The sequence below is a fragment of the Eurytemora carolleeae genome, unplaced genomic scaffold (assembly GCF_000591075.1).
Source record: "Eurytemora carolleeae unplaced genomic scaffold, Eaff_2.0 scaffold331, whole genome shotgun sequence".
NCBI lineage: Eukaryota > Metazoa > Arthropoda > Copepoda > Calanoida > Temoridae > Eurytemora > Eurytemora carolleeae.
In genome coordinates, this window is record NW_019396227.1 from 30,068 (window position 1) to 91,894 (window position 61,827).

At 30.4% G+C, this 61,827-nt stretch overlaps 1 protein-coding gene and 1 long non-coding RNA gene across 2 annotated transcripts; both read right to left on the reverse strand.

The window, feature by feature from the left end:
• Positions 1-3,682: 3,682 nt before the first annotated feature.
• LOC111698732 (aminopeptidase N) lies at positions 3,683-50,804 on the reverse strand. The gene is made up of 34 exons (XM_023469144.1): positions 50,781-50,804; positions 49,144-49,305; positions 48,825-48,943; positions 47,969-48,037; positions 45,768-45,827; positions 44,309-44,383; positions 42,449-42,497; positions 40,751-40,803; positions 38,476-38,542; positions 37,922-37,968; positions 36,850-36,894; positions 35,459-35,491; positions 33,630-33,764; positions 33,386-33,483; positions 30,795-30,931; positions 29,924-29,975; positions 28,090-28,199; positions 27,125-27,210; positions 26,095-26,218; positions 23,677-23,807; positions 22,648-22,722; positions 22,037-22,124; positions 20,284-20,313; positions 19,433-19,523; positions 18,718-18,775; positions 18,054-18,150; positions 16,545-16,651; positions 15,685-15,768; positions 12,160-12,243; positions 11,266-11,330; positions 10,598-10,676; positions 8,984-9,065; positions 5,021-5,134; positions 3,683-4,308 (listed from the first exon to the last, which is right to left on the reverse strand). The coding sequence occupies exons 1-34, from the start codon at positions 50,802-50,804 to the stop codon at positions 4,267-4,269; spliced, it is 2,772 nt and encodes a 923-aa protein (XP_023324912.1). The 3' UTR covers positions 3,683-4,266.
• Positions 50,805-53,454: 2,650 nt separating this feature from the next.
• Positions 53,455-58,413, reverse strand: LOC111698727 (uncharacterized). The gene is made up of 3 exons (XR_002764598.1): positions 58,271-58,413; positions 57,004-57,066; positions 53,455-53,486 (listed from the first exon to the last, which is right to left on the reverse strand). It is a non-coding gene; the product is annotated as an uncharacterized LOC111698727 (long non-coding RNA).
• Between the last annotated feature and the right edge of the window lie 3,414 nt (positions 58,414-61,827).

Consider the following 61,827-nt stretch of genomic DNA (forward strand, 5'->3'; position numbering starts at 1 on the left):
GAATTCAGTGACGAAATGTATATCGTCTTTGCTATGAATTGGCATTGTAATACCTAATTTCAAAAGCCATAGTATTATTATGTCTGCTAGAGTTTATTTTATGAAAAGGGTAAAAGACTGTAAAGATGTGTCTATAATGTCTCTGCAAGATGAACACTGAAGACGGACAAGTTTACTCTGTTTGTACACTGCAATTTTCTTGTTTTACCAAGTACAACCGTATGCAGTCAAAACGTACATAAACAAACAAAATGTGAACATAGCATACCAGATTCTTACAGATTACAGCTATCTCAGTTGGTATCACTATACTAAATCAAGGAATTATTTAAAAAGACGATATCGAATTCGTCACTGAATTCCCATGTTTTTTGGGACACCCTGTAGTAGCAGGATCAAAAAAATCGGATATGTTTGCATGGATAAGGAGGATTTATTAGATAAGCACATAAACATAAACAATAAACAACATTTTGGGGAGACAAGGATATTAACAATGTTTTGGATTTTTTGCAAGATGCTTCAAACAATATCAGAAATCGTTAAAAAGAGTGATTTAAATGGAACGAAATAAGCAGATAAATGCCGAAAAATACAGGGTGTCCCAATAAACATGGGAATTCAGCGACAAATTCAATAGCGTCTTTTTAAATAATTCTTTGATTTAGTAATATCTACTGAGAAATCTGTAATTTGTGAGAGTTTCGTCTGCTATTTTCACATTCTGTTTGTTTATGTTTTGACTGCATAAAAGTATACAAACGGAGTAAACTTGTCCGTCTTCACTGTTCATCTTGCGGAGACATTATAGACACATCTTTACAGCCATTTACAGTTTTCATAAAATAAACTCTAGCAAGACATAATAATATTAGGTATTACAATGCTGATTCATAACAAAGACGATATCGAATTCGTCACTGAATTCCCATGTTTTTTTGGGACACCCTGTACAAAAAAATTTCAAAAAAAAAAACGGTGAATGAACTAAATTGTAGAGAAATATAAAGCTCGATGAACCACCCAATTAAAAAGGTTCAGATAACGTTAGATAAGATTTATATTTTATTTTTGATAGAACAAGAATTTATGAGTTTTTTTTGGAAAACTATCATCCTCAGGGACAGGAATTCAATTCCAAGTACGACATAATTCCATATAAATCCAATGTCAATATAAAATATAAGAAAATGGCAGGGTTAGGATACTTTAGAACAAACCGAACACAAACAACATTATATGAAGAACTATATAAATCAAAATACAATAGTTGAAATGCTTATAAAAGAAAATCAGCTGATTGATATGTGTAAAAATAAAATCCCTAAAGGCAACAAGGGGAAAAAGAAGTTTTTACAGGTTCAACAGTTTTTGACTCAGTTAGTAAAAGACACAATTATACGTTAAAAGAGAAAGAAGTGAATCGTAGCTAGATAAAGAAACCTAATATTACCAGCCGAGATACCAGGAAAAAAGTTTGAACAATATATTTATACATATTAGAATACTGAACACCAAGTTAAATTTTAAGTGAAACATCAAATGGATAATAGTTTTTTTTCAAATAAAATGGAAAATGGAGCGTAAAACTAGGAAGATTAAATTAACAACCCTGAAATGAATGTAAATATATTTTTATTCTTAATTTTAAAAAACGATGTAAAAACAAGGATGTAAAATTTAGCACCCCGACTTGGGTCCGGTGTCCAAGGAGCACCGGACCCAGAGATAAAAGAGTTACAGAGATCGATTATCAGCTAAAATAAGCGATATTTTCCACAGCATGTTCTATTGTGTACAAGTACTGTACACGACCAATCAGCAAACATCTGTATTCAGGATGTTCAACAAGTAGCCGTGAGATGGCACTCTAAAAACCTATCGTAAAAACGTAGCATGTCGTGCCGAGTTACGTAGCCCACCCTGTGAAAGGGGATAAGCAGTTTGTGTTATAGTCTGTGACCGGACTCATGCTTTTTTTAAGGTTTGAAAATTATCAACTGTTGATTAAAGTACGGAGCCTTTGCCCCTGTACACCACCCATAAAAAGGCGGCTGATCGACCCTCAAAAAGTTTTTAAAAAGAAAAAATCCATTTTAAATTTTTGTTTAAACCTTTTTTATTTTTGGTTTTTATTTTATATTTATTTTAAATGTTAAGTTGTTTTTAATATTTTTAATAATAATTAGGTTATTTATTGGATTTGCATAAACAAGGAAACCAATTTACAACAGGATTAAAATTTTTTATTTAAAATCGTTTAATTCTTCTTAACCAACTCTAGAATATCCATTTTACGTATATTTTATTGCGAATTTATCAACATTTACATAAAAAGTGAAAATCCTGAAAACGAATGGTTTAAAATGTGATGGCTATGGTTTCGTCACTGGTTTGGAAGACGCGGGTCTGCAGAAGGATCAAGGAGATGATGTCCTTGATGCACTATGGTATGATAGTCCTACTCGGATTGTATAATGCATAATCCAAATTTCGTATATAATTTTCAGATTCATGTCATCTAGCTGATGATCAATATCCTAAAACAATTTTGGTATTTTCAAGCAAAAATGTTTATGAAATATTCATCAAAACCTTTAAAGTTGGAAACTGTCAGAAATGACATCATTAAAGGTACTTTAGACGTTATTTCAAGTCTCCCGGTTTATTTAAAGGGAGAATCGGATCGTAAAAAAAATCAATTTATTTTAAACAAATCATTCAGATATTGCAACCTAGGGTCATCGATTACTTTTGGACGCACTCGTATATAGTTAATATTTCATAATATTTTTATTCGTTTTGTTAAAACGCCAAATAGTTGGCCGCCAGATGTCTCTGCTCTCGATGCTTTTAATGATTACACGTGGCAAAGCCACCAAGCGAAAAAAGTCGTTTTAATTGTGCATTGTATATAAATCAAATAACAAATATTATGAAATATTAAATAAATGAATGCGTCAAAAAATAATCGATGACTAATTAAGTTCTAATATCTGAATGTTTTTTTTGGAATTAAATTGATTCTTTTACGATCCGAGTTGAATGTTGTAACTTTCTGAATTTGTATTTGTAGACACAACCGATAAAAATAAGATTTGTAGCGATCAAAAGCGCTTATTTTTTGCCATAAGCCTTTACCCCCTTTCATTTTTCGCGAACACTCCCTTTAAGAATTGCATGTCACATTCACGACAGTACCCTAAAAAGCTTTGTCTGATCAAGCATGAATTAGATATTTATGTTTATACTTTTGAAAACTAATTATTTTCAATTCATGGTTTCTCGTTAAAAGAGACTTGCACATTTCTGCTGCAGTTAAACAATGAAGAAATGTTAAGAAGTAACGCCATGATCAAGCCAAGATCTTCCAAACTGTTGATCAGGCTATAGCGGTACCATTGTTCCTTTTTAAAGATCACTTGAATTGCAATGACAATTGTAATAAATTCTTCAACGTCTGATCTAAAAAATATAAAAAAAGAAGTTTATTAATAGAATATTTTTATCATTAACAACAGATTTGTTTGGCTATATTTATATATAATAATCGATATTTACAAATATTAGATTTAAATATTAGATAGATTTAAACCAAATCAATAAGATTAAAAACAAACAGATTCAACAAATACATCAACTTCAATCAAAGTTGTATTAATCTGCAGAAAAAAATGGGAGAAACAAGAGTATATCGATTTATTTGCATTAAAAATATGTTTGTATTTAAATAAACCGCACCTAATGCCTTTAACTTATGAACAAAACATGTATAATATTTAAAATATTGCTTTAGGATAATAATTTCTTGAAAATAAAATCTAAAACGATTTTGTACATCTTGGCTTCCATTTTAATATATACATGGACCCATATCTGTACATATGTACATTACTTTGTGTACAATACTTCAAGGGAGTCTTCGCGAACAATGAAATGGGTATAGGTTTATAAAGGTTTATATAGGTTTATATAGGTTTATATAGGTTTATATAGGTTTATATAGGTTTATATAGGTTTATATAGGTTTATATAGGTTTATATAGGTTTATGTCAGATTAAATTCTAAATCGATTGCTACTAACTTTTCTTTTATGTGCAGCTGCGTCCATAACGAGAAAATGGTTAAAAGCGTCTTACACCAAAGATCTAAGCTTCCATACAAATTTACCGAGTTTTCGCGAACACTCCCTTTAAGTCTGATAGTGTGAAGATTTTCTCAGGAATTGGATTAAATTGGAAGTATTATTGTAGGAAATTGGACTTTTATCCACTAATATTGTAATTCTTCAACCAGTCCCACACAACCTACAATATAGTATATTAAATGCTATTCATTCATTTATTGAAGTATTCTATACTAGCTCGGGAACCCAGCATTGCCCAGGTTATTTATAGTTACTCCCGCCGTTTACCCGCACTTGTTCGTAAATTTCGTTTTTTCCCTGTAAAAGTTGAGACCAATCCCGTAGTTCTACCAAGTTCCTCGATATTCAAGCAAATCAGTCAAGGGGTTCAAGAGTTATGATTGGACAAACAATCAGAGATTACTACTTTATAAATATATAGTTACAGTAGTAATCAGAAAATAGTGAGATGATTGTCGCCTTCTTTTCTCTTTACAATGAAAGATCACTAAGTTCTTGTAATATTTAGCTGATTGACTTCTAGAATTTTGCAGGGAGCCCAAACCACGTTACAAGGTTACCCTCACAGGATTAGCACTTTAATAAGGATTGACTACATATAATTCTTGACATACAGGGTGTCCCGATTGTCCCACATCACATGATTGGGTTTAAATTGTAATTTCCGGGACAAATCAGAAAATCTAAAAATAACGAATCATTTTTAAAAAATATAAAATTTTGCATGCAGAAAATACTAGGTTTTTCTAGTATTTTGTCCGTATTTTGGGGTAATAAGCTTGGAGATAATCTTATATGATATGCGACGCTCTGTATAAGGATGCTTCTTTGACCCTGTACATATGTATAAGTTTGTAGTGCCTAGATTGTACCTGTAAATTGTTTTGTATCCAGGCAATGTTGACCTGCGCCGCTTCTATAGCCTGGTCAACTGCCCGCCTAGAGGTCGCCAGCTCGTTTATATGCTTTGTCTTAAACTCATTCAACTAAACAACAAGCTTGTTTATATGCTTTGTCTTAAACTCATTCAACTAAACAAAAAGCTCGTTTAAATGCTTTTTCTTAAACTCATTCAACTAAACAACAAGATCGTTTATATGCTTTGTTTTAAACTCATTCATCTAAACAACAAACTAATTTACATGATTTGTCTTAAACTAATTCAACTAAACAACAAGCTAGTTTATATTCTTCGTCTTAAACTCATTCAACTAAACAACAAGCTAGTTTATATGCTTTGTCTTAAACTCATTCAACTAAACAACAAGCTCGTTTATATTCTTCGTCTTAAACTCATTCAACTAAACAACAAGCTAGTTTATATGCTCAGTCTTAAACTCATTCAACTAAACATCAAGCTTGTTTATTTGCTTTGTCTTAAACTCATTCAACTAAACAAGCTAGTTTATATGCTTTGTCTTAAACACATTCAACTAAACAACAAGCTCGTTTATATGCTTGGTCTTAAACACATTCAACTAAACAAAAAGATCGTTTATATGCTTTGTCTTAAACACATTGAACTAAACAACAAGCTAGTTTATATGCTTTGTCTTAAACACATTCAACTAACAAACAAGCTAGTTTATATGCTTCGTCTTAAACACATTCAACTAAACAAAAAGATCGTTTATATGCTTTGTCTTAAACACATTCAACTAAACAACAAGCTCGTTTATATGCTTTGTCTTAAGCACATTCAACTAAACAACAAACTCGTTTATATGATTTGTCTTAAACTAATTCAACTAAACAACAAACTCGTTTATATGATTTGTCTTAAACTAATTTAACTAAACAACAAGCTAGTTTATATGCTTTGTTTAAACTCATTCAACTAAACAACAAGCTCGTTTATATGCTTTGTCTTAAACACATTCAACTAAACATTAAACTTGTTTATATGCTTTGTCTTAAACTATTTCAACTAAACAACAAGCTAGTTTATATGCTCAGTCTTAAACTCATTCAACTAAACAACAAGCTCGTTTATATGCTTTGTCTTAAACTCATTCAACTAAACAACAAGATCGTTTATATGCTTTGTCTTAAACTCATTCAACTAAACAACAAGCTCGTTTATATGCTTTGTCGTAAACACATTCAACTAATCATTAAACTTGTTTATATGCTTTGTCTTAAACTATTTCAACTAAACAACAAGATCGCTTATATGCTTTGTCTTAAACTCATTCAACTAAACAACAAACTCGTTTTTATGCTTTGTCTTAAGCACATTCAACTAAACAACAAGCACGTTTATATACTTTGTCTTAAGCACATTCAACTAAACAACAAGATCGTTTATATTCTTTGTCTTAAACTCATTCAACTAACAGCAAGATCGTTTATATGCTTTTTCTTAAACTCATTCAACTAAACAACAAGATCGTTTATATGCTTTTTCTTAAACTCATTCAACTAAACAACATGCTCGTTTATATGCTTCGTCTTAAACACATTCAACTAAACAACAAACTCGTTTACATGCTTGTCTTACACTCATTCAACTAAACAACAAGCTGAGCTCAAATTTTAAATTATGAATTATGATTAGTGATGAGCAATAACTTGCTGTTTAAAAGCTTGATATAAATCAACATTGAAATCGAAAGTCGTCTTCATTATATTAATACAATCGTCTAGTATGCAAAATGTTTTTTTTACAAAAATAGTGGGAAAATTAACGAAAGGTTTTTAGTTTGTTTTTAGCCTATATTTTCTTTCCAAGTTATAATTTTGAAATATATCAAATATAGCAAAAAGTTTAGAATTAACAATTTAGAAAATTATGAAGCTTTTGTGTAATCTATTATCTACTTTAATTCAAATAATAATTGTTTTATAATTTTTTTCCAATTGTATTTTTTTATGTGTTTGTTTTATATGATAAAAATAATAATGACAGTATTCACACACAGTATTCATTTTCAAGAATTGGTTGCATCTTTTGGAATTCTTCTGTTTATTGAATGATCAAAACTCTTGAAAAAGTAAAAAAAAACCACAAAAAAAAAACTATCAGATGTGCGAACCTTGTGCGCTGTGTAAAATGTTACCGAATGATAGAGTCATTAAAATACAAGGAGATTAGTTTAAAACATAAAGGGACTGTAAGCGTGATTTCAAGCGATCCTCCATGCAAAGATAACAATGCCCAATTTACCGTTGTGTCCATAGATTAATTAAAAAAAAAGATAGGACACAAGATGTCGTCTTTTCAAGATTTATGTGTGTTTCGTTCACAATAATTCTGAGGCAGAAGCCCAAAGAAGTTACACGTAGACGGCGCAAAACAGGCTCTCTCTTTTATTTTTTGGCAAATTGAGAAAATAAGTATTAAAGATTTTTTTTATGGAAGTTAATTCAGTATAATATTTATATCAGACCAGAGCTGAAAACTTTAGAATGAGATATCTTGTATATAGTAAAGAAAAATCAAAAACCTGTTTTTTAAATTTAGAGAGAGCTTCCCGTTTCTGTATATAATCTTAAATGGCGCGCAAAATTTCAAATTTACCGGCTTCTTATACGCGACTCTGATTGGTTGAATTTTATACACTTTTCTGGATACAAGTACAAGATTAGATTAGTCTAGAGATTAAGAAAAAGAGAGGATCACGCATTAATCTCAATATCCACCATTCTAAAGTTTTTAGCTCAGGATGTCCCATAAAAAAAACCGTTTTTTCCAAATTAGCCGAACATGATAGAAGATGTACCAACAAGAAGAAAATTGAAAACAAGAAATGTAGAAATATCAAAATATTTACATCTGCTAATTACTTATAAAATATTGTTAATATATATTAAAAAATTATATCAGAAATGCACGTTTTTCTACATTTTGTAGAATTCTTGATATTTTAATATAATCGAGTTATATGTTCATTGTTATCAGAAACCCCGACGTTATGTTTGAAAGAAAACTTTTTTCAAATAGATTTTCTTCAAATAGATTTTCTTCAAATAGTTTTCAAATGTTTATAATCCTTATATCTTTGCAAACCAATGATCTTTGATATTGCAAACTTTGAATTCTGTTGGATCAAATATTTAGTCTTAATTTAAAAATATTAAAGTTTTCCATCAGGTTGCAAAGATGTAGGCAATAGTTTGTGGAAAGAACTCAGTTTCTTTTAAAATAAAGTGAAATAAAAGAATTGTTTGTGCAATTTGTATTTTGACTGAAGGACAAACAATGATAAGATCAGGTCTTTATACTTTTATTTTAATTCAATGTTTATGTCAAAAAGGATAAATAGAATTTGAAAATTTGTAAATTAATTTTTACATTCTAAAGCGTAGATAGTAAAATAATCATTGTATTTGATTTACCAATCAATTTTTATATAGAAAAATTCTACCTCGCTTAATTCAAATTCTGTTGTAAAACTGTTAGCGAGCCTGGCATAAACTCGAGAAAACGAGGAAAACCCTGAAAAACTGTAAAGGGGTGAAGATTAGTGGTACAGAGTACAGTGTACAGTGTACAGTGTACAGTGTACAGTGTACAGTGTACAGTGTACAGTGTACAGTGTACAGTGTACAGTGTACAGTGTACAGTGTACAGTGTACAGTGTACAGTGTACAGTGTACAGTTTACAGTGCACAGTGTAGAGGGTACAGTGCAAATTGTACAGTGTACAGTGCAAAGTGAACAGTTAAAGTGTTCAATGCACATTGCTGAGCAGTGTTTAATGCTGTTCAGTATACAGTATTAGTGCAATTATAAACTGTACAGTATCTCCTAAATTATGTGTATAGGTTGCATGCAAGGATAGAACAGGGTTGGTCCGTGCAGGGTTTAATTTGTTTCACAAGATGAAACTTGCCTCCTCCAGTTCAAACTCTGTATTCCGCCCTGACAAAGCTCTTTGCATTATTCCAGGCATTGTGAAGCTCGCTGATCCCCAACTAAATAATACACCTAGCAAACCCTAAACTATAAAATATACCTAGTAATCCCCAACTATAAAATACACCTAGCAAACCCTAAACTATAAAATATACCTAGTAATCCCCTACTAAATAATACACCAAGCAAACTTTAAACCATCAAATATACCTTGTAATCCCCAACTAAATAATACACCTAGCAAACCCTAAACTATAAAATACAGCTAGCAAACCCTAAACTATCAAATATACCAAGTAATCCCCAACTAAATAATACACCTATCAAACCCTAAACTATAAAATTCAGCTAGCAAACCCTAAACTATAAAATACAGCTAGCAAACCCTAAACTATCAAATACACCTAGTAATCCCCAACTATAAAATACACCTGGCAAACCCTTAACTATCAAATATACCTAGTAATCCCCAACTATAAAATACACCTAGCAAACCCTAAACTATAAAATATACCTAGTAATCCCAACTATAAAATACACCTAGAAACCCTAAACTATAGAATATACCTAGTAATCACTAAATATATAATACACCTAGAAACCCTAAACTATAAACTATACCTAGTAATCCCCAACTATAAAATACACCAAATAAACCCTAACTAAATAACACATCTTGCAATCCTAGAAACACCTAGAAAACCCCAACAAAACCAACACCTATATTTGGAAATCCTATGCACAACTAAACCTTTAATACCAAGCAACATGTTGTATTATTTTATTCTGCTATTTGTATTCCAAGACCAAATCTAATATGGTTACTTTCACCGTCCAAACAATTTGTGGGTATCCTTTCAAATATAACAATAGATATATTAAAATGAAAAGAATATATAAAATCATAAAGGTGAAACCAAAAATACAGTAAATACAGTAAAATATTAAATAAAATATCTTTTATAAAAAATGATTAATCAAGTAAAATTTGATGATACCGCCAACTGACATTTGATTTAAACAAACCTAGCTTTGTAAGTGACCTTAAAATTTCGATATTTGAAATTATAAGAATGTACAGGGTTACCCATAAAGGATGAGACCGTAAAGACGACCCAAAACTATAGTTATTTGACAATTTGAAGCTTTATTTTTGATCTCAAATTCAATTAAGTATTTTGATGGTTGACTAAATGATTAAGCACAGAAGTAAGCCAATTATTGGCCTACAACGACCCCTGGATTGGATGTAAGAAAACAGACTAAACGAATTCTGCACAATTGTCTCTGAAGTCTCATATTTTGTGGGTATCCCTGTATATAAAATATGTTAATAATATGTTAATATCTATATAGTCACATTACATTATGAATGATTAAGTATTCCTTTGCAATTCTAATTTCATGCATAAAAATTATAATATTAATTAATCAATTGAACATTTAATTGTTTTAATAAACTCTTCTTACAATTAAAAGAAAAAATTGTGAGAGGAAAACCAAAGAAATGAGATTTAAAAATAAAAATAAAATTCTTCTATTTTCATAATTGCCCCAAATTTTTAATTTTCCCAAATGAATGAAAACTTACTATTCTTGGATTGTTTTCCACTGCTCACGAATAAAGTCGAATGTGAGGTAGCGTCCTACAGTGTTTGATGCTATTCCACCTAGTCCAAACCAAACCATTTTAAACAGCTGATTCAAGACCAAACCAAACCATTTTGAACAGTTAATTCAAGACCAAACCAGTTTAAAGACAGATGATTAGAGACCAAACCATTTTAAACGGCTGATTTAAGACCAAACTAAACAATTTTAAACAGTTAATTTAATGCTAAATCAGTGTAAAAACAGCTGTTTTAAGACTAAACTATTTGAAACAGCTGATTTAAGACCAAATCAATTTTAAAAGAGCTGGTTGAAGATCAAACTATTTTAAACAATTAATTCAAGACCAAATCAGTTTAAAATCAGCAGATTTTAGACCAAGCCATTTTAAACAGCTGATTTAAGAACAAATCATAGTTTGAAAAAAACAGTCAATTCTGGAAAAATTTCATAACCAAACCATTTTAAACAGCAGTTTGAAAAAAGCCTTGACAGTTAAACCGACCCATTTTAATCAACTGGATCAAGACCAATTCCCTTTCAAAAAAAAAGATCTATTCAATTAAAAAAGTGTTTGAAAACAGTTTATCAGCTGATTTTTAAATTATTAAATAAAAATGGAAAATTAATTTCAGTTAAAATGATTTCCTATGACTTTCGCTCCATCCTGTTTTCTTACCCCGCTGTCAGGGGTCAGAGACATGTTGAGAAATCTATAATTAAAAAGGGATTGTTAAGTTCAAAAACCTGTAATTTAAAGGGATGTTTTGTTGAGAAACCTGTAGTTTAAAGAGCCGTATAATTATGCTGAAAAACCTTTAAATTAAAGGAATCGTTAAGTCGAGAAATCTGTAAATTATTGGGAATTGTAGTTTTTATAAATAATCAGATTGATTACGATTGATTTGAATTCAATAGACTTTTAAGTTTTCCCTAAAATCGAGACACTTAAAAATTGAGATGTCAAACGATTACAGCGACTTTTAGGCGGAGGGGTTGATAACGATTTTTGGGAAAACTTAAAAGTTAGTAAAGCCCCAAAGTCGCTGTAATCGTTTGGCTTCTAAAGTTGGTAACGTTTGCCCTTTAAGTAATAACTTTCTTGCTTCTTGATTCATGTCAATATAAAAACTTTATAAATATGATAGAATTTCCATTTTGCATTTGCAAATCTGAACAAATTTGCGGGGCCAACTGCAACTGGTTGTTTTGTTCAAGGTTTTTTGTTGGATTTTAATGAAATTATTCAAAAACCTTCATTTATTTTTTTTATAAATTTGGCTTGTTAGTGATTTAAAGACAGTTGAAATTATTTTTTTTTTAAATTGATTTTTTAAAATTTAAGAAATCCATCATTGTCAACAGAAAAATCCGCAAAATTTTTAGCTTTTTAATTACGAATGAAAAAAAAACCCCATTTAAGTATAGACTTTTAAAATACATTATGCCATATTTTTTCTTGCTTGAAGATGATCCTGAGACACAGAATTTCACGCACTATAATCTCTTTAACATGTACAATCTGTACAAACAATACATAACCTGTTTAGAAGCCATATTTCCTTAGTACACGTCAGAGCCGAGAGTAAAGTTGCTTTCTCAGAGGCAACATTGGAACTTGTATATCTAAATGTACATTGGAACTGGTATATCTAAATGTACATTGGAACTTGTACATTGGAACATGTATATCTAAATGTACATTGGAACTTGTACATTGGAACATGTATATCTAAATGTACATTGGAACTTGTATATCTAAATGTACATTGGAACTTGTACATTGGAACATGTATATCGAGATGTACATTGGAACTTGTATATCTAAATGTACATTGGAACTTGTATATCTAAATGTATATCTAAATATAAATTGGAACTTGTATATCTAAATGTAAATTGGAACTTGTATATCTAAATGTATATCTAAATGTAAATTGGAACTTGTATATCTAAATGTACAATGGAACTTGTATATCTAAATGTACAATGGAACTTGTATATCTAAATGTAAAAATGTATATTCTGATTGATTGAATAAGATTGATCAATCAAGTTCAAGGTTGTATAATAAGGTTGGTAACTTGTTTTTCTTACTCTCCATGCGCTCCATTGCACGGAAAATGTCGTCTTCTAAGATAGAGAAATAAAAACCTCATACAACGTCACTGAATTTAATGGTGAGAGCAGGCCGGTAGCTAGGTGGGAACGAGGGCATGTGTCCCCCCTTTACTCCCGAAGGGGGGGGGCACATGGGGGGCACACTTTCTGAAACAAAAAAGAAGAAAATGAAAAAATGAAAAGAAGGAAACGAAAAATGAAAGAAAAGAAGAAATAAGGGGAGAAAATTTTGTTACAAATATTAGATGAAAAGGATTATTTTTTCATCAAATTAAAGAAAAAATTAGTGCTTTCTGAATTAATTTATCTAAAAAGTTTTATTTCCACCTTGAAGCCGTTTTAAAGAATTTGAGACGCGGTTTAATTTAATCCGCGGCTCAAATATGGTTGGTTCCACTTAAATTTGTATTAAATTTTTCAAGATTTTATCCGGCGGTCAATTAATACCGATTTTGGGGGGATTTGAGACGTGGCTTAAATTCATTCAATTCGGACACTGTCTTGTTAAATGATGGATTTAAATTTTTTAAGTTATATGCAAAATATGGCCAAGTTTAGGAGAAGCTGATTGTACTAATCCTCAAGCTTGCAGGGGAGTATTTTTCGAATTTTAGTTTTGAGAAAACTGAAGGTACTTTCTTGATCTTTACAGGCATTTACAGACTTTACTTTCTCTGTATTAGAAATAAGTATAGCATGGCAATTCGTGTTTCAAAAATATAGTACAGTTATTTATAGTATAACTCAAATCTCTACATCTTAATTACCCCCAGTTTCTTTCTTGTTTTGATGCAATGCTGAAGGGAAAGAAAACAGGCAAAATATCTGTCTTAAAAAACTTTAATGTGTGATGAGTTAAAAATCTAGTTTTTTAGTCTTCATTCATTAATTTTGACCCTTTTTAAGTTTTACTACAGTGAAACCCTTAATAACGAATACATCGAAAGAATTTATCAAATGTCGTATTCTTCACTTTCTGATAATGGAATGTTGCAGATATTTAGTTTTTTTAATTAAATGATTATATGGAACTCTTTTAAACTGTTCCCGCATATTCATGGCTATTTATTTAATTTCACAAATACTGAAATTTACGTAATAAAGTATAAAACTCATTAAAAAATTGTCAAGACGACATTTGATAAATTCTTTCGATGTATTCGTAGTTAAGGGTTTCACTGTAGTAAAACTAATTTTTCGCCTGCACCGAGCTCTTTACTTAATTATCTCGCCTATTATTACTTTTGTGCCCCCCTGTTGTAAAATTCCTAGCTACGGGCCTGGGCGAGAGTGACGTCATTTGAGGTTTTATCTATCTATCTTCTGAGACGACATTTTCAATACATTTGAGCGCATCGAGAGTAACCAACCCTATTATAAAACCTTGGTGAAGTTAGACGTTAGAAATTGCTGTGCAGATTTTATTTATTCTTTGCAGTCTCATTTTATAGATTCTTAGTTTACTGCTAAGATTCTCATTTTTGGACACATTACAGAAGATTTTCACAATTTATTTTATACAGAAGATAAAACTCAGGGGAGGACAGTTGCAAACCATGATTGGACCAAAACCTGACAACCAGTGTCGGGACTGGGCTGTATTAACACAGTTTTGAACTTTTCGCCCCTGAATTTTATCTTTACATCGTAGTATATAAAAAGCAAAGAGAAAAGAATATATATTAGATTGGAATTTACTAGAAAAAAGTGCAAAACGGCCATTTTGTTGTACTGTTTCCATACTGCAGGTGTACTTGAGATATTTGTACCATATAAACTTTTGCGCCCTGGAATATCATTTTATAGAAAATCTAAAATTAACATTAAAAGAAAACCAAATTTTGAAATAGGCTGGTTTCATAATTGACCAATGATCATTTCACTTAGACTCTATGCCTTTCAATTTACAAACGATAATTTTCCGTTATAACTATAAATCAAATAATGTTTTTTATTCACCTAATTCATTTTATTAAGTTTATTTAACAGCTTTAAAAATTCGAAATTGAAATGGATAGTTTAGGGAACATACTGTATTAATGTACTCTACTGCATATAAAATGTGAACATTTACATGATTTGTACACTTTGAACTCCCTTTCAGGCTGAAAGGGACTGACGAAATTCATACCGAGGGATTGTCAAAATTCCACTCTAATATATTTTCTATTCTCTTTGATAAAAACTAAATGGTATTTTAAAACTAACTTTTAATTATAAAAAAGATTATTAAAATCTAATGAATAAAAAAACTTTAAATAAAATCATAATAAAAATTCAAATATTTAAAGATTTTAGTCAATTTGGAAAATTGTTATTTAGAATTGTGAAATCCAAATAGATTCTTGTACTTGATAATCTATTTGGTGAAATCCAATAAAAACAAATTGTATCTTTTGAAAATATGTAACTGTATGATTACAGTGAATTTTAGATTAATTCATATTGACTTATCAAAATACTTTTAAAATATAGAATAAAAGTATATGTTCTTATTTTATATAGTTGCACAATTTTATTCTGAATTGAATAAATCTAACATCCAATTATATTGATCCAGAGACAAAATGTTGTTTTTCAAAGTGTTTTGTATATTCTGGTTTAAATTTGATTTGGTTTGAAAACTATAAAATTAATATCTAACAAAATGCAATGTTGACTAGACTGCAGAAGGAAAAGTTTAAAATAACATTTGTATGAACCAAGTTCAATAATGCGTAGATGATGAGGAAGCGAGTTAGACCCAGGAAGAATATCTTAACTGTACTTAAAGAAGGGGTTGGAGAATATATTTCAGTCCCGCATACCATCTAGCCGGGTTCACATACACTTTATATTCGGCAATGTTTTTTATCAATTGGAATAAAATATACAATAATAATAGTATCTTTAGTTTAAAGTTTAAATAATAAATAAATTTATTTATTAACATAAGTTAAAATAAACCTGTTCCAAGCAAAGTCCCATTCCTTCTCAGTTCCAGCGGATATTCCATGACAGTAGGTTTCAGACTTCAGGTTTACATCAATTCTAGAAAATTTATATAAATATATATATATATATACATATATATGTACTGGGATCTTTTCTCTGTGTCTGCATTTCTCATAATTTAGACTTCTTGTTTAAGGAAAATTTATGATCAGAAATCAAAAACTTTGGTTTCTGTGTCTGCATTTACTGAGATAGGTTAGACATGGATTAATTAACATAACAGAAAGGACACTAGATGTTGTCTTTCCAAGATATATAAGTATTTCGTTACAATAACCCTGAGGCAGAAGACCAAAGTAGTTACGTATAGAGAGAGTTAAAAACTTTACTGGGTACGCATCCGGGTGACACTTACCAGTGGACGGAAACCTCATGTATGTTTGTCTGTACCAAAAGAGTGTGTGTCAGTTTACCGTACCAAAGGTGTGTACTGTAGGTTTATACAGTACGTAAGAATCTCGGTATTTGTACAGTCTAGGAGAGTACATTTTTTTATTGTTAATTGTTTAACTAAAAATATGTTTAATATGCATGTAATATATTATTTACATATTTAAGTCAACACTATAAAGCCAAATTTTCATGCAAAGAATATAATTTGATTAAAGTTTACAATAAACTACTCGTTATTCAAGTTTATTTATAATTGACGACATTGTTCTACAATTTCCTTGACTATAGTCATGTTGTGTGTCTGTACTAGAAGAGTGTGTGTAAGGTTACCGTACTGGTCTGCAAAGCAATGGGACTGGCTTTCTCATGCCATACCAGTGCCATTTCCTTTCCCTTTATTCCTATTTCCTGACACTTACGGATTGCTTCCTTCTGAATCCGGGTTAGCAGTCTTCATCCAGTCTCCAAACTTTGATTTGGCTTGATTCAAGCAGTCAGGGTGATCCATGCTACACGCCCAGCTTACCTACAATGTGTACTGTGTAAATACTTTGAAAACTGACCTTGGAAAACGTCCTAGAAGGTATCTGAAGAAATTCTCGAAAAGTTTTTTGAGAAAATATCGATTAGATTGAACTCATTGTGCCTTTTTATGAATTTTGGATTTAAATATAATATCGATACCTAGCCTTCGCGCCGATTCATTTGATGTACCGTGCCGGACCTTCAATTTGAACTTTTGTAAAAGTACTAATATGTAGATTAGGGCAAAACGTGACAGTACACCATACAATTCGTCCCATTCTAGTGAGATTGATAATTGTAATCATTGTACTGGTCCAACTTTAATATACTGTACAGTGTACAGTGTACGTGTATGAAATTTGAGCCTGAATGACGGGGTTGCCTAGCTTGGTAAGAACGAATCTACTATTCATATTCAACAAGAGGGTTTATGATTGAAAAGATTTTAATTTAACCTTGAATTTACTTAAATCTAATGTATTTAATTATTTATTATAACATTATGAAATGATGAATGGTGTTTTCCGGTACATTAATTTATCTAAAAAGTCCATTTATTGAATTCAAAGAAAACTTCCAATAAATCCTATGAAAGTAAAATTTGTATTATTGATAAATTTCTCTACGTAGATACAAAAAAACCTCAAAATTTGATCGTTAAGTTAAATTTGTCAAATCATTAATTATGTTGGAAAATAAAAAAATATTATTATTATTATTATTATTATTATTATTATTATTATTATTATTATTATTATTATTATTATTATTATTATTATTATTATTATTATCATTATTAATTCTTATATCTTTACAGCCTAATGACGCGTGCCTTTGATATTTTAACCAATTAAAAGTTGGGAATAACAAATACTTACACCACAAGGTTGCAAAGATATGGGATTAAAAAATTCAAGTAAAAAGAGAGTGTTTTAGCTCTCTCAATAAGAAACAAACATGACAAAATGCTTTTCATTAAAATTGTTTTGACAAACAAGTCGTTTTTAAAACTTTAAGAACGCAATATTTTTCTTGAAATTTAAATATTTTCTCCATTCCTTTCACAGAATTCAATGCAAAGATAAATGATATATTATTCAGAATAAATTTGTTTGAAAAAAACTATAAAACAGTATATATCTATCCAATCAATATATATAAATATATTTGGCTTTTTTTTTGTTTGTATCAAAAAAGTCAAAACAGCGAAACAGATTGTTGATCACATGACCCCACCGAAGTTTATGATAAGATTAAAAAATGTTGCTTGAAGAAAACAGTTGCAATTACTATAGCATTTAACCGGGAAATTGTCAAAATAAACTAGAATGAGAAGAGCAAAGTGCCAAATTTAAATTAATCTAATTTAAAAAAATCAAATTAAATTTCTTTTTTCAACTGACCACAATTTTCCTAAGAAGAATATCCAGATGCGTATCTGTAGGTTTAGAAGAGTATCCAACCCTGGAATAGACAGGACCCAGGAGGCGCAGCATATATCTATATTGAACTATATAAAGGAACTGTATCCAACCCTGGAGTAGACAGGACCCAGGAGGCGCAGCATATATCTATATTAAACTATATAAAGGAACTGTATCCAACCCTGGAGTACACAGGACCCAGGAGGTGCAGCATATATCTATATTGAACTATATAAAGGAACTGTATCCAACCCTGGAATAGACAGGACCCAGCAGGTGCAGCACATATCTATATTAAACTATATAAAGGAACTGTATCCAACCCTGGAGTAGACAGAACACTTACAGGACAAAATGGGTTCTTGTTCACTATTATTTCCTTCCGAATAAAGATCTTCAAGCTAATGTTTTTAATCATTAAATGGAAAATAGCGTGGGTTTAAATTGATTATGATCGAGGAGATACTTGAACAAATATCATATTTTCGTATTCTATATTTAAAAGACATATAATATAAAGAAAACTAAATGTTTATAACAAGATGAATGAATGCTATAAAGAAAAGTATTCGAATAGATACATCACACTATGTACCAGTAAACATGATTAAATGCGTAAACAAGTTCAGGAAATAAATAATACCTCTTAAAATCTCCGTATGCCGCGGTCCTTTTCAGCATCTTATTAATGTGGGACAAACCTAGAATATATTTATAATTGAAAATGTCTATGTCTATGTCTATGTCTATGTCTATGTCTATGTCTATGTCTATGTCTATGTCTATGTCTATGTCTATGTCTATGTCTATGTCTATGTCTATGTATGTGGTACCGTGAGAGCTATTCTAAAATTTTAGCTCATTATCTTTAAAACTTTAGGATATGATCCCTGCTAAAGTTTGAAAACGACCTACATAGCTCCAAAATACTTTTTCTTAAATTTATCGGGATATATATCATTTTCTTCGTAATTGTCCAGAAAGGTTAAATCAGTTGAAATATTTTTAAAATTTTGAAAAACCGCTTAAAAATGTACTTTTCTAAACAACGAAAATTTTAGACGTTTTTTTGGACCTAACTCATAATTTTTCATATTTTTTAAACATTTTCAACAGGTCCGAGTTCCCTGATTGAAAATGAAGAAATTAATATGTAAAATCAGAAATTCATGAAATTTTTATAAAAAAACTTTCTTCACCATACTTTACCATACTTTTAAACACTTTGATGACGATTATCTACTAGAATTTCAGAGGTGTCGACCTAAACTTCATTGCAATGGAAAAATTTACCGCGCTCATCGCGCGCGCCATTTTTAAAAATTTAATTGTGGACACCTTCAATTGTCTAGGTGTACCTGAAAGAGCTGAATACCAAGGAATGTATTCAGTTTCTTTATCTAAGTATCCTGTAAGCTTCAGAGCAATAGAGTAGCTCAACCGTCCAACCTAGAGAAAAATTATTTTCAAATGTAAAAAATATTGAAAAAAGGACACATTTTATACGTATCGACACCTACTGTAAAAGGTTAGTTAGAACATTTTTAAAGATTTTTTACTATTCTGCAATTACTCATACCATAATGTTTACCTATTACAAAAAATCATGATGTCTTGATTTTATAATAAAGAATGTGTGCAAAAATTTGCTTTCAGTCGAATCCCTACAGTTTAAAATATCGAAAAATTGCGGGAAATTCAATATGAAAGTTTCTTAAGTGAACCCAGAAAAAGAGAGTTTTTGACATTCTCGCGTGATAAGCATAATATGTAAATATGTTTATAAAGTAGCCTATATATTTTCATAGAAATTAGTGCACAGAGAATATTATTCCAAATGCCTCATCATGGACCCACACCTTTGTGTAGCCTATTCAATTATTATACATCAACCTGGCCTAGTTAAAGGGAGTGACCGGCTATCCACCCACAAAGCAGGAGTTTTGAACGTTGAATTTGCGCTCAAACTCAGGATTTACAGATCTTTTAAAAGTTTCATATGTCTCAAATGAATCCGAAAAAAGTTTTCCACCGGTCACACCCTTTAAGTATTTATTATAATTTAAATTACTACTGTAGTTTAATACCGTCGGTTGGAATGCTGGAAGCAAGCAAGATGTTCTTCCGAACATGTTCTTTAAAGTAAAACTTAAAAGTTAAAAAACTATCTGTTTTTAATTCATAATTTAAAAAATAAATGTTTAATTACCTTAGCCATCTCCAAGGCATCGTCCAGTATCTAGAATAAATCTCAATTTAAAGGTTTATCATTTCAAATTCCACTCATTTAATTTCATTGCCAGATTTACAACGGTCCACTTTATTATTTTTTTTTATATCTCAAGAAAAGAGTCAAATTCTGAAATATTTATCTTTTATCTTTGGTGTAAAAATCCGCAAGTTATTTTAAAAGAGGGCCCACACAAGGAAACTATCAATTTTTAAATGAAAAATACGGATATCTTGTTTATCCTCGATAAGACGAAGGTGTAAGTGGGCACCTTTACGACACGGACATGTTTTCTTGAAATCCTGTCAACAGAGCCTATCTGCATATAAATTTAGCATGACTGGGTGTCTGTTTGTTTGTTTGTCTGTTTATTTTTTGTATCCAATAAACGTCGAAACGGCTGAACCGATTGGGCTCAAATTTTGTGTGAGACCTCACGTGACCCAAGGGAAGGTTTATGAATGATCAACATTAATTTTTTTTTGAATTTTTTAAATTTTTGAAGTTTTTTTTGTAAAATTTTGAAAATGCACGAAAAATTTTTATGAAATCCGCAAACTTTTTTTGTTTTTGTTTTATACTGTACAAAGAGAAGATGCTCACAGATAAAGCCACAATTAATAGGTGAAATAGAAGATGGGTGCGAAGCTCCTTAAAAGCCTAGTATTATTAAATATTCAACGGATAATGACGGATAATTGAATTAGAAATTCAGCTTTCAATTATATCTTAATACTTCAAACCAAATATCAAAGGCAATGTTTATTAGAGCAAAACCCAAGGAAGATATTTGAGGAAAACTTCATCTATATAAAAAAGCTCTTTAGTCTTTGCTCATCATATATACATACATAATATATATATATATAGCTATATTAACTATAGCTGGCCAAGCGGCTGGACTTAATTGGCTGTTTTTTGAGGGAACCCATGGGTAGGTTAAAATAATCGATTTTTTTTATAAATTCAGAATTTTTTTTCTTATTTTTTTTCAAAATTCACGGGCAATGATGGGCATTTTAGCAAAGTATTTATTAAGGAAAAATAAACATGTTTTCCACATTAACAAAAATACTTGTTTAACGAAACCTACTATTATTTTATCTAACAGAATTCAAACTTTAAAATACGACACTGTGTTGCAAAGATATAGGGTTAATAAAATCAGAGTTTGTGGCCGAAAAATTGAATTCCTTTGCTTGCAATTTGTTTCCAACCATATCAAAATATTTGTAAATATTGTAAACTAAATGAATTTAAAATGCAGGAAAATTTAGTTACAAATGAGAATTTAAAATATGAATGAGATCAAACAATTTTAAAATTAAACAGAAAGAATGAAAAAAGGAAATAAGAGAATATTGGAAAGATGAGAAAAGAAAAGAGAAAGAATGAAAAAAGGAAATAAGAGAATATTGGAAAGATTACTTAATTAAAGAGAATTGAATGACTTCATAAAAGCGAGGCCCATAATTCTGTGGAATAGAAAGACGAAATTTAATCAATATAATGAGTAATTGTTGTTGTTTAAAGTAAATAGTTTATATACCAATAACTTGAAAAAAACCCTTTTAAATTGAAGTTTAATGGATCTGTGTATACTGCACACAACTCCTGAGTTTCATCTTTATTGTTCTAAGAACTATTTGAAATTATTCCTTGTGCTAAAAGTCGTCTTCCTGTTCAATAGTTTTATGGAACCTCTGTACATTTACTATATGTATTTAAAAACCTGAGCTCTATTGATGACATGAATAGATCTGAAATCAGTTTCCAGTTTCTTTGCTATCATTTCCCAGTTCTTCTCATCGTAATTTACTCTAGAATAAGAAATTAATAAATTTGAGCCTCGTCTCAAATTTGATATCAAATAAGCCGCGGCTTTAATTCTTTAAATTCGGCCTCAGGATGAATTTAAAATAACACGAAATAAGGGATGTTTTACACAATACGATGCCAATTTTGGCGGAGTTTGTGTTATTGGTAACAAAATAATTGTTTAAGTGCAAAAATATGATTTTAAAACATTGTAAAATTTGTTTTCTTAAAACTTACTTAAAACATTGGGTGAGAAATGCTTTTTTGATTTTATCTTAAGATTTCTTTAAAAGCTAATAAATAAAAGATTTTATGCAAAAATCTGCCAAAAAATTGAAAGTAAATTCGACAAATGGCATATTTTTAGTTTTATTGTTATTATCATTATGCTGCAGTCTAAAATCTTAAATGAATCGCAGATATGTTAGCTTTAAAATTAACAAAGAAAGCCACCAGACACGTTTTTCAAGAAAAAAATATTGCATTTGGAAAAGATTTCCACTATGGGAAAGGTTAAAAACCTACCTATAATAACCGGTTTCTTGTACATTAAAGATGACCGGCTCATCAGCAGCTGGTAACCCAGAGATACTCTTACTTCTGTAACAAAAAATATACTAATGAGTGTCCGGCGTTGCCTGTGGATTAAACAAAAATCAAATTGAAAAAATCTTTGAAAACAAAAATTCAGACTTATGATAAAAAAATCTAATGCCTATGTTACCCCCCAGGGTACCCATGGCCGGGTTCCCTAAAAGAAATTTAGCTAATTTGGTCCAGCCGTTTGGCCACCTATCGCTGACATATAAATTTATATATGAGCCCCGAAGGGCTTTATTATATATAATATAGATAATAGTGATATTACCAATATGAAGTAATGAGGATAATTACAATAATAAAAATAGTAATAATTACAATATACATGAGCTGGAGCTAGTGCTGGGCGTTGCCAGGGAATGCTTAGTCATAGCTATTCCCACCGTTTACCCGCGTTTTGTATTTAATCAAGTGCCTGTGGAAGTTCAAAATGGTTAAAACATTTTTAGCCTATATGTTACCACTGTGGTCCAATTTTGTCCAACTGCTGGGTCAGATATAGCTAATATATATTTATGCATAAGCAAAGAGCTTTATTGTATAGATTATATATTAATAACAATAATAATAAAAATAATTAAGATTAGATTTTTATGTTAAAGAAACGCGGGATAACATAATAAAAGCAAACTTGTCCAGAATATGGTTCTGGACTCTTTAAAAGATTTTTACTGTTCCCTAAATAATTGACTTGAAAGTGATAACCAGAACACTGTAAAATAGGGAAACGACATTTAAGCAGTTCTGAAGTCCAACTTAAGTTGTTTGAAAGCAAATAGCTTTACTAGTAGGTTATTAAATCACTTATTAAGTAAAATGGGTCTATTTACACTGCACCATTGCGGTTCCTCATGTTTATTGGACTATTTAAAGCCTTTATTGAGTTCAAAAGTCGACATCCTATTCCAGAGTTTTCTGGTTATCACTGTAATAACAATGAAAAAAGAAATTTACCTTTCTCCCTTGGCCATCCAGATGTTGTTGTATGTATTGTTAAAGTCTCCAGCTGGACCAGGTGAGGTAAAGGTGACCGGAATCCACCAGGTAGCTGGGTCACTGGACTCTGCACTCAGTAGGAACCTTTCCTACAGTAGTAGTCATGGTTAAATAGATTGTCAAGTATATTAGATCGCAACGTCCAGGTAGCTGGGTCACTGGAATCTGCACTCAATAGGAACCTTTCCTACAATAGTAGTCATGGTTAAATCGATTGTCAAGTATATTAGATCGCAACGTAAAATTTGTACACTCTCAAGTCTCAGTACAGCTGTATTCTTACGTCATAACTGTCAACAGTTTTATTTGTCCGACAAAATTAGTAATAATAGTGAAAATAAAGACCTTATATTACAGTAAAATAAGTGCAATTTTGTGTTCTTTATTTTCTGTTTTTACACTTTTTTATTTAAATTTTGGAGAACATGCAAACTAATGGGAGAAAACGGTGTCTTCCTTGTTATATTTGACACTTGTGACGTCATGTATAATTGGTCCATTTCTCTGTTGCCACCTATTGAACCTAATAATCTATTTAATCTATTGCAAGTTCCAAGGGCATATACACACTCTACACTCTAAACTCAACACTCTACACTAGGGGTGATTGATTTGTGACTTTTTTTAGAAATCAGCCAGCCGCCCACTTGAGGTAGCTGCGTTTTTACTTTATAAAAAATATCGTAATCAAAAAAAAATTAAAATCGTCCATAGGGTTGCGAATTGACGATTTATTATTGGAGAAATCGCCGTAAGGCCTAAAAAAATATTTTTAAAAAAATAAATATGATACATATCATTTTATTGGAAATTTCAGATTCGAAAATCATTTTTAAAAATATTAAAATCTAAAGAAGTTATGGCCAAATAACGACACTAAATTCAGGTTTTTTAACTTGTTAATGTTTTTGATGAGTTTTTTAGCTCTAACTCACTCAATTTTCAATTTTTTTAAAAACGCTTTTCTGATTTGAATTCAGCATTAAATTTCCAAGAAAATAATGTATAACATGAAAATAAAAAATTAAATTTTTTTGGTGGCTTGACGGTGAATTCTATGATTTTAAATCGTCAAATCGCAACCTTCTGGACGATTTTGAAATTTTTTTTAATTGCAATATTTTTCTTAAGTGAAAACCCAGCGACCTCTGGTGGGTGGTTGGCTCAATTCCAATATTGATCACCCTTACTCTACACTCTACACTCTACACTCTACACTCTACACTCTACACTCTACACTCTACACTCTACACTCTACACTCTACACTCTACACTCTGCACTCTGCACTCTACACTCTACACTCTACACTCTACACTCTACACACTACACTCTACACTCAACACTCTACACTCTACACTCTACACTCTAGAGTGTAGAGTGTAGAATGTAGAGTGTAGAATGTAGATGGTCATGGTAAATGAAAGATCCTGATACCAGATTTTATGAATAACAAGATAAAAATAAAGCCGTATTTGAACCATGTCCTTCGTGCGCTGCGCTGGTTCAAGGTAAAGTTGTTTATCTCAGTAAACATAATTTAACTATGTCGTCTCCTAGTTCATTTATTTAAATGTCAGTGAGAATTTTCATCCCTTAAATGGCAATTTCACACTTATTTTTAAATACAAGAATCAGTACAGCACAGGCTATTCTGTTTCATTACAGCTGTACTGTTTGCATACACCCTCTGTATAGGTAGTACAGAATCTTCTGTCTGTATAGTCCCTCTGTACAGTAATTACAGTTTTGTACCTGTTTTATTATAGTTGTACTGTCTGTATAGTTCTTCTGTACATTACAGTACAGTTTTCTTCCTGTTTTATTATAGCTGTACTGTCTGTATAGTCCCTCTGTTCTGTACAGTACAGTACAGTTTTTTACCTGTTTTATTATAGTTGTACTGTCTGTATAGTCCCTCTGTACATTACAGTACAGTTTTCTACCTGTTTTATTATAGCTGTACTGTCTGTATTGTCCCTCTGTACAGTAATTACAGTTTTCTACCTGTTTTATTATTGCTGTACTGTCTGTATAGTTCTTCTGTAAAGCATAAGTAGAGTTTCTACCTGTTTTATTATAGCTGTACTGTCTGTATAGTCCCTCTGTAAAGTACAGTACAGTTTTCTACCTGTTTAATTATAGCTGTACTGTCTGTTTAGTCCCTCTGTACAGTACAGTACAGTTTTCTACCTGTTTTTTATAGCTGTACTGTCTGTATAGTCCCTCTGTAAAGTACAGTACAGTTTTCTACCTGTTTTATTATAGCTGTACTGTCTGTATAGTCCCCCTGTACAGTGCAGTACAGTTTTCTACCTGTTTTTTTATAGCTGTACTGTCTGTATAGTCATTTTGTACAGTGCAGTACAGTTTTCTACCTGTTTTATTATAGCTGTACTGTCTGTATAGTCCCTCTGTACAGTAAGTACAGGAAATCCTGTCTGAAGAGTCCATGTGTCCATTATTTCCTTAATCGTTACTTCTGAAGGCAGGGTTCCATCTCTGAAAATATTTTTGTTAAATGTTTTTTTTTGTAAAAACTCTTTTATGTAAAACTTAAAATAAATGCCATAAATTGTTAGAAAACCCATATTTATGACAACTGTTACTTCTATGGCTTCTTTTAATTTTTCTCTGTGACACCCTGTATATTGGTTGAAATATAGACACCCTGTATATTATTTGAATTATAGACACCTTGTGTCTTGGTTGAACTTCAGACACCCTGTATATTGGTTGAATTATAGACACCCTGTATCTTGGTTGAATTAGAGACACCCTGTATATTGGTTGAAGTATAGACACCCTGTATATTGGTTGAAGTATAGTCACCCTGTATATTGGTTGAAGTTTAGACACCAATATATTGGTTGAATTATAGACACCCTGTATATTTGTTGAATTATAGACACCCTGTATATTGGTTGAATTATAGACACCTTGTATCTTGGTTGAAGTATAGTCACCCTGTATATTGATTGAAGTTTAGACACCAATATATTGGTTGAATTATAGACACCCTGTATATTGGTTGAAGTATAGACACCCTGTATATTGGTTGAATTATAGACACCCTGTATACTGGTTGAAGTATATACACCCTGAATATTGGTTGAATTATAGACACCCTGTATATTGGATGAATTATAAACACCCTGTATATTGGTTGAATTATGGACACCGTGTATATTGGTTGAACTAAAGGACACCCTGTATATTTGTTGAATTATACACACCCTGTATATTGGTTGAATTATAGACACCCTGTATATTGGTTGAATTATAGACACCCTGTATATTGGTTGAATTATAGACACCGTGTATATTGGTTGAACTAAAGGACACCCTGTATATTGGTTCAACTAAAGGACACCCTGAATATAGGTTGAACTAAAGGACACCCTGTACCTATGTCCCTGCTGGGTTAAATGCCTCCAAAGATCATCTTGTTCAGCAGCTTTGAACTTCAGTTCAGTCAAATAATTCGTTAATCCCTGAACACAGAGGATATTGAACAGTGTTAAGTAGGGTAGTTTGTTAATTTCTGAACATAAAGGTTATTGAACAGTGCTTAGAAGGTAGTTCGTTAATCCCTGAACATATAGTTTTTTGAGCAGTGTTCAGTTCAGTCACATAATTCGTTAATCCCTGAACACAGAGGGTATTTAACAGTGTTAAGTAGGGTTGTTCGTTAACTTCTGAATATAAAGGTAATTGAACAGTGCTTAGTAGGGTAGTTCGTTAATCCCCAAACATTAAGGTGGATGAACAGTCAGTCAAATAGTTTGTTAATCCCTGAATATAGAGGTTATTGAACAGTGTTAAGTAAGGTAGTTCGTTAATTTCTGAAAATAAATGTTATTGAACAGTGCTTAGTAGGGTAGTTCATTAATCCCTGAACATATAGGTTATTGAACAATGTAAAGTAGGGTAGTTCGTTAATTTTTTAACATAAAGGTTATTAACAGTGTTTAGTTCAGTAGGATATAGTGCTTTAATCTGTGTGTTCTTTTGGATTGAACTTTTTGATCGCCAATTTTAATTAAAAATTCTTTTCGTCTAATTATTAAAAAATCTATTTTTTTTCAATAAGATATTTGTCCAAAAATTCAAAATTTCGATTTCAAAAACTTTTAGGATAAAATTTGACATACTAATAATAAATTGAATATTTAATATTAAACTATTAATTTTTCAAAACTGCTCAATAAAATTTAAATTAATCAAAATTAAATTTTTCCACTTATGTATAAATCATATTTTTCAAAATTTAATAAAAATTCAAGCTAAAAAAATGATGACAAACTTCGACTGCAGATAATTCAAAATATTCAATTCAATTCAATTCAATATTCAAAAGTGTATTTATTCACCTGTTTAAACGTTTTACTAGTTAGAAAGTTATCCATCATCCGAATTATAGAAGCTCCTTTACCATAGCTGATCCGGTCAAATATCTCACTAATCTCATCCGGATGCTTTACTATAGAATACAAATGTTATATATATCCAGCTAAATATCTCACTAATCTCATCCGGATGCTTTACTATACATTAAACATGTCATATATATCCAGTTAAATATCTCACTAATCTCATACGGATGCTTTACAATAGAATACAAATGTCATATATATATCCAGTTAAATATCTCACTAATCTCATCCGGATGCTTTACTATACATTAAACATGTCATATGACTCATCTTGATGCTTTACCTTACAATAAACATGTCTGTTAACCATTAATTTTAAGACCTCTGCAAAATGTCGTCTTCAACTTGAATCTCCTCTCGGAGACAGCCAAACCAAATTTTCAGCCCGCAATTCCCTTTGTACTCCTCCCACGGAGCTTAAAATATTTTCGTTATTGTGAAATCATTAAAGTTAAGCAAAATATGTTCATAAGAAGCATTAGTGAATTTCGTTAAATATTCAACTGTAATTTTTCAGAAGTTAAAAAAACGTATTTCAATACTGATCAACAATAAGTCTCCCCCGATCACCCCTTAATAATTCGTAAGATTTTTTCTACTATTAATATTCATTATAACATTGTACAAGTAACCATGACCTATAATTTATGTTATTTTTAGGAAATAAAGATTTTGTTATCGAATTTCTGAGACGGGGTTACTCTGTTGTGTGTATTTGTGCGGCCTATCGGGAAAGAATTGTCCGGGGAAAATAAACATCCCCCACCAGAATCCTAACTGGCCTATTATCCTGATTTGTCTAGCGTGTTGCTGTTTTCCGTCAACAATGTCATAAATCCGGTTAAATATCTTAATAACTCATCTGGATGCTTTAACTTACAATAAACATGTCATATATATCCAGTTAAATATCTTACTAATCTCATCCGGATGCTTTACTATAGAATACAAATATCTCATATATATCCAGTTAAATATCTCACTAATCTTATCCGGATGCTTAACTATAGATTTTACATGTCATATATCGGGTCAAATATCTCACTAATTTTATCCGGATGCTTAACTTTAAATCAAACATGTCATATATCCGGCCAAATATCTCATAAATCTTATCCGGATGCTTTACTAGACAGAAAAATATTTTCAAGCATACTTGGAATAAACATCTGAAGTGTGGAATATTTTTTAACTCCAAGCTTAAAGGAAACTTATAAATTTAAAGTTAAAATAGGGTTGAAACTAAAGGCTCACTAATTTTAAAGTCATTTTTTAACACTTAGTTTAACTTTTTCAGGAAAAATACGTTTCTTCCATAACTTCATTAATTTTCAAAATTTATAAATTTAACATATGATTTTTTCTTTTCATTTCATTTTTACTGCTGATTTTTCCCCTTTTAGGTTCATAACTTTTCCATTAAATTATTTGAACCTTATATTATAATTTGATTTATAATTTAAGAAAAACAATTAGATTGACTGATTTAACATGGATATGGATTAAATTTATAAGTGATAAATGGGATGAAAATACCTAGGATATGGCTATGGATGACATCTATAAGAAATTTATGAGATAAAAATACCGAGGAAATGGATATGAATGAAATCTATTCGAAATTAATGGGATGAATTACCTAGGATTAGGATATGGATGATATTTATAAGAAATTAATGGGATGAAAATACCTAAAATTTTGAAATGGATGACATCTCTAAGAAATTATTGGGATGAAAATACCTATTATGAATGGGATGAGAATGATTACCTGGAATGGAAATAGGATGAGAAGACTCTAAAGCATCTATTCTTAAAACATCCTTAAAAAATAAACTGTAAACTGCATATCTGCCTGTACTCCTGTTTATGTACCTGTACTCCTGTTTATCAACCTCTAATCCTGTTTATATATTTGTACCCCTGTTTATCTACCTGTGCTCCTGTTTATCTAGCTGTACTCCTGTTTATATACCTGTACTCCGGTTTATATACCTGTACTCCTGTTTATCTACCTGTATATTCTGTTTATCTACCTGTACTACTGTTTATCTACCTGTACTCCTGTTTATCTACCTGTACTCCTGTTTATCTACCTGTACTACTGTTTATCTACCTGTACTACTGTTTATCAACCCTCACTTCTGTTTATCTACCTGTATATTCTGTTTATCAACCTGAACTTCTGTTTATCTACCTGTACTCCTGTTTATCTACCTGTACTCCTGTTTATCTACCTGTACTCCTGTTTATCTACTTGTAATACTGTTTATCTACCTGTACTCCTGTTTATCTACCAGTATGTTCTATTTATCTACCTGTACTCCCGTTTATCAACCTGTATATTCTATTTATCTACCTGTACTCCTGTTTATCTACCTGTATATTCTGTATATCAACCTGTACTCCTGTTTATGTACCTGTACTCCTGTTTATCAACCTGTATATTCTGTTTATCAACCTGTGCTACTGTTTATCTACCTGTATATTCTGTTTATCTACCTGTACTGCTGTTTATCTACCTATACTTCTGTTTATCAACCTGTACTCCTGTTTATCAACCTGTGCTACTGTTTATCTACCTGTACTACTGTTTATCTACCTATACTTCTGTTTATCAACCTGTACTCCTGTTTATCTACCTGTAAATCCTGGACCACAAATTGTTCAAGAAGTTTAAGCTCTGGCTTCACAGCATCTACGCCAAGATACTCAACATAGGAGGCAAACCCTTCATTCAACCAGAGATCAGACCACCAGGAGGGTGTTACCAGGTTACCTAATCAACAAACCTTCATTCAACCAGAGATCAGACCACCAGGGGGGGTTACCAGGTTACCTAATCAATGTTCTTCACTGTTATTTGGTCATTTAGCATTTAAAATTTAATTTTGCTTGAAATAACCTCTTTTTAACCCACAAAGCTCTGAATACTTTTTTGTTGAATTTTACATATGTAAATCGTATTAAGTCCCTTAAGAACGGGTTTACATTATTTTATACTTGCTACCCTTAATATGTACACTGTACAGCTTTTTGTGCAATTTTCATCTTTTAGCGTCTTTCAGATAGATTTTTAGCGTCGGAACAATATTAGTACCTAACTATTTTGACCAACGCACATACCCACCCCATAACCAGACTTTTTTATCTTGAGTTCGTTCCAACACGGCAAAAAAGGCTAATTTAGGTTTTTAATTCGAGCGGGGGAAGGCAGGCGGCCATAAGCCACAACATCTTCCCTTTCCATGCTGCATATTCTTTTTTTTTGGCAGCCATGAGCCACAACCGCACGGTCTTACAGGGTTCGCAATTGTGCGAAAGAAAAATCCACTTGCATTGGGAGCGGGGAAGGCAGGCTGCCATAAGCCAAAACATTTTTCCCTTCCATGCCACACATTAGCTTTTTTGTCTTCCGGCAGCCATGAGCCACAACCGTACGGTCTTCCATGCCACAGCATTTGAGTCTTCCAGCAGTTATTACGTTTTTAAATGATAAATTTAGAGTATTGAAATTGCAATTTTGAAAAATCCTGCCGCATTACGCGAAAGATGATAACTTAAAAAAATTTAGAAGTTTATTTAAGATCAATGAATTGTGTGTTGTAAACTGCTTTACATTTATAAAGAAAATTTTACATCATTTTACACATTGTGGGCACTGAGACAAATTTTTTGAGGTAGTTTAAATAAAAAAATAATGAGAAAAATCACAATATTAACTGATATTACCTGAGCGTTATAGCTTTCAAAAAAAATCAATTTTTCAATTTTCTTGTTAAAAAGTGCAAATTATTGATTATGGGCGCCCTTTGAACTTTAGTATTTTGTTATGGTGCATTATTTTTATTATTTTTATTGTTCATAATGTTAAAAAAAACATTTTAGAGGAAAGATTGAATTTGTTTTTACATTAAAGGAAAAGTCATCTTTTCAATTAAAAAAAAATATATATAGTTCTTAATAAATTTTTTTTTTGGGCAAGACGTTTATGGATTATTGATAATCACAACTGCAATGCAGTAAATTTATAATTTAAAAAACTAATAACTGCCGAAAGACTTAAATGCTGTGGCATGGAAGACCGTACGGTTGTGGCTCATGGCTGCCGGAAGACAAAAAAGCTAATGTGTGGCATGGAAGGGAAAAATGTTTTGGCTTATGGCAGCCTGCCTTCCCCGCTCCCAATGCAAGTGGATTTTTCTTTCGCACAATTGCGAACCCTGTAATTCCTCGTAATTCCGCGCAATTCCTCGCAATGGTACACCGTTGGAAAAGTCAATACAACGTCTCTATGTCGTATATTAATCTAAATGTATTTAATATAATATTTTTAATCACAATAATATGTTTGGAAAGTTTTTAAACAAGATCTAACAGGAAATAGAACAAAGAGAAATGAGAAAGTATTCCTCGAAAACTTATTTTAAGAAAATACAAAATCTTAGAATTAACTTTAAACCACTTTTTATGGAGAAAGATCTTTCCCTGAGACTACTTTTATTCGATGCGATTTATTTCCTATTTCTTGGATAAAAAATCCATGTAGAAAGGAATTGAGTTTTTGCCACAAACTCTGATTTTCTATTCTCTATAACTTTGCAACCCAATGTCGTAGACCTTAGATATTTCAAACTATTAATACTTATAGATAAAATAATCTAAGTTTGAAATATCAAAGGTTTGCACCATCTGGTTGCACAGATATTGGGATCAGAAGATTTGAGTGGAATTGTGGCATTGTGGCAAAAACTCAATTCCTTTATACTTCAAACCGTAAATGTGTATAACGTTTTAGAGTTTTCTTTTATTGTAAGTTGTATTGGGAAACATTAAACTCGGACAAAAGTTGATTTAAAAGCAAAACAAAAATTGACAAATCGGTCTGATAATACATCTTGATCAACATTAATAACATTTAAATAGAATAAAATAATAGAATAGAATAGAATAAAATGATAAAATAATCGATTCTACCATAGCTTTCATTGATATTTTCTTTTGAGAACAAATTTTAGACATATTTTTTCAGGGTTTTTAAGTAAAAAACTTTTCTTCTGCGGACCACCCCTTTTGGTCAAATTTCACAGTATTATACACAGTAAAAACGTCCCATTTGGTTTCAAATAAATCCTAAAAGTTTCCTTTTTAAACTGCACTCTCGGTACAAACACGTTTTCATAGCCAGTCTCTCCCTTTAAGAATTAAATGTATCTCTACTAAATAAACTTACCGAACCATTGATGAGCAAGCTCGTGAGATATAACAATAGCAATCCTTTCCCTGTTAGAAGCAGCACTTACTCCATCCTTGTACAATAGTGCAGTCTCCCTAATAGTAATAATAATGATAATAATTATGAATAAAAATGATGTTTTTTTATGATTCAATAATTTTTTTCTCATTTTTCTTGCTCGCGGAAATCCCTTAATTTGTATTTAACTCTCCTAATTTAAATAAAAATAACGGTGTTTAACCTGTATGTGATAAGCCCCCAGTTCTCCATAGCTCCTGCTCCGAAGTCAGGAATAGCAATCATGTCCTGTTTGGGTAGGGGGAAGGGAACCTGGAAGTAGTTCTCGAAAAACTCTAGAATCTTCGGTCCAATATCCCTAGTTATTTATCATTGATAAAAAAGTTCAACGTTTTATTGAAATGCACAATTAAGGTTGGGTCTTGGGATCTGGAAAATTTTTTGGAAAAAATAATTTAACTTTAAACAGTTAAATTTTACTGTTTACCATGTGAATCTCTTCTGTTTTAATCCCTTTTAAACCCTTTATATATATATATATATATATTTCAGTTTTTAACTTCACATTTTTATTAAAAAAAGAATTATACTAAACATAATGTTTCACGTCTATCATGACGATCCTCAGTAGCTACAATTCTTTGAACAACTACAATTCCAAGATTTTTTCATCACATATTAGCTGTTTCTTTATGCTTTGTGGATGGTTTGACTTAGCATTGATATACAGGATTGGATTATTGCCTTTCCTATAAGGTCTATATGTGCAGTCCTTCAAATTGAGATATAGATCTAAGAAATCAGTTTCAGTAATGTTTGCTTCAATAGTAACCTTCAGGCCTAGGGACTTGAAGTTATAGTTAGTAGTTACATCTCTGTAGATGATTTTTTTTACAATAAACTATCTAGATCGATCGGATCGATCTGAAATAAAGATATGTTATATTTTGAACTTTTATTCAAAATACATGAAACAAATCCTACCGATGTTTTAATGCTTGGAAATATTTATAAATTAGACAAAAAATACATAAATATTTACGAAAAATTTACATTTGTTGAAAACAACTCGTTTAAACTTTCTAAATACACATTTGCTTGTTTGTTTGTTTCCAATCAGCGCTTGCTGAACTGATTGGGCCAAATATTTTGTGGCAAACATACATGATCGACTCCAGGAAAGGTTTATAACTGGTTGATATTGAAAAATGTTGCCAGTAAAAAAATGTTAATTTCTCGATTTCTGAAAATCCATTAATTTAAACAAAAAGTCAACGAACATTTTTGTTGATTGGAGTATGGTAAAAAACAACATTATAAATGCTAAAATTGTATCTAAAAATACGTGATGAAGCTCCCTTAAAGTTTTGTACGTTATAAAAGTTTGGCCTGTTATCTATATCAATTTATTTCTATAACTTTTTAATCTTATTCTTACAATATCTTACAATATTCGAGTCTTTTATATTACTAAATATATAGTAGTAGAAAAATCATCCCAATCTTGATGAAATTTTACTTTTTTAAAGCTATTTTGTAAATTTTTATTGCAGGTTTGATATTATACACTGCAGCAAACGTACCGGTTTTTGGGTTCGTTCAAGGATTCCAAATTGAGTGTTTTGACTTTGATAAGGAAAGTTTAGTTTCTCATGGCAAAGTTAGATTGCCAAACTTTAGTATCAATATATTTAAAGTAATCATCAGTGTTTGTCTTTCTGTATTATTTATTGTTTGTATGTATGTTATACCATAGCTCTTGAACCCCTGGACGGATTTGACTCAAATTTTTATCGCGAACTTAGTTGAGTGGTTTGACCGCAGGAACAGGGAAATTTTATAATTAGTAATCAGTGTTTGTTTATCTGTTTTGTTTGTTTATTTGTATGTTCTTTATCATATCTTTCGAACCCATTGACGGATTTGACTCAAATTTTGATCGCAAACTTAGTTCAGTGTTTAGACCCGAATAGAGAAAGTTTAGTTTCCAGCGGCAAAGCTGGGTTTCCAAACAAATATTTTTATTCTTCAATTTTTAAATATTTTTTATACCTGGCGTACTCTGTCTGATCTACAGCATCAGATCTAAACAAATAATAGAATTTATTACAAATATTTTTGATAAATTAAAAGTTAAAAAGTAGTTAAAAACAGAAGAAGCAGATACTTGCCCTTCCATTTTATCGTTAACTTATTTAATTCTATTATTAATGGGACTATTGTTGAAATTTAAAGTGATTCTAAATTTAAAGATTAACATCGGTACCCTGTATATCTTGTCGTCTTTTCAATAATAATTTTAGAAAATCTGCGAAAATCTTTGTGAAAAATGAGAAACCAGAATAATGAGATAATAGAAACTAATAATTGAACAAGATTACTTATTTTCGATGATAAGATTAATTTTTTATTTTCTCAACAAGTTCCTAATCATGACGTCTGTAGTTTATTGTTGAACTTTTTAGCATTTTATGTCGTCGTTATTTAATAATTAAAAAAAACTAATTCTGAAAACGTATCCACCCCCATAGTAGGAGTTTTGAACGTCGAATTTGTGCTCAAACTCAGGATTTACAGATCTTTAAAAAGTTTAATATGTCTCAAATGAATTCGAAAGAAGTTTTCCACAAGACTGCATACTCAGTTCAACTAACTTACAAAGCCGGTCAATCCCCTTAAGTTAAAATTTAAAGAATCTTAATAATGAAAAAAAAATTCAACATGAAGTTTGAATTATCAGATTTGAAAGCAAAATAATGTAAATTTTCACATTTTTTCTTCCACCCTAGCTTTTCAAAAATATATCAATTTAATAAGAATGCTGAATAAAATTATTTAATAAAACTGAACACTCGCTACAAACTCTAATCCATAATATCTTTGCAACCTGAATTCATAATTCTTTGATATTCTACTAACTCAGCTAGATCTAATTGTTTAAAATTTTATAGGCTTACACTATTATTAGGATGCAAAGACAAAGGGATTGAAGGAAAATCATAGTTTTGTTGCGAGTATTTGGTGATGGTGATGGACCAAACCTCTGTAGAGTAAAAAAAGTAGATGTAAGTTCCACATTTATTGAAAATATATTTCGGTCTGGGTATACCCTCGTCAGTTTTAACGATATAATAACCATCAAAATTGATAAAAAAATTATTTTAAATTGTTAAAAACCACAAGAAAATAATCAAACAAAAAAATTATTTAAAAGAATTGTGGGCTGTCAAATGAACAAAAGGGAAACGAACTCAGATTATGAAATAGAAAAAAGATTTGAAATTATTCACTTTTAAAAAATAGTTTTAGGACAATTATTATTCATTGTCACAAAAGATTAAAAACAAACTGTTAAGATGTATGTGTATAAGGTGGTGGTGGGGGTCTAATTAACGAACTTTTACGCACGTGATCCTATAGAAAACAATCTTGAGAAAATTTACCTTGACCAAATTCTGAACTTAACATTATTTGATCTGGTTTCCTCTCTAATAATAATAATAGATTTAAAAAATTAAAAATAATATGAAATAAATCTATTTTCAGAAATAAGATGATTTAATTTTTTTATTTTTGAACTAAATATACGTTGGTAGTTGATAATATCAATATAATGAAGACGACTTTCGATTTAAATTTTGATTTAAATCAAGCTTTTAAACATACACATAAACATGGAAACAAAGAGAATCTGCCAATAAAAAAGCTTCTCATTAATTACTTGTAAACTTGTAATTTGAAAATAGTTTGTTAACAATTAAAATTCAATAAAAAAGTCGTCTTTATTATATTGATATAACCGCCTACAACCGTAGTATGTCAAAGAACGTTCTACAATGAAAAAAATGTTCAAGGGAAAATGTTTACAATTTTTTATTCCATATAAGAATAATAGATTGTAAACATAAATTGAACACGAAATAAATCTATTTTCAGAAAAAAATGAATTTTAGGTTTATTTTAAAACTCTGTCGTCGTTTTTTTTCGGTTAAAAAAGTGAAGTTTTTTGGTTGAAAAAATATTTCCAACAGAACTTTTAATCCATTAATATATATATATATATATATATATATATAAAATGTTTTAAACTTTCTCCTCTTTAACATATTTCGATACCTTTGATGTCTGTTTATTAATCATTTATAAATCATTTTTTAATCTCTAACAATAAAAACGTGCTTATTTTGGATTTAAATGTAAAAAACTATTACCTTTAAAAAGTTTTTTTTCAGAAATGTTCATTTTAAAAATAAAAAAAAAGCATTGTTGATGAAAGGAATTGAGCTCATGCGACAATCTCGAATTTTAACTTAACTTATATCTTTGCAACCTGATGGTGTTAACCTTTGATATTATTTGATCTAACATAAATCATAGTTTGAAATATCCAACATTAACGACATTGGGTTGCAAATATATAGGAATTAGAAAATCAGAGTTTGTTACAATAACTCAAATCCTTGAGGAGAAAAAATCTTAATCAAAGGTTTTGAAATATTCTTTAATCTATATTTCCTGTTATCGAACTTGCTCACAACAAACGCCACGAGATAGGTTGACATCTGAAAAAAAAATATTAAAAAGTTCATTTTTCAAATTAACCTTTGAAAAATGTCTAATCTCTGAGATCTACTGATTTATGAAACGGAGCGATGGTATCTTCCTGACAACCATGAAGAAAAGTAATTTTGTCTGAAATTAAAAAATTTTGAAAAGGAATAATTTCACATTTTGGAAAGAAGGTTACTTCAATTTAAAAAAAAATGTTTACTTTGAACAATACAAATTTGTCTATTTAATATTTATATTCATTCAGATATATGGATAAAATTTGGTGTAATACTTTGCCTGTTAAATAAATTAAGTTGTTGCCACAATCTCTGATCTTCAAATCTTCATATCTTTGCAACTTGATGTAGATATAGGGATTAGAAAATTTGAGTTTGTGGCAAAAACTCAATTCCTTCCATAGAAAATACAGAGTTAATTTATTTCATTCTACTCTTTCTACCCCTTCTTCTTTTAGCAAATCCTGAACACTCCCTTATTTTAGAGAATTAATATCCGACCTTTACACTTTCCATATAATGATCCCAGACATAGCTCGTATCCTCGGCCATATCCTCACCTTCAATCCTAAAAACCAGGGTCTTTGTCAATTTTAGCCAAAATATAGAAAGTGCGAATTTCTTTTTGGTGAAATCAGTGATTGAGAAAGCAACAACTATACATAAATGTAATCAGCATTTTCAAATATCAAAGCCCGTAATTTTAAAACTTCGGCTCGAGCCGTAATTCCTTAACCCGGTTTTTAGACCCAATCTTTCACCTAACTCTGACGACAGCTTGTGTCACGTGATTGACAGCTGCAAGATCTTTGGCTCGACTTAAGGAGCTAGGCCCAATGAAAATAAAACCGACCTAGCTTGGTAGGTTTTAGTGGAGAATATTAAGGCTCAATGTTGAATCTTGTTCTCATAAAAACTGGGAATGCGCCAATTCCTACCATGAAAATCCGCCAAATAGAATATTAAACCGGTTTTTGAATTTAACGCGGTGGAAAATATAGATGCAGCTTGAATTAGAAAGCTCAAGCCGTAAATAAGGTCCAAAGAGTTGCAGGCTTAGACCCGAGCCGTATTTTCCCGATTTTTTTCAATCGCAGGCTCAGATTGGCTTATTTTAAACACTTATTCAGGTTTTTGCTTAGCTTGATACTAATAGTACAGCATACTATAGTAAATGGCCCGAAAGATTGATTTTTTTCACATCATAATTCTTCTGATTGAAGCAAATAAACAAAAACGTTTATATATATATAGATATCTATATATCTCGATGAGAATTAAAGGTCTCATGCTCTCAAGCAAAAATCAATAAGAATTTTGATAATTACTTCTTAAAAACCAAATCTAACAAGTACTTTATTGTGCTGAAATGTACATGTAAAGGGCTTCAGAAAAGCATAAGTTAGTTCGAGCGGTAAAATCAAATCCTAAGGTGTTGCGACACTTTAAAGTCGACCATGTTTTACAAATTGATGTGACTTTTTAGAAGCAGGCAGAATCTATGTGATATCTATAAATATAACCGGCCGTATAAATTTTATCGTGCGTAAAATTAAAATTCTAGTTTTGTGTGTTGACTTATTTTTTAACAACGAATATTTTTGTCGTTTAATTGTTCAGAGATTTAGACACTTCAAGCAAATCAGAACCTTGTGCAGAATTCAAATTGAGAAAAAAATTATTAAAAAAAATATGCAATTGTGCAAACAAAATGTCACTATTAAATAATGGCAAAATTGTTTTATTTCTGTATTATGTTAATCTTTTTATTTGCGTTTTCTTTTAAATAGTTTTTGATTTTACAAAGCTCAAGCACGAAATTTTGTTTAATGGAATACGCGAACATTTTCTTTTGTTTTTGTTTTGCAATGCACACAAAGAGAAAATGTTCACAATTGAAATAGAAGATGAGCTCTAAAAGCCTCGTAATAGTATAAATCCCATTGAAAAATTGTCATAACGACATTTGATAAATTCTTAAGATTCCTCTGAAGTTATGGTAAAACTGTACAATTTCTTATTAAAATAAAAAAAGCAAATGTATAACCGGCCCTATTGCACATTAACATCAGAATACTGAGCAGAGAATACATAAACTCTGTAAAATTTGTTTCTTCTGTGTCTGCTTATCTTTAAACTTCGCGTTGAAGATGTTTATTTAAGATTCTAGAGATACTACTCCAGCCGGAAATAACAAATGTGTTGTTCCTTCAGACCTATCTTCTAAGTGTTTTTTAAATCTGTTGAGAAACTAACAGTTTGGGATTTAGATTTTATAGATTTTGAACAAAGTTCGAATTAATAGTTCAAAACTATTATTTAGAACACTTTCGTTTTTAATTCGTTTTTTGCACATTATCTCTATCCGGGTCAAAATGTGACATTGTGTAAAAAAAATAAATGTTTAGAATAAACATTTTCCACAGATAAATAATGGCATTTTTTAACCCTAAGAAGGAAAATTTAGACAAAAAATAAAAAAACTTACCTAAAGTCATGAAAAGTGAAAAAAAAAAATTTGAAAATTGATAAAAAGTGTCAAAAATTATTTAATTAAAAAAAGTCTCGGGAAACAAAAACAAGAAAAAACAAGAAATATCAGAAAAAGAGAATTAGGTTAACTATTAATAAGAATTGTGAGACCACATCTCAAGTTCTCGACTCGTTAAAAAACGAAAAAGCGTAAAATATTTTTTTGTCCCTAACTTTTTAAAAAATCCAACACAGTGATGAAAAATGTTAAAAAAGCATTAGAATATGTAATATAAGTATTCACCTTATTGGCATATTTGATATGCTGGACATATCACGGGTTCTTCCCAGGCTAACCTACAGTACAAAGAGTACATAGAGTACATAGAGTACATGAATACAATAAGTACACAGAGTACATAGAGTACATTGAGTACATGAATAAATATAGTACATAGAGTACATAGAGCACATAGAGTACATGAATACATATAGTACACAGAGTACATAGATTACATTGAGTACATGAATACATATGTACATAGAGTACATGAGTACATAGAGCACATAGAGTACATGAATACATAGTGTTTATAGAGTACATAGAGTACATAAAGTACATAGAGTACATAGAGTACATAGAGTACATAGAGTACATAGTGTACAATTTACATAGAGTACATGGAGTACAAAAAGAAGTTAGAGTAAATAGAGAAATCTATAGTAAGAAAGTCATCGGATAAAAAGTTTCTGGGAAAATAAAACTTTGGTAAAAAGTCCCAATTTTCTGAAGTCCAAAAACAAAATGCCACTGAAAATAAAACCCCGAGTTTTAGATTCTTTCCTAAAAATTAGGACTTTATTTCCAAAACCTTTTTTCAGAGAACTTTTTGGCGGTTACCAAATGGAGTACTTGCAGTACATAAAATGTATGAGTAAACAATATTCAGCAAAACAAGAACTACTACTTTAAAGCTTCGTTTTCAGACAAGAATATATTTCTGGCGTGCGTAAATAAGCTAATTTAAATAAGTTCCACAATTCAAAAGTTACAACATCCAAGTCTACCCACAAAGGATGCGACTTCAGATACGACTGTACGGATTTTATGATTCAATATGATTCAATAAAACTTTTAAGTTTTTTTTTGTCAAATCATTATAAAGTAAGCAGAAGGCTTAATTTAATCTTTAGATCGTCATATTTTAGAGTTTAAAGTCGTCTTTACAGTCTCATGTGCACATGTACACACAAGGAGAAGGCTTGAGAGGTGAAATTTTAAAGAGTCTGAGCTGAAAACTCTTGCATTGCAGATATCTCTGTATGCGCTATTATCTTCTTAATCCTCTCTTTTGGATTCCGACCAATAATAGTTCTCCCATTTATCGCGTGCCAAATTTCAAAATTCTCGGCTTCTGATTGGCTGTATAGTTTCTTCCATTGACACTCTGATTGGTTGCATTTTAAATACTTTCCAGGATATTAATGTAAGATTAATACAAAAAAGGAGATTAAGCATTGATCAAGATATCCGCAGTTCTAAAGTTTTCAAATCTGTTCAGAAAATTACAATTGAGGGCATTCAACATTAGAAACATAGACAAAGATAGACACTCAGACAACTTATCTCGCGAAACCTCGATTTCAAGAGGAAGTGGTGTTCCTACTGCAGTACACTTACTGGAGGGGTTGTTTTCAATTACTAAATCTAAGGGATCTGAGAGAAAGATTTTTTTTTCCCCTAAAATGTAAGCAATTAAAAAGAGCATTAGAAGAACTTGTAAACTAACTTGTTTAAAAGAAAACGTACACAAATGATTCAAATTTTTCTAAAATTGTACAGTTTTGGGCAGCTTGCCTGTTGTACTCAGTACACTGAACCTCTATCAATATATGCTCTGTCAATATCTACTTCGTAAAGCATGAGCTAAGAAACTTTCAATTATCAGGGGAAAAATAATTAATAAAAATATGAAATCTAAAAAATATAATAAGTACTAACCTCAAACTTGGCTTTCAGCGCAGGCTCGTCAAAACAAGGAAAACTCCGCCTTCAAACACAAAACAAAATATATTTTTTGAAAAATTCAAGGATTACTGGCGTTGTTCGTGGAGTTTTGAAAAAAAAAAAAAATTCGAATTTTGAAAAAAAAATTCAATAAAAAGAAAAATTTTATCAAAAATAAAATTTAAAATTTTGAAAAATAACAACAATTTTTTAGCTTATGTTACCCCGGGGATACCAAATTCCCAAGGGTTCCCTAAAAAAAATCAGCCAATTTGGTCCAGCCCTTCGGCCAGCTATAGCTAACATATAAATCTACTTAGGATTGCCGCAAGCATGAAACTTTATGTTCAGTGAGATTCTGAAATAAATTAAAATGTTTAAATTTGGAGCGGATTCTGTATAAATATATATCTATACGAATATTCATAAAATATATATTTATTAAAATAATCAAATTTAAAAATTTTAATTTATTTCAGAATCTCACTGTGCATAATGTTTCATGCTTGCTGTAATCCTAAGTAGATTTATGTATGAGCGAAGAGATCATAATATTTTGCAAAAAAAGAAAAAATTAAAAGAAAGTTTTTAAAGTATTTTTGCTTGTTTTATGACAGAAATGACAAAGTCTAGAAACATAACACAATTTCTTTTGCCCTTATCTTCTTTAATATTGTAATGATATTCAACCCCCCCCCCCCCAACCCGCCTGCGTTTTCAATATTCGTGGGTAAATTTTGTGTACCATATATTGAAATATTCTTTCCCAATATCCTCCTCCGACCCCAAATATGATAAAATATATCTACATCACAGTTTTCCAAAGGTTGCAAGCTTTCGTGCAAAAAAATGAAAAGAATTATGCCAATTTCTTCTAAAAAAAAAAAGCTACAAGCAAGTTCTAAAATAACACTTCAAAGTCAACGCAATATAAAAAATTGATGCAGATTTTCATAGACGTCTGGCAGTATGTGTCTAGATCTATGTGTCTGGATCTATGTGGCTGGATCTATGTGTCTGTTTTTGTGGAACTTGGAAGAACCACAGAAATTTTCTTAGCTTGGTTTAGAAAGTTTTGCTAGTTGAATTTTCTAGAGAAACTCTAGTTTTTAGGCAACGCTAGATTCCCAAACTAATATTTAATCTATAAAGAAGTAAAACTTGTTTGTATGTTTGTATGGGTGTATGTATGTTTGTATGTTTGGGTGTTTGTACGTTCACAAGTCAGCTGATTTCCTTGTCTGATTAGACTTGAATTGAAGAGGGAACTAGGTAGAATAAGAATGATCTTGGCTTATAGTTAAATTTTTTTAAGTTAACTTAGTTTCTAGAAAAAGCTGTGTTTTCAGAGCTGAGCTTAAAACTTTAGAATGGGATATCCTTAATCCCGATCTGTTAATTAATCTGGAGATAAATAACAAGAGCAGAACAGGCCATATTTAATCTGGAGAATAATAAAAAAGAAGATCAAGCAATGATCTTGATATCCACCATTCTAAAGTTTTCAGCTCAGGAAACTTAAGAATTGGATACCTTGAATCCTGATTGCTTAATCTGAATATTCAATGTGGACACTTTTATTTTCCACTTTAATCCACTCTATTTTTGCGCGCGCAAATTTCAAATTTCCCAGCTTCTTATTGGCTGTTCGGGGACCGGGGTCTGTATACGCAACTCTTATTGGTGGATTTTTAAACTCAATTTCCTGGATACAACCTTAGGATTAAAATAATCTTAAGATTAAGAAAAACAGGAGATCAAGCATTGATCTTGATATCCTTAATTCTAAAGTTTTCTGCTTAGGCAACTTTAACTAATTTTTTCGCTCAAAATTTTTCGTTTTTGTTTGATTTCCTGGCGTCGGTTGCTTGGAACTGAGTTACTGCAATAAATTCATCCTTGCCAGTTACAAGGTCTTTGTACTGAGATCTAGAATAGAACATAGAAATATTAAGATATAGAATTAATATGAACATGAACATGAAAAAACATGAATATGAACATGAACATGAAAATGAACATGAAAAAACATGAATATGAACATGAAAATGATAATAAACAGGAACATGAAAATTAACATGAAAATTAACAAGAAACTTAACATGAACATGAAAATAAACATGAATATTAACATGAATATGGACATGAATATGAACATGAAAAAACATGAATATGAACATGAACATGATAATAAACATGAACATGAAAATGAACATGAATATTAACATGAAAATAAACATGAACATGAAAATGAACATAAACATGAACATGAACATGAACATGAACATGACCATGACCATGAAGATGAATATTAACATAAATATGAACATGAACATTAACATGAAAATTAACATGAACATGAAAATGAACATGAATATGAACATGAACATGAAAATTAACATTAACATGAAAATGAAAATGAAAATGAACATGAACATGAACATGAACATGAACATGAACATGAACATGAACATGAACTTGAACATGAAGATGAACATAAACATGAACATGAACATTAACATGAAAATTAACATGAACATGAACATGAACATGAAAATTAACATGAACATGAAAATGTACATGAAAATTATCATGATTATGAACATGAAAAAACATGAATATGAACATGAACATAAAAATGGACATGAAAATGAACATGCATATTAACATGAATATGAACATGAAAATTAACATGAATATGAACATGAAAATAAACATAAACATGAACATGAAAAAAAATATGAACATGAAAATGAACATGAATATTAACATGGACGTGAACATGTGAATGAACATGAATATTAACATAAACATGAACATGAACATGCGTATGAAAACGAACATGAACATGCGTATGAAACCAAACATGAACATGAACATGAACATGAACATGAACATGAACATGAACATGAACATGAACATGATCATGAACAAGAACATGATTATAAACATGAACACGAAAATTAACATGAAAATTAACATGAATATGAACATGAACATGAACATGAACATGAACATGAAAATAAACATTAACATGAACATGAACATGAACATGAACATGAATATGAACATGAAAATGAACATGAACATGAACATGAACATGAACATGAACATGAGCATGAACATGAACATGAACATGAACATGAACATGAACATGAACATGAACATGAACATGAACATGAACATGAACATGAACATGAACATGAATAACATGAACATGAACATGAACATGAACATGAACATGAACATGAACATGAACATGAACATGAACATGAACATGAACATGAACATGAACATGAACATGAACAAGTACCTGTAAAATCCTTTAAGATTATCCTTCAAGAAAGCAGTGAAGGAGATTTTAACAGTATATCTGAAAATATTACTTAAGTTAATTTTTCGTGTATAAAAAAAAATCGATTTTTCAAATTTCTTTTTTAGCATGAAAGCGAGGATGAGTAGATGTTTGCATTTATCAATTTGAATACAATCATGTTTTTGTTTATTATGCATCAGGCTTTGAACTGAAATTTAGAGCCAAGCAAACAGCTTTGAAATAATGAGATACTGAATTTAAAGAATTTGAGCTGCGGCTAAAATTTGATTGGTTCCAATTTAAATTTTATTCAATGTTTGAATATTTAAGCCGGCGCTCAATGGAAACCGGTTTTTGGAGGATTTGAGACGCGGCTCAATTCATTAACTTCGGACTCTTCCACACTTTTGTTAGATTTCTGATTAAAGGCTGGTTCCCTCTTTACAGAGAGGAGAAGATAAAATTCCGAAGGTTGTCTCTTTAAGCAGGAAAAATTCAAGAAGTAGTAAATCTCCTTTGTCATGCTTTTTACATATAAAAATTCTTTGCTAAAAAAGTTTAATATTATATTTTTGATTGCAAATGTAGGATTGAAAAAAAAAATAAAGGATTATAGATTATTTATAAAGGCTAAACTAACTTTAAATCCGAATTATCAGAATCTAAAAAGTCTAAGATAATGCAAGCTTTCTTCAAGCTTTCCTCCAAACTCTTATTTCAGTTTTGCATCTTTTATAAGCAAAATATATTGGTTAAAGCAAAATATATTGGTTAAAACAAAATAAAAAATCTTTTGAAATGACAATTATTTTCTGTCTTATAAATATAAACATGAGCACTGCACCAATTACGATTGCTCGAAAAAGATTTTTGTAAATTAAGAGAAAATAATGCTTTTAGGGCGCTTCCGCTTATCTTCTATTTCAATAGTGAACATTTTCTTTTTGTATATGTTGCAAAACAAAAACAAACGATTATTTAAATAAACTGTTAGTATAATTTTAAATGACCCTCTTTTCTAACATGGCAGTGCCCGATTCACAACGGTCCCTTAAAACCTTGTAAAATATTTTCGTTTTTTTAGGATTAAAAGGTTTTAATTCTAATAATCTATCCTGCAATAGAATGAGCAAGTCAATATTTTTACGGTACCGTTGTAAATCGGGCCATGTCATCTTTGCATGGAGGGTCACTTCAAATTACGCATTATACAGTCCCTTTAAACAGTCATATAGTTTTTTACGTTAATTAAATACTTGATGATTAAAAATCAATTCAATGATTGTAATGTAGTGCTGTTTACACTGCCCAATTCATCAACCTTTAGACTTGTAAAAATTATAACTTCAGGCTATCGGTTGTCTTTATATTCCACAATTTATTTCACTTTGAGTTGTTTAATAATTTACAAATCAAGTTTTAAAGGTTTATAACCTCACAATGCAATACTTACAAACCAAATTAAGTTTACTCAAGAGAAATTATTATTCTTGGAAATTTATAAAATCCAATTCCAACTCAATGAATCTCTACGAAGAGAAAATTAAACTTTTCATGAAAAAATAATTAGAATTTTGATTTATAGGATCCAAAGAAAAATCGTAAATGTGTTTATGAAAAATTATATAATATTATTAATCTTTAATTTTTAATCTTTTTTAATCTTTAATCTTTAATCTTTAATCTTTAATCTTAAATCTTTAATCTTAAATCTTCAATCTTTAATCTTTAATCTCTAATCTTTAATCTTTAATCTTTAATCTTTAATCTTTAATCTCTAATCTTTAATCTCTAATCTTTAATATTTAATCTTTAATCTTTAATCTTTAATCTTTAATCTTTAATCTTTAATCTCTAATCTTTAATCTCTAATCTTTAATCTTTAATCTTTAATATTTAATCTTTAATCTTTATTCTTTAATCTTTAAGCTTTAATCTTTTTTTAATCGATTTTGAAAAAATGTTGAATTTTTCTAGCCTATTGAATTTTTCTAACCATTAGTTCCCATAAAAAAATATAGTCAATTCGGTCCAGCCGTTTGGCCAGCTATAGCTCACATATATATATACAAATATATGAGAAAAGAAGTATTCCTGAAGATGATTTGAGTTTTTATTGTATCTACATTATGTTTTATGCATTCTTCAGGATACATATACATGAGAGAAGAGCTTTATTATATAGATCATATTCTTACCGTTTTCCTTTCTCGAGCATTGATCCTAGATTTAGCACAAAGAATTCTCTGTCCTTATCATAATCATAGCTGAAACATAATAAAATTCTGCAGCCCCTATCCTTATCATAATCATAGCTGAAATATAATACAATTCTTTACTACCTATCCTTATCATAATCATAGCTATAAATATAATACAATTCTTATCTCCCTATCCTTATCATAATAATAGCTGTAATATAATACAATTCTTATCTCCCTATCCTTAACTTAATCAAAACTGAAATATAATATAATTCTTCACCCCCTATCCTAGCATAATCATAGCTGAAATATAATACAATTCTTTAGCTCGAATCTTTATCATAATCATAACTGAAATATAATATGATTCTTTAGCTCCTATCTTTATCATAATCATAGCTGAAATATAATACAATTCTTTAGCTCCTATCTTTATCATAATCATAACTGAAATATAATATAATTCTTTAGCTCCTATCTTTATCATAATCATAGCTGAAATATAATATAATTCTTTAGCTCCTATCTTTATCATAATCATAGCTGAAATATAATATAATTCTTTAGCTCCTATCTTTATCATAATCATAACTGAAATATAATACAATTCTTCAGCCCGCTTCCTTATCATAATCATAGCTGAAATATAATATAATTCTTCACCCCCCATCCTTATCATAATCATAACTGAAATATAATACAATTCTTTACTCCCTATCCTCTAAATCCTATAAATAAAATACAGTTCTATAGTCCTATCCTTGTCATTTTGGATTTTTAAATTTATCCCAATTTTCCGAAATTTTAGATTTAAAAGTATGTTTTAAAAAATATCTTGAAAAATCTCTACCTGCGAACATTAAGAGCTGACCCATTTATCTGCTGGACTTGAACAGTTCTGTTCTGAATTTCTAGATCAGCGCTGTGCAGGGTTATATTTTTTCCAGGCTCAGTGCACACCATGTCAATCTTAATTGATGTGGTTTAAAAGTAAAATGTAACATTTCATTGTCAACGAAATAAAATTTCCCATTATTTAAAGCCCTAAGATGAGAAGGATCTTTGGCCATGGTTAATAATGGGTCGATTGAAAAAAATTTACAAAGATTTAAATTTTGAAAAAATTAAAATATTTTTTTTATTTTGTTTTTGATAAAGTCGAAGGGTACCTCAACATAACCCCTGATGGTAAAGTTGTCTGGAACAATGAAAGGAATGAGCTTGAGCCTGTAAGATTCTGGCACCAGATGTCTCGGCAGTCGCACATCCGTAACTTTCACGTGGGAGGACGGTTCAGCTTCCGGTTCAGCTGACGCGCCTCCATCTCTCTGCTGAAGAAAAGATTATTTTGACATGACGCAATTATCAGTGTACTGTGTAACTGAGACTCTTATCCTAGAAATCTAGAAGAATTACAAAATGGAATTTGAGTCCAAATATTTAGAGAAGTTTTTAAAACTAAAAGAATGGGTAAACAATAATCAACTACAATATTTAATTGTGTATTTTATGTTGTTACAAAGCAAATATTTTGAATAAAAATAAAAAATATATTTTTTTTTTTTTTTAAACTTCCGTTAGTTAGCGATCTCGATATCATTAACGGCAGATTTATATAAACCCTCAATGACGGTGCCAGCCGTTAACGATTATGCATCAGTATGCATCAAATACTATAGTTAAACAAATAAGGGAGGGAAAAATTAGAAGACGGCGTTAAAAAAAATACATAAAAATAACTTTTATTTTTTACAAGTTTCATGCAATTTTAAGCAAAAAAATGATCGAAAGTCGCCGTTTTTTTAACCACATCCGTCTCTTTTTTGTTTTCAACTGTTAAATTTTTATTTCAAAAACAGCTATTTTCGTTAGATAACTATTTTAAAATCAATGGTTTTAAACGTTAATTTTTAAAAACATTCGTTTTGTTAACGGATCTTGTTCCATTCCAGTGTTAACGGAATGAAAAGTTTTGAAGACAAGTTATAATCAATGTGAATCAATTTAATTACGATCTGTAATTTATTTTCTTCATTTTTTTTTTTGCTTCACTAAGGTAGAAAATAAAACTCAACGATTAATTAAAACAACAGATAGGACTGCACTAGATGTCGTCTTTTCAAGATTTTGGGGCTTTTCGTTCACAACAACCTTGGGGCAGAAGCCAAAAGGAGTTACGCGCAGTTGTCGTAGAACAGGCTCTCTCTCTCTGTCTTGTAATTCTACTCAGAGACAGGCTGTTCTACATCGACTGCGCGTAACTCTTTTGGGCCTCTAAATTCTTAATTTTAGTCACTCTCCGTTCATTGAGTTTTGTATGATCAAAAACGAATCAGATATACATATTTTCAACTGTAAGTAACATTTAAAAATTACAATTGTATCTGTGGCTTGCGTATTTCTGCAAAGGAAAGACATGGATGAAATTGTCAGAATTAAACACTTTTGTGATCTAGAAAACCCTGTTCAAATTATGCCCCCAATTTAAGTTCTGATCTAAATGTTAAAAAGCATGTAAAACTCATCCAATCGAGGAATCTGGGAAACATGAACGTGTTTACCCAACATTTAATTTCAAATTAATTTTAAATGTTGAATTTTTTCAAACACAGATCTCTCCTCATAAAACGGTAAATGCTTCTCATTTTAGTTCACATTGAACTAGATACAAGGAGATGGTTAAATGTTTGCGACATTACCTCACACAAAAAAAACATTATTCAACGTTTAAGAGGCCGCAGCGCTCGGTTCAGAAATTATCTTTAACTGACCTAACCCAACATAATGTAATATTTTCGTAACCAACGTTTTGTATAGTATAAGTCGACATTTTGAGAAATTGTTCACCAGAAAACCATATCACGGGCAGCCGTAGAATATTTGAATTTCCGAGCCGGGTCAACCTTTCCGGTCCCAAATTGTACTGTATCGCCCGGACATTGGGTAAATAAAGCAGACACTCAATAGGACTAGCCGGTGCAACAAGGATGACACGGTCAGACTTTAGGTTGAATTTACTATTACTAAAGGGTCAGAGGTGCGTAATATGCAATTTGCATACATAGGAAGTTTATGTTCTTATCAATAGCGCTTTAATAAATTGTATCATCTATATTTTAATCTTACGTGCCTTCTCAGAAAATAAGGCACTTTGCTTAACTTAATTATTTTGTCTGACAAGTTTTCGTGAATTATAATTTCCCCGGTTCCATTGTTTCGGCAAAAGAAAAATTTTTAATTGATTTAGTTTCCCTAAAATTGATGAAAGAGAATATGATTCAGCCAATAAATATTAATTTTCAACTGAAATGTGAATTAATTTATTTTATTCATCTAAAAGCCGCACAATAAGGAGCAGGCATGAATTTCAAATTTAAAAACAAAAGTTTTTAAAGTTTTAAAAACTTTAAAGCTGCAGTTTTTCCCCGTATATTTTCATTTTCTTTAAAAAAAAAGTAACAGAAAAAAAGTTTATATCTAAAATTGCATGGAGATGTATTTTATAGGGGTTGTTATTGTTTATTGTTAATTGAAAACGAACGAAATAATTCGATATTTTTTTGTTTCGTTTTTGATATTTTAATACAAACGAGCCTTTGTTTCCAGAAAAACTAACTGTTAGTTTTGAACTTTTTACAAATGGAAAATGATCTTTAATTATGGGTCGTCATTAACAATCATCTACGAAAGTACTGCTTTATTTTAACTTAAAAAAACGATTTTTTATAGGGCTGTTTTGAACACAATCGTAAACCAAACGATCAGAAAAGTGAAAATATTCGATCCTTATATGTCAATTTAATTGATTTGAAATCATAGTACAGGGTTACCCACAAAAGATGATTCTTCAGAGATGATTATATGGAATTTGCATAGTGTCTTTCTTGCATTTAGAGTTGCTTGTAGGCCAACAATTGGTTTATTTCTGTGCTTAATCATTTAGTAAACCAGCAATTTACTCAATTAAATGCAGAAAGATCAAGCTTTAAATCGTCGTATTTTTAGAGTTTTGCATCGTCTTTACAATCTCATCCTTTAATAAACCAGATAAACCAGAGTGAGAGGCATTCGGTTTCTTTTATTTGAAATCAAATACATTTTGGGCTTTAATTCAACAACCTTTAAACGTACGGTATTTTTTGTTTTATACTTTTTCATTAAAAATGTTTGTGCCAACAAAATAGCACTTGAAAAGTGGGCTAAAAATTTATGTTTCATAAATCAAATTGATATCGAAAGTCACAGCTTTCTAGAATATTGACAGAACCGTTAAATCCAAGTGAACCCTGTAAATTAAAGAATCTAAATATGACATTTTTTCGATATTTAGCCAATTTCCTCCACAAGCATTTAATCTTACAATGAACAGGATGTGTTCTTCTTCATATTTTATCAAGTTTTCAAAGAAACATGGCAGGAAATCGATAGAATTGATGTTTATTGTTTGCACACATCTTAATCCTAATACCAGTATCCCTGATTCTAAGATCAGTATACCTGATTCAAGATCAGTATCCCTGATTCTAAGATCAGTATCCCTGATTCTAAGATCAGTATCCCTGATTCTAGGATCAGTATTCTTTATCCTAAGATCGGTGACATTAATCCTAATCTAGAGTTCAGTTTGATTGGTCCTAAATCCCCATTCTTGGTCCTAAGATCGGTATCCTTGATCCTAAGTTCAGTTCCTTAATCCTAAGATCAGTTTTATGATTCTAGGATACTTTATCCTAAGATCCTAAATTCAGTTTATTGATCCTAAGTTCAGTTTATTGATCCTAAGTTCAGTTTATTGATCCTAAGTTCAGTTTCTTGATCCTAAGTTCAGTTTCTTGATCCTACGTTCAGTTTATTGATCCTAAGTTCAGTTTCTTGATCCTAAGATCAGTTTCTTGATCCTAAGATCAGTTTCTTGATCCTCAGTTCAGTTTCTTGATCCTAAGATCAGTTTCTTGACCTTAAGTTCAGTTTCTTGATCCTACGTTCAGTTTCTTGATCCTAAGTTCAGTTTCTTAATCCTAAGTTCAGTTTCTCGATCCTAAATTCAGTTTTTTGATCCTAAGATTAGTTTCTTGATCCTAAGTTCAGTTTCTCGATCCTAATTTCAGTTTCTTGATCCTAAGATCAGTTCCTTGATCCTAAGTTCAGTTTATTGATCCTAAGATCAGTTTCTTGATCCTAAGTTCAGTTTATTGATCCTAAGATCAGTTTATTGATCCTAAGTTCAGTTTATTGATCCTAAGTTTAGTTTCTTGATCCTAAGTTCAGTTTCTTGATCCTAAGTTTAGTTTCTTGATCCTAAGATCAGTTTCTTTATCCTAAGTTCAGTTTCTTGATCCTAAGTTCAGTTTCTCGAACCTAAGTTCAGTTTCTTGATCCTAAGATCAGTTTCTTGATCCTAAGTTCAGTTTATTGATCCTAAGATCAGTTTCTTGATCCTAAGTTCAGTTTATTGATCCTAAGATCAGTNAATTCTTTTGTCCTGTTTTTCCATGTTTCTTCTTTCATTAATCTGTAGATAGCAAATTAAACATTTATCTGTAGATAGCAAATTAAATATTAATCTGTAGATAGCAAATTAAACATTAATCTGTAGATAGCAAATTAAATATTAATCTGTAGATAGCAAATTAAACATTAATCTGTAGATAGCAAATTAAACATTAATCTGTAGATAGCAAATTAAACATTAAGAAAAAAGAAATACTATTAATTGCAACAAGAATTAACAATTTTAAGACTTAAAACTACATTTACACCATTTTATTCTTTTCCGGTTTCGCGCACAGACAAATTCTATTTTACTTTCAGTTATCGATTTCATCGTATTGATCCTAAGTTCAGTTTCTTGATCCTAAGATCAGTTTTTTGTGTTGTTACAAAGCAAATATTTTGAATAAAAATAAAAAATATATTTTTTTTTTTTTTTTTTATAAAATTTTTTATACCCCCCCTGTTTTTTTTTTTTTTTAAAATTTTGGGGGGGGGGGGGGGGGGGGAGAAAAAAAAAAAAAAAATATATTTTTTTTTTTTTTTAAACTTCCGACAAAGTTTTTTTTTATGTTTTTAAGATTCTAGAATATTCAGTTTCATCCTTGTATTTTAACAAGCAGGAGAGCAAGGATTATATTGTAGGGGGGGAAGGATTATATTGTAGGGAGGGAAGGGGGAAGAATTAAGGAACTGGGTTTTTGTCACAAACTGTGATTTTCGAATCTCTATATCTCTATATCTCTATAAACCCATGTTGTAGACCCTTGATATTTCAAACTATGAATTCTGTTAGACTAAAGTGTCTAAGTTTGAAATATAAAATGTTTACACTATCAGGTTGCACAGATATAGGCATTAGAAAGTTTGACTTTGTGGTAAAAACTCAGTTCCTGTGTTAAATATGGTTAGGTATAAATTGGATTTTAAATAGAAAAATAATAAGTTTAGTTAATTTTAAAGAAAAGTTTTGACATATTCTGAATGTTAGACTAAGAGCATATAGTATTATTAAAAAAAAACAATTACAACATTTCTCTCATTTTCTGGTTTGTGATCAGCAATTTGCAATCAATTCAGTAGCTATGAATGTTTGAAATACTTTTTTATTGAGGTCCTCAATGACGAAAAATAAAGTTTAATAAACCGTACATTGTTAAGTTACTTCTTGGTATTGATCTAATCCAACTTGTGCATTAGCAAAAACACTCAAGAAAGAGTCTTTGCCACAAATTCAAATATCTTAGCAACCTGAAGGCATAACAAAATCCAAAGCTTAAAACCTTGGGTTGCAAAGTTCTAGAGACTAGAGAAAGTTATAGAGTTTAAGGCAAAAACTCAGTTCCTAAAAAAAATTGCTTAACCATTTTATTTTATCATCATCATGATTTAGAACTTTACAGTTCAATAGTCGTAGATTTACATAAATTAGAGAAGACATGGTTGGTGGGACCGTTTTTTGTGTACACCCTTTATTATTACAATTTTCTTAACGCACTTCGAAAAATTTCATTTTCAGCTCAATATTTTTGATTTACGTTTCAAAATGTCATCAAAAAAATACTATTTTTATATACTTCCGGTTTCAATATTGCATTTTGTTTTTCCCTTGATTGAATGTAAATCCATTGTTTCTATGTTGTATTGTATGATAATAAACTACATTGAGACTGAAACTTTAAGAATGTCACAAAATACCAAAACCGGGTGTCTAACTAAAACTTTAGCTTCGTTTTGATCTCAAAGGAATTTATTCTTTGGAACAAAATCAAATATTTAAACCTCAATATCTGCTGAACACGATGTTGTAAACCTTTGATATTTCAAACTCAGATTATTTGATCTAACAGAATTCATAGTTTGAAAAATCTAAGGTCTGCAACATGTCGTTCCAAAGATATAGTGATTAGAAAATCAAAGTTTGTGGCAAAGACTCAATTCAAGTTTTTTAGATTTTGATTAATTAACTGATCTACTATTAAAATTGAAAACTTTGCATAAACGTCGTGTAAATTTTTTCAACTGAATTATTTGTATTTTTTTCCGTTTTGGGGGTTTTGTGATCAAACAGACTTCAACAGGTTTCAACCTTGATTAGGGATAAGAAATTTTAATCTGTTAAATATATAATTGTGTTATATATATATATAGTTGCAAACAGATTTGTGAAAAATCTAATACAATAAAAACAAATCATTGTTTAATGCCCTAAATTGTCGCTATAAAATAATTTAGAGGAATTTTGCAGTTCAGGTTTAACAGGTTTAATGACAAAAAAAATGGTTTGGAAAAAAGAAAACTTGGATGATCTGGCTTGAGAAAGCCAAAAAAAATATTCTTTCTAATTCTTTGATCCAAAGCTTTTTAAAGTATTTATTGTACATTAGCTAAAACAGGTTAAATATAGCAAAAGCTTGGCAAAAAATTGGTTAAAGGAACTGTAAGCAAAGTAACCTTCAATAGAAAGATAGCAATGCCAAATTCACAACGGTACCAAATATGAATTAGGTATCAATGTTTACAATTTTAAAGGGAGTGACCGGCAATGTATGGAGGTTGAACTGAGAATGTAGTATTGTGGAGAATTTTTAGGCGGTAATTAAAATTCGATTAAACCGAATCAGAAAACATGGAACAGGTTTAAAGGGAGTGACCGGCAATGTATGGTGGTTGAACTGAATTGTAGAAATGTGGACAAATTTGTTAAGATTCATTTGAGACATATAAAAACGTTTCCACGATGTATAATTACTGAGTTTGAGCGCAAAGTCGACGTTCAAAATCATTTTGGGTGGGTACATTTTCAGAATCGGTTTTTAATAAGTTATTAAATAACGACGACAAAAAATAAATTTAAAAATGGTCAGAAACATAGTTCTTAACATAAATTTGTCAATAGATTAATGTTAGAATCAATTATTTCGTTTTCATCATTATATTGAATTTCTTATTTTCTTTGAATTTGTACGCAGATTTCTACAAATTCTTCAAATGTCGTCTTTTCCAAAAAAATCCAGAAAATCTTTGTGAATAATGAGAAATTATAGAAACTAATAATGGAATATGATTACTTATTTTCGACGATAACAGTAAATTTTTATTTTCTCAACCTGCTCCTAAACAACTGAACATTTTTTGCCGTCGTTATTAAATTAAAATAAACGATTCTGAAAACGTACGCACCCAAATTCATAATTTTGAACGTCGACTTTGCGCTCAAACTCAGTAAATATACGTCGTAGGAACATTTTATATGTCTCAAATGAATCCTAAATAAATTTTCCACTTAATACAACATATTCAGTTCAACCATCATACATCACTCCCTTTAAAACCGATTACTTTCAATTATGATTTCTTTTAGAAAGTGACTTCCACATATCTACTGCAGGAAACAAATAGGAATTATCAGAATTAAACACTTTTTATCCTAGAAAACCGACAATATCTATCACGTTATCAGATCAGGGTTTCATGGGTACTGTTGGGATTCGGGCATGCCTATCTTGAAATTAAGCATACAGTTCCTTTATGAATACCTCACAGACGCTGAACAGTACACCAATCCGTGTATCAACGTACTTCATGCTCGTACATCAGACCTACATGTGGCATGTACAACAATGTACGTATAGACCTTATAAGTAACATACGTATACATATAAAATATATACAAAAAGAATATGTTCACAATCGAAATAGAAGATGGGCGCGAAGCGCCCTAAAAGCATAGTCTATATAATTTTACATTGTACATATTAGTCTTATATGTACAAGGTACATCAGACCTTTGGGTACAATATGTACAACATACGTACATCAGTTTTTTTGACAAGGAATAGGTGAAGTTGAAAGAAATAAAGTAGAAGTCTTTATTGAAAGAATTCAGTTTCATGTCAATTTAAATATCGTTCCAAAAAGAAAACATGCAAACACTTTGTCCAATCACTCTGTACATTATAAGAAAATGTACTGTACATGATGAAAACCTATTAAAAACCAAAGAATATATTAGGCTTTTAACTAGTTTGAATTTCTTCTGAAGGTTAGTTTAAGGGTCCGCTCATACTTGTATTTGAAGGTTAAAATGCTCGATCCTTATCTCAATAATCCATTCTTTTGATAGTATCTATTAAAATGTTGATATCAACTTAACCATGACATTTATAATGGTTTTCTAAAGATTTGTTAAATAAAGGATGGTTATTATTTTAACGGTGATCGTTCTTTATTTAAGATAAGAATCATTTTTTAATGTAAGGATTTCCAAATTCTACAAAGCATGAAATTGATAGGTTATTTTTTTATGTTGTTTTATTATTAATTGAATGTAACTAAATAAAATGTACATTTAGTTTTTAAAAAGGGCCGATATCAGATATCAGATATCAGATATCAGATTGACAAAGTGTTGAATTTTTAATTTACTTTCAAAATTAAGCGTATACTTTTAATTTGAGAAGCTACAAGGTCACAAAGTTGTACAAGTAATTTCAAATACAAGGTCTAGATTAATGTGAAAAGGATGTGTGTAGGTTTAAGAGACTTCTTAAATTTAAATTTTAAAAGTTACTCTCCATCAAATTCCCAAGATTTCTTTTTAAACATTTAATATCTTGGATTTTTTTTTCTGTACAAGTGTCTCGCTGATTTCTTGATAAAGAAACTTAAACACTTTTTGGATTAGGACAAGATCTTTTGCATATTATTAAAGGTTAAAAGGGAACCGTTGTCAATCGAACATGAACTTCTTTTTAATGAATAACATTATAACGACACCCAATTCAAGAGATATAAAAAAGTAACCTGATTTAACACGATAAGAACAAAATCACTGATTAGACATTATTTATTGACACACTGGGATTATTTAATGTAATCCCTAAAGATCTGATTGACTGGATTGATTAAACGAATCCCTCTCCCCTCTAGACTATATAGCTGACTGGGATCATGTTACAACAATTCTTCTACGCTTTGTAATCATTATTCTTACACTTTATCTTCATGCGCTAGCCTACAGAGAAACCCTTAATAACGAATACATAGGAAGAATTTATCAAATGTCGTCTTGACAATTTTTCAATGAGTTTTATACTATATTACGTAAATTTCAGTATTTGCAAAATAAATAAATAGCCATTAACATGCGGGAACAGTTTTAAAGAGTTCCATATAATCATTTAATTAAAAAAACTAAATATCTGCAACATTCCATTATAAGAAAGTGAAGAATACGACATTTGATGCATTCTTTTGATGTATTCGTTATTAAGGGTTTCACTGTATATAACAAAAAACTTTAGACAAAAGTTATTTTTAAAATTGCCTTTTTTTCTTTTATTATAAAAGTGTATGGGCGAATTTTTAATTTTCGTTCGAATAAACATGGGAATTAATTTTAAAAAAGACGATACTTCTATCCAAATAAATGAACAATCATGAGAATTTTAAAGATTAAATTTTCGCTCTTTCTGAACAAATATACACCGTAAAAACGTCCCAGAGGTCTCAAATGAATCCTAAAAAATGTCTCTTTAATGTTCCCTTCTCAGTTCAACTACCATGTCCATCCAGACACCCTTTAAACATAAAATTAAAGCTTGAAAGTACAACAAGGTATTATTCGTTTTGAAGATCCATTCATTTGTAATCCGATTTAAAATACGTAGTGGTTAAATTACATTTAGATAATTTATTTTCTATTGGATTCCTAGAATCAAAGAATACTTTGAATTAAAAGTACATTACTTACATTCATAGTTGGGTGGTCTAAATCTCCGTTTGTTTCAATCAAAGATTAATAACAATACAGATAGAACACTATATGTCGTCTTTTCAAGATTTAAGGGATTTTCGTTCATAATAACCTTGAGACAGAGGCCCAAAGGAGTTACGCACATTTTCTCTCTGTGTCTTGTAATTCAACGCGGCATGCGCGTATCTCAGGCTTATTGTGAACGAAAAACCCCTAAATCTTGAAAAGACGACATCTAGTGTACTATCGGTATCATTATTAATCTACGGTTTAAATGAAAAAGAATGTCAAAAATTAAACTGATTTTTTGGCGAAACCTTATACATGAGCCTAGAGAAGGATTATGGCCCCTCAGAATTTCAGGAGTTCACCCTCAAACTTTTCTTTTAACTTAGAAAAATTCACACACAACATGGGTCTTGTAAATTGATACATAAGATGGGTATTGAAAATGTATACTTAAAATGGGTCTTAAACATTGAGACATAAGATGGGTATTGAAAATTTATACTTAAGATGGGTATTGAAAATTGAAACATAAGATTTCATAACAGCAGTCTGGACTTAATGGAGTAAACACACGTTTTAACGTGATTTGGCATATTTAGATTGCTTTATGATTTTTTCCCTAGAACAAAATGGTTTAGTTAGACCTTGAGTTTTAAATCTGAAGAATTTGAAATNCTCCCCCCCCCTGTAAAGTGGTCAACTATTGCAGGGTTAGGACTAAGGTCCTGATTGCATGGTTGCAGGGTTGCATAACACCTAAAATAATGCTTCCTGGTCCCTGTAATCTGTTTAATGGGATTGTTCACTTGTTAACTGTGAACTGCACTTCAAAAAGTGTTTTTTTTTTATTTTTTTCCGTAAAATATAAATGTTTGTCTGTTAGTTTGTACGTCAGATCATAACTTAAAAAACCCTTGACTGATTTGTATTACATTTATATTGAGTAACTCGTAAAGAAACTACGGGATATTTTTTGGTTTGGTTTAACATTTTAAGTTGGGTAGATTGACTTTTGTACGGAAACTTTAGACGAAGCTGGGTTCCCAAGCTAGTATCTTTTAAAGATTTATATTCTATCTCAAATAAAACTTATCTAGTTAGAAATGAACGATAGCCGGTCCTATCAAATTGATTAAAAAATCTTCAATTTGTAAAATGTCTGATAGGTCAAAAATTACTGTAAGGCAATTCAATCTATCGAACTTTCTGATATTATTTTCAGTGTGGGATTATTTATAACGATTAGGATTAAATTTTTCAAAAGATTTTTCCCGGATTTTATCGTCTTTAAATTTGTAATTAAATATTGAATATTACTTTTAACTTTCATAATTATACAGAATAATAGCTTATCATTGAACAATAACTAGATTAAAAAAATATCAACATTTTTTAAATAAATGGTGAAACACTGAAATTCAGCATTTATTTATCTATACATAGTTGTCAGGGGTAAGGTGTAAAGATCTGATTGACTGGATTGATTAAACGAATCCCTCTCCCCTCTAGACTATATAGCTGACTGGGATCATGTTACAACAATTCTTCTACGCTTTGTAATCATTATTCTTACACTTTATCTTCATGCGCTAGCCTACAGAGAAACCCTTAATAACGAATACATAGGAAGAATTTATCAAATGTCGTCTTGACAATTTTTCAATGAGTTTTATACTATATTACGTAAATTTCAGTATTTGCAAAATAAATAAATAGCCATTAACATGCGGGAACAGTTTTAAAGAGTTCCATATAATCATTTAATTAAAAAACNTCTCCCCGAACAATGATTTAAATCTTTAAAAGTAAAAAGTAAAAGTCTGGTAAAGTTAAACCAAAATCAACATTTTTGATTTTTTACAAAATATACATTACAAATTAACAAATTGAGTGGCAAGGTTATGGGAGATTAGAAAATAAAAGTTTGTGGCCAAAACTCAGCATGTTTAACTAAAAACCTATATTTCAAAGTAAACCAATTTCTTTATAATTTATGAAACTTTTCAAAGCAGTCTAGAATCAGATCTATTTAGCTTCATCAATACATTAGTGCGTCGCTTCTTGCTGAATATATTGTTAATAAATAATCTAAACTAAATAAGGGGGACAATTAAGGCCCTTAAATTCCTTAAAGCCCCCTAATGTCTTTCGGATTAAAGCCAATACTAAAAATTTGTGCAATCCCAGGGATTCCAGGGATCCCAGGGATCCCTGGGATTTATTTAATTTATTCGATTCAATTCTTTTAACTCTCTTAAACCCAGAAAATTTTTTCAAGAAAATTTTGTAACTCTGAAAAACGATGTAAGCACTGAGAAATGGGCATTAAAGAGTATTAAAGATTCTTTGAAATATTGGGAGTTATTTCTAGACCTAACGATTTCATTAAATCTCTTTAAAATAGAAAAAAATAGTAGTTTTTAAGATAACCTTAAAATTCTCTAGAGAGAGTTATTTAATTTAAAGATACCATTAAAATATTTCTGACTAAGACTCAATAAATTGTTATTAGACTTAAAGATAAGACTCTCAAAAGAGTCAACACTGAAGAGAATTATTTTTTATCCAAAAATATTTCTTTTAACTTAGAAAAATT

Coding starts and splice junctions, on each gene's coding strand:
- LOC111698732 (XM_023469144.1), bottom strand. CDS start 50,804: ATGTCGACTTATACTATACAAAAC. Junction 22,723..23,676: donor TGGATGGCCAAGGGAGAAAG/GTAAATTTCTTT, acceptor TTTTTGTTACAG/AAGTAAGAGTATCTCTGGGT. Junction 18,776..19,432: donor TTGGTATTCAGCTCTTTCAG/GTACACCTAGAC, acceptor AATATATTCTAG/GTTTGTCCCACATTAATAAG.